The sequence below is a fragment of the Bufo gargarizans genome, chromosome 1 (assembly GCF_014858855.1).
Source record: "Bufo gargarizans isolate SCDJY-AF-19 chromosome 1, ASM1485885v1, whole genome shotgun sequence".
NCBI classification, from domain to species: Eukaryota; Metazoa; Chordata; class Amphibia; order Anura; family Bufonidae; genus Bufo; species Bufo gargarizans.
The window spans coordinates 671,958,821-672,030,909 of NC_058080.1; the positions used below are offsets into that span (position 1 = coordinate 671,958,821).

General features: G+C 44.7%; 1 protein-coding gene across 3 annotated transcripts; it reads right to left on the reverse strand.

The window, feature by feature from the left end:
- Nucleotides 1–10,269: 10,269 nt before the first annotated feature.
- On the reverse strand, nucleotides 10,270–56,360 carry MTX3 (metaxin 3). 3 transcript variants are annotated; one of them, XM_044292146.1, is made up of 9 exons: nucleotides 55,934–56,360; nucleotides 44,839–44,908; nucleotides 39,981–40,057; nucleotides 31,746–31,838; nucleotides 29,788–29,970; nucleotides 23,538–23,614; nucleotides 19,153–19,310; nucleotides 16,300–16,388; nucleotides 10,270–12,160 (listed from the first exon to the last, which is right to left on the reverse strand). In XM_044292146.1, the coding sequence occupies exons 1-9, from the start codon at nucleotides 56,126–56,128 to the stop codon at nucleotides 12,050–12,052; spliced, it is 1,053 nt and encodes a 350-aa protein (XP_044148081.1). In that variant the 5' UTR covers nucleotides 56,129–56,360; the 3' UTR covers nucleotides 10,270–12,049. The 3 variants fall into 3 exon arrangements, with proteins under 3 accessions (XP_044148081.1, XP_044148088.1, XP_044148097.1); XM_044292153.1 differs by having other exon boundaries at nucleotides 55,876–56,360; XM_044292162.1 differs by lacking the exon at nucleotides 16,300–16,388.
- Nucleotides 56,361–72,089: the final 15,729 nt, after the last annotated feature.

Sequence of the window (72,089 nt, forward strand, 5' to 3'; positions counted from 1 at the left end):
GGGGGTGATCAATGACAGGCAGGTGATCACCCATATACACTCCCTGATCACCCCCTGTCATTGATCACCGCCCTGTCACTGATCACCCCCCCTGTAAGGCTCCGTTCAGACGTCCGTATGATTTTTACGGATCCACGGATACATGGATCGGATCCGCAAAAAGCATACGGACGTCTGAATGGAGCCTTACAGGGGGGTGATCAATGACAGGCGGGTGATCACCCATATACACTCCCTGATCACCCCCCTGTCTTTGATAACCCTCCTGTAAGGCTCCATTCAGACGTCCGCATGTGTTTTGTGGATCCGATCCATGTATCCATGGATCCGTAAAAATCATGCGGACGTCCGAATGGAGCCTTACAGGGGGTGATCAATGACAGGCGGGTGATCACCCATATACACTCCCTGATCACCCCCCTGTCATTGATCACCCCCCTGTCATTGATCACCCCCCTGTAAGGCTCCATTCAGACGTCCGCATGTGTTTTGTGGATCCGATCCATGTATCCATGGATCCGTAAAAAATCATGCGGATGTCTGAATGGAGCCTTACAGGGGGGGTGATCAGTGACAGGGGGGTGATCACCCTGATCACCCCCTGTCATTGATAACCCCCCTGTAAGGCTCCATTCAGACGTCCGCATGTGTTTTGTGGATCCGATCCATGTATCCATGGATCCGTAAAAAAATTAATGCGGATGTCTGAATGGAGCCTTACAGGGGGGTGATCATTGACAGGGGGGTGATCACCCTGATCACCCCCTGTCATTGATAACCCCCCTGTAAGGCTCCATTCAGACGTCCGCATGTGTTTTGTGGATCCGATCCATGTATCCATGGATCCGTAAAAAATCATGCGGATGTCTGAAAGGAACCTTACAGGGGGGGTGATCATTGACAGGGGGGTGATCACCCTGATCACCGTGATCACCCCCTGTCATTGATAACCCCCCTGTAAGGCTCCATTCAGACATCCGCATGTGTTTTGCGGATCCGATCCATGGATCCGTAAAAATTATACGGACGTCTGAATGGAGCCGTACAGGGGGGTGATCAATGACAGGGGGGTGATCAGGGAGTCTATATGGGTGATCACCCCCCTGTCATTGATCACCCCCCCTGGTAAGGCTCCATTCAGACATTTTTTTGGGCACAAGTTAGCGGAAATTTTTTGTTTGTTTTTGTTTTTTCTTACAAAGTCTCATATTATACTAACTTGTGTCAAAAAATTAATTCTCACATGGACGCACCATACCCCTCACGGAATCCAAATGCGTAAACATTTTTAGACATTTATATTCCAGACTTCTTCTCACGCTTTAGGGCCCCTAAAAAGCCAGGGCAGTATAAATACCCCACATGTGACCCCATTTCGGAAAGAAGACATTTCGGATTTCGCAGGCCATTTTTTACACATTTTGATTGCAAGGTACTTCTTACACATTTGGGCCCCTAAATTGCCAGGGCAGTATAACTACGCCACAAGTGACCCCATTTTGGAAAGAAGACACCCCAAGGTATTCCGTGAGGGGCACGGCGAGTTCCTAGAATTTTTTATTTTTTGTCACAAGTTAGCGGAAAATGATGATTTTTCATTTTTTTTCTTTTTTCCTTACAAAGTCTCATATTCCACTAACTTGCGACAAAAAATAAAAAATTCTAGGAACTCGCCATGCCCCTCACGGAATACCTTGGGGTGTCTTCTTTCCAAAATGGGGTCACTTGTGGCGTAGTTATACTGCCCTGGCAATTTAGGGGCCCAAATGTGTGAGAAGTACCTTGCAATCAAAATGTGTAAAAAATGGCCTGCAAAATCTGAAAGGTGCACTTTGGAATATGTGCCCCTTTGCCCACCTTGGCAGCAAAAAAGTGTGACACATCTGGTATCGCCGTACTCAGGAGAAGTTGGGGAATGTGTTTTGGGGTGTCATTTTACATATACCCATGCTGGATGAGAGAAATATCTTGGCAAAAGACAACTTTTCCCATTTTTTTATACAAAGTTGGCATTTGACCAAGATATTTTTCGTACCCAGCATGGGTATATGTAAAATGACACCCCAAAACACATTCCCCAACTTCTCCTGAGTACGGCGATACCACATGTGTGACACTTTTTTGATGCCAAGGTGGGCAAAGGGGCGCATATTCCAAAGTGCACCTTTCGTATTTCGCAGGCCATTTTTTACACATTTTGATTGCAAAGTTCTTCTCACACATTTGGGCCCCTAAATTGCCAGGGCAGTATAACTACGCCACAAGTGACCCCATTTTGGAAAGAAGACACCCTAAGGTATTCTGTGAGGGGCATGGTGAGTTCCTAGAATTTTTTATTTTTTGTCGCAAGTTAGTGGAATATGAGACTTTGTAAGAAAAAATAAAAAAAATCATCATCATTTTCCGCTAACTTGTGACAAAAAATAAAAAGTTCTATGAACTCACTATGCCCATCAGCGAATACCTTAGGGTGTCTACTTTCCGAAATGGGGTCATTTGTGGGGGTTTTCTACTGTTTGGGCATTGTAGAACCTCAGGAATCATGACAGGTGCTCAGAAAGTCAGAGCTGTTTCAAAAAGCGGAAATTCACATTTTTGTACCATAGTTTGTAAATGCTATAACTTTTACCCAAACCATTTTTTTTTTGCCCAAACATTTTTTTTTTATCAAAGACATGTAGAACAATAAATTTGGCGAAAAATTTATATATGGATGTCGTTTTTTTTGCTAAATTTTACAGCTGAAAGTGAAAAATGTCATTTTTTTGCAAAAAAATCGTTACATTTTGATTAATAACAAAAAAAGTAAAAATGCCAGCAGCAATGAAATACCACCAAATGAAAGCTCTATTAGTGAGAAGAAAAGGAGGTAAAATTCATTTGTATGGTAAGTTGCATGACCGAGCGATAAACGGTGAAAGGAGTGTAGTGCCGAAGTGTAAAAAGTGCTCTGGTCATGAAGGGGGTTTCACCTAGCGGGGCTGAAGTGGTTAATGTACAACAGAAAAGTAAGAACAGAAACTGTCATGATAAGTATGACCCTGGAAAAACTGTGATTATTAACTGTTTATACGGCTATTCATACAGAGAGCTCGTTTGTTAAGGGCGTTGCGAGTAGCAGCTACGGTACATTTCAATAACTTGGACTGTCTGTTTGACTGGGAAGCATACATTTTTTTCTAGCTCAAAGTGTAGTTGAACCATAGAGATTAGTTCCTTGATGGTCAACGGGGAGCTGGATTTCCAGGATTTGGCAATCATCGCCCTGGCTGCTAAAATGATCTGACCACAAACTATCCTAATCTGTGAGGAAAGGTCTATGAGGCCCACAAAGCAAAGGGCTAGAAATGGCGACTTGGGGATTTGCAATCCTACCACTTTCTGTAGGAGAAGGAACACTGCATCCCAGAACTTAGATATCAGTGGGCAGTCCCACCATACATGTTTGTATGTGCCTATGAGGCTGCAATTTCTCCAACAATAAGGCGAGTATGTGTGATTAAGCTTGTGAATAGGAGGTGTTTGATACCAACAGAGAAGTATTTTAAATGCAGTCTCCCAATGTGTAGCCCCTGAAGATATCGGTTTCACTATAGTAAAGGCTAGACACCAATCCTCCATCAGATGTTCCACCCCTAATTCCTTTTCCAATTTAAGGACAAAGGGAGGTTTCACAGTTGTATTTGGAGATATCAAAATGTTGTAAAAGAAAGAGATGCCCCTAATAGAGCCACTGGCGGATGAGAGAAAGGTTAGGATTGTAATAGGAAAATTCAGAGAGGGGATATTGCGACTAGATAAAGCATGCCTTAGGCTACATGCACACGAACGTTGTTTGTTTCCGTGTCTGTTCCGTTTTTTTTCCAATTCATTTTAATGGGTCTGCAAAAAATGCGGACAGCACACTGTGTGCGAGCTGCATCAGTATGTATTTTTCGTATCCCCGGCATTGTTACAATGGATCTGCAAAAAAAATATAAAAAATATGATGGCATACGGATGTCATCCGTTTTTTTTTTTCGGATCCGCAATTTGAGGACCGCAAAACACATATGGTCGTGTGCATGAAGCCTTATCCTCAGGTATTTATAGAAATCTCTCTGTGGAAAATTTGCGGGTTAGACTTTCTAAACAGTTCAGCGTTGTCCCCTCGAACAGATGGGCAATTTTTGTTATCCCTGTCACCAACTAATTCTCTAAATGCAGATCTGGAATCCAGACATTCAAGTATAATAAGGGTAAGTTCTGAATAGTAGTTTTAGGTAGAGTAGCTAAATATGGGAGGAGGTTTTTCCATACTGTAGTTGAAGCCTTTATAGAAGCCAGAGAGGCAGGAGATCCCGGAGTTTTTTGGTGATGCAAATTAAACTGTGCAATAAGGGGGGTGGGGGAAATCACCTTTTCCAAGGTCACCCATCTCCTGTCGCTGGCGTGTTCCTTCATTTGCGTAAGGACACATGCCCAGTAATATTCCCTTATATCCGGGATACTCATACCCCCCTAGCCCATGATCTGGTCATTGTAGAGAACCGAATTCTGTGTTTTCTACCAGCCCAGACAAAGTCAGCGAACAATTTTTGCAAAGACTGAAAAAAAGTGGCAGCTACCGGTATCACGACAGTGCGAAAGGTGTATCAAATAATTGGGAGCAGCATCATTTTAATAACAGCCACTCTGCAGGCCCATGATAATAAGGAATGAGAATATTTCCGAATCATATCAGCAGTTTTTTTTTTTTAATAAGGGTTGATAATTCGTTGAATAGAGATCTTTGACAGGTTTAGAGTGATACCCAAGTAAGCGAAGACCTTCTCCTGCCAACTAAAGGGATATTTAGAAACCAAGTTCGCTCTCGTGGTGGTGTCTACCCCCACAGTAAATGCCTGGGTTTTTCATAGATTCAGTTTATAGTAGGATACGTCTTGGAACTTATTTATAACATCCTGTACCCCCAGGAGGGATATCTCCGGACGTGTTAGTGACAGTATGACGTCGTCATCATAGAGACCTAGTTTGTGAGGCTCACCCTCTACTGAGACTCCTGAAATGATGGGGGATTTTCTGACTTTTTCTGCAAAAGGCTCCATGTCTAAGGCAAACACAATGGGGGATAATGGGCAGCCTTGTCTGGTGCCGTTGGTTATAATGAAATGATTTGATAAAAAAATAGACGCAAACACTCGAGCCGAAGGTGTGGAGTATAAAGCCAATATAGCGGATATGATGATGCCTTGAAATCCAAACTTATCTAAAGTGGACGATAAATAGCCCCAGTACACACAATCTAACGCCTTCTCTGCGTCCAGAGTAAGAAACAGAGAAGGCGCTCGAGTGCTTTCAGCCAATTGAACCAGGTCTATGAATCTTCAAGTGCCATCTGGTGCTTGTCTCCCTGCCACAAATCCAACTTGGTCTGGATGAATATAATTCACCAATCTTGTTGTTATTATCTTTGCGTAAACTTTCACGTCCGAGTTCAAGAGAGAGATAGGACAGAAGTTTGCTGGCGTTGTTGGGCCTTTGCCCGGTTTAGGGAGAGTTATAACATGAGCCATGAGCATCTCCTTAGGGGAAGCTGCCCTCCGCTATGGCCTTGTTAAATACCTTCTCTAACTGGGGCACTAATGTTGCGGCATAGTGTTTATAGTAAGCATTAGAAAAAACATCTGGGCCTGGGGCTGTAAGTAATGGTAGTGACTTGATCGCTTGCGTGATCTCCTCTGTAGTGAATGGAGTGGATAATGCCCGAACCTGATCTAGTGATAACTTGAGCAGATGGATGGCTTCAAGAAAGGAGTTCATTGCCTCCTCAGTAGGGCATAATGTTTGGACATTATCTTTCAGGTTGTACAGGGACTCATAAAACAGTTTGAACTGGTTTGCTATGAGTCGGGGGTCAATGATCTTGTTACCATGTTTATCATATAAAAACCCTATCCGGGGGGAGTTGCGGATTGTTTAAGTCTTTTGGCTAGAAACACACCTGCCCTATTATTATGTACATAACATTGCATCTGGAACCTTTTAAGTAAAAAGGCATGTTTGGATGACCATATTGCCTGAAGGCGCAGTCTTAGATCACGAAGAGTTGCGGAATGAATGGCAGAAACCGAGGCTTTGTTTAATGTCTCTAAGCGTTTAATGGAAGTGAGTAATTCCATAATTGCCTTATTCCGCGCCTTCTTCAAATGTGCGCAGCATTGAATAAGGTTGCCTCTCATAACTGCCTTACGTGCACTCTCTAAGGTTTGGGGATCCATGTCGGGTGTGGAATTGAATTCAAAATATGATGAGAGGGCCTCTTGTAACCTATCTTTGTAATCCAGATGATTTAGGATAGAATCATTCAGGCGCCATTGGGATGGGAGTGGAGTCGAGAACTGTTCCGCTAAAGTGAGTGTAATTGGGGCGTGTTTAGACTAGGTGATAGTTTTAATGCTAGAGGAAACTGTTTGGAGTAATGAGGTTTTGTTGACTAGAAAAAAATCGATACGGGAATATGATTGTCGGGGTGATGAGAACAGGGTATAGTCCCTCTCATCTCCATGCTGACAAGGCCACACGTCATAAAGACCTTCTAACAGTGATTTGGCAAGGTAGAGAAGGTGTCTCCCAGGGGTAGTGGTGTCCAATTGTGCACCCAAAATGGTGTTAAAGTCGCCTCCTATAACTAAGATCCCTTTGCTCGCCGACTCGATCCTGGGCTGAAGTGATGCCCAAAATCTAGACTGATGCCTGTTGGGAAAGTATACATTAAAGAGCGAATGTAACATTATTAATATCACAGATCACACCCAGATATCGACCCTGTGGGTCTACAATGGTATTGTGTAGTGAAAAAGCTACTGAATTCTTAATGGCTATAGCTACAACTTTGTTTGGACGCCATTCCACGGACACGTGCACTGCGAATCCTACAGGTAGTGCCGCCCTGTCTTCTACTAGAACCTGTATTTGATGTCATCGTCCCTCAGTACTTTGGTAATTGAGGAAAAGTCTCTGCAAGTACTTTGCGATATATCACACTGTGGCAAAACTGAGTTAGCTGTTTCAGTGCAATCCTGGGTGTAACATTTTTTCTGGGCTGGGCCTTTACTATTGGGGGAAGCTGAAGGCGATGTTACTGACCTTCTCTTCCCTATTTCTTCCGTGTCCTTTAGCAGTGCCAGGGTTGCCTCAGGGCCGTGCAGGGTACGATCCCTCCCTTCTAAGATGCTGGACTCAGGGGATGTGGCGAGTCAGGAGCTGAGTCAGTCTGTGCAGATATGGCGGTATCTGTCGCCCCAAAAAAGTCAGTCAACTTCTTGGGTGCGGAGGGCTCTGCGTTTGGTCATTGTACTGAAGCGGTGTCGTAAAATTGCCGTCTTGGCAGTGGAAAGTTGGGCAGGCAGCCAGGTATTATGAGGGGAAGGCTCCCCAGACATGAGAGGCCAGGGGCCCGTAATGGCGCAGCTGAAATGTGCGCAGCCAATATGGCCGCTGTGCGCGGGAGTCAGGCAGTGAATGTACCTCCTTTCCATGCTGATTACGTGCTGCCGGAGTGTTACTCGGTGCTGGGGATCAGAGGCGGTATGCAGGAGGTATGACTTCGAGAGGACGGCGCCTTGGAAATACTGCAGTTCCTGTGTCCGCCAACCTTCAGTGATGCAGCTGAAGGTTGGCGGAGGGTTGATGGCGTCGGTGACACTGTGTAGATGGCTAACTGCCGGTCTGGTAGTTACCAGCCCGTGTAAGAGGTTGCTGTGTTGCCTTTTGCAGGTGCTGAGGCAGGTCAGGTGCTGTGAGCCGCAGTTTAAGCATCAGTATGTAGGAGAGCTTGGAATCAGGAGGCCATCTTCCACAGCGGCCAAGCTCGCCTCCGCCTCCCGGAATTGCCTTTTTTATTACTATTTGTATATACTGTATGTAGTAGGTCACAAATAACCGCACACTGAGCTTATAAATAAAATCTTTCATCTAAAAGCAGAGAGGCACAAAGGTTGGGTATGGAACTATAACAGGCTGCAAGTACTGCATTACAGATCTGTACCACCAGGTTCAGTTCACATCTCGTTTTGTCACATATATCTGATGTGCATGCTAAAAAAAAAGAAAAAAGTGGGGGGGGGGGGTACATTTATCAAGACTGGCTTTTTTATTGCCAGTCTTGATTCCCCCTGTGTGGCCGGAATATGTGCCAAATTTATGCAGAGGCGCAAGCCTGTCTTAATTCACACCATAAAACTGGTGTGAATGCAGATAAATGTGCTGGTCACTTCCAAAAAGTGTTGAGAAGAGGGAAAGTTTTCATATTTTGCTGTAAAAATAGCATGCGCCAAACTTTTCAACTTTTTTATGCCGCAGATGTGAATAAGCCCTTAAAGAATTTCGATGACAACATTCTAAAAATTAAGTTAGACTATGAGTTTATCAATTTCCCTAATAATATGTAGATCCAAAAGAAACATAACTTACAGGTACACATCACAATGCACACATATTCTACTGTACATACAATCATGTACTATGACATCGGAAAGGCTCCTTTTTAGGAAAACCTATATAGAAATAAATACCAATACACTGCAAAATATAATATAAATTACCCCCGCTCAATCATTATCTAGAATATGCAATATTAAAATATATATATATAGTATCAATAGCTGCTGTATATATATATATATATATATATATATATATATATATTAGCAAAATACAAGACTCATGCATAAAATTCTTTCACTATAAGAATAAAATACGTCCGAGATAAAACCTAGACCAGGGATCAGCAAGCTTTGGCACTCCAGCTACTGTGAAACTACAACTCCCAACTTGCACACTTACTCAACTGTTTTTGTAAATCCCATAGCAGTGAAAGGAGGACGCTGGGAGTTGTAGTTTCAGAACAGCTAGAGACCGGGAGGTTGCTGATCCCTGACTAGACTTACAGGGAATGTGACATCAGAAAATGACCTATTGTTTAAATCAAGTTTTCATGTTAAAAGGGTTTTCCAAGATTTTATAACTGATGGCCTATCCTCTGGACAGGTCATCAGTATCTGACACCTGGGACCCCCGCCGATTAGCTGTTTGAGAAGGCACCTGTGCTCCTGTGAGTGCTGCGGCCTTCTCCCTGCTCACCAAGCACAGCGCCGTACATTGTATAGCAGCTGTGCTTGATATCGTGCTCAGCCCTATTCACTTCAATGGGGCTGAGCTGCACCTAGGTCACGTGACCGATGAACATGTCGTCACTGGCCTAGGAAAAGATGAGAGAAGGCTGGGGTGCTACTGCCTTCTCAAACAGCTGGTCGGTGGGGGTCCCGGGTGTCAGACCTCCACCAATCAGATACTGATGGCCTATCCTGAGCATTGGTCATCAGTTCTAAAGTTATGGAAAACCCCTTTAAACATTTTTTTTTTAGAGTTTTTTTTAATTTTATTTTCCATGTCCCTAGCTATATTTGAAAAAAAATAAAAAAATAAAAATTCTGCAGTCTTCACACTGGTCACTAGGCCAAAAATATGTCAAGACTTCCTGTTCTTTGAGAGCAGCCACATGGGGCACAGACACAATGGACATGACTCAACCTCATTGACTTCTATGAGAGAGTGTTCCAGACATGCTCTGTGTGCAGAGGTCAGGGGGGAGAAGATAAGCTGGGATATCACCGATTGTAAATGGTGGATCCTGTGCTATCTATACAAGGGTGATATGTGTCATTGCAATCCTGCCTCTTCTGATAATGCGATGGCTACAGAAAAGTCACCTGTACAGAATAGAAAGTCTTGACATATTTTTAGGCATAGTGGCCAGTGCAAAAACAATATAATTTTTATTTATTTATTTTTTAAATATAGATAGTGACATGTTAAATTAAAACAAAAATCACCAAAAAGATAAAATAGAAAAAGTTCAACATAAAAACAGAATGTAATCGATATGTCATTTTCTGATGACACATCCCCTTTAATACCATAAGGAATAAGGCTACTTTCACATTAGCTTCCGTTACAATAATACAACCACATGCATCCGTCATGAACAGATCCGGTTGCATTATGTCTTCTATAGCCATGACGGATCCGTCTTGAACACCATTGAAAGTCAATGGAGGATGGATCCGTTTTCTACTGTGCCAGATTGCGTCAGAGAAAACAGATCCATCCATCCCCATTGACTTACATTGTGTGCCAATTTGACTCCGCTTCGTCAAGCGGACAGTAAAAAGCTGCAGGCAGGTGTCCGCCTCCAGAGCGGATTGGAGACTGAACTGATGCAAACTGAGCGGATCCTTTTCCATTCAGAATGCATTAGGGCAAAACTGATCCGTTTTGGACCAATTGTGAGAGCCCTGAACAGATCTCACAAACGGAAAGCCAAAACGCCAGTGTGAAAGTAGAACTAAGACATTCTGATATATCATATAGTTATATAAGAAAGGCTTACTAAACTGTACAATACAAAATACTCTTGTAGTTTCACAGGAAATGTCATAGAAAATCCAATAAGTCATAATAGTGCCACAGAGTCCGTAGACTGCTAGACACACAATTTAGGTTTTTAATCAAGTTGTAACTCACCCCCTCACAGATGGGTACAGGGGCAGCACTAGTGTCAGGATGCCAGCACATACATCTCCCCAAGAGCCATAAATTGGGCATTAGATAAATGCCAGCCGAACCCGCCGACCGAACGTTTAAAGTATGGCGGTGTCGTGACTCTCCCTTAATGGCTGATGCTGAGGGAAAAAGGACTGGGTAGTTGGATTTCAACATGCCTTTTGATCTCAAGGCAGAGAAGTCACCTGAGCTATCTGGCAGCAGCTTATTCTCCCGCACACTCAGCTGAACCCAGCATGCATGTGAAAGAGGGGAATCTGGAGGAATAACTGTCAAACAAATATTTAGCCGACAACAATCTGATGTGTAAGACCAGCTGTAGGAAATTTAGGAAAATTGAGCTCAAATTCTTGCTGCATCAACAATATTTACTCACCCTAGAGACAATGGGACTGTGGCTCAAGCTGATGTCGGGGGGCATGGAAGGACAAATGGATGTGGGAATGTCACTCTTACACGTTGCCCACGTGGTTTGGGAAATTACCAACACAAGAACATAACAGCAAGCACTGAACGGCTTATCTCATGACAGCAATTCTGGAATTTCACTAGGCATTGCCATCAATGTCTCCTTGGGTCGGCTTTGAATGCTGTGACCTCCAATGACCATTAGAATGAAGGTTCAGCAGTGCTAGGAAGGCAATGTGCCACTTTGTCTCCTGTCGTTCCGCTTGGCTTTACCTCGGAGGCACTTTGGCTACTCATTGACTATGATGGCCCAACCGAGAATGCAGCTCTGGAGAAAGTCGCTAGTAGACCAAGATAACCATTGCCATTTTGGTATAGCAATCTGTCAGGGTCAGAATAGTTGGACTTTGCCAATCGTACATTGATGGCGTTGATATTCCAGTGATTAGTCATCAATGTCTGTCCTGAAACAACCTGTTTAAACTAAAAGCTATAAAAACAAATACGACAAAAAGTATAAGTTTGTTATATCAAAGGGGATATACGGGATTAGAAAACATGACTACTTTTGTCCAATAACAGTGTCACATCTGTCCACAGGTTGTGTGAAGCTCAGCTCTATTGAAGCGAATGAGGCTGAGCTGCAATAACATACACAACCTGTGGATCGTGGTAGTGCTGTTTTTGAAAGATAGCAGGGAATTTGTTATAATTATGGACAACCCCTCTAAGGGAAATACACGCTTGTGTGTTCCTGTCGAGAAAAGATCTCCTGGAACACCACAGTTGACTACTTATGGATTCCCAGTCATAGGGAAATGACACTGTGCTAGTGTGTCTCTGGCATAAAATACGTCATAATGGTACAAACAGCGTCCGTGATCGGTTTATTGCATTTTTAATATGCTCCCATATGAATATTTGGAGAAGCATCATCTTTAAAAAGAGTCAGCACTAACGCCACAAGCAGCCGCAAGGAAGAAGAGGCAGAACACAGAATTCCTGGACGTAACTGGTGCGAGATTCAAGCCACCGTTCATGGAGTGAGGAGAAGGCTGGAATGTCGGGGTTCAGCGGATGCTGAGGGTTGTAGTGTCGTCATGGTCTTGGGACGGTTCTGAGGGCTTCGCCGGAGGTTGTCATCCATCTGTAACAAACACAGTTGGAACTTAAGTTTTCGATTCATGCTAATCAAATAAATAAAACCCAATTATATACATATCAGATCTGTATACATTTTATGTGGGAGCAACACAAGTGAGTAACCAACAAATATCACCCAAAAAGTGTGCTTTCCATCACTTGGGGCAGATAATTTACATAGGGCTGCCACTACAATTCCTCCTACACTACAAAACCTGACAATACAAGTGTGACTGCAGTTATCCCCATTATCCTACTCCTTCCCTTCACAGAGATCCAGCTGATATTTCGTGGGCCGTTTGCGGTCTGAGAAATAGGTATAAAACGTATTACCTATTATTTCCCCTGACAAATAAAATAGTGGCCCGGCAAACTACACAACAGTATGAACTCTTTAACCCCTTCATGACCTGGGGATTTTTCATTTTTGACTCCCAGCCTTCCTAAAGCTATAACTTTTTTATTTTTCCATTCACATTCAGTAGGACCGAGCCTGCCACACTCGCCATCCTGTTCCCCTGATCCTCGATGGGGAGGGGGGTTGGGAGGCGGCTCGATGCATGGCTGGGAGCGGACATTTTCGTTTTTTTACCTCCCAGATGCTGTGGTCACATTTGACCACAGCATCTGAGAAGTTAAATGTGTGCGATCAAGCAGGCGCCATCTTTAAATAGCCGACTGAAGACATATATATTTGTTAGGTGGTCAAGAACAGGTTAAAGGAAATCTGTCACCAGTGACCTCCATATCCAAAAGAAAAATAGCATTTTAATCAGGTGAACCACAGCTATGTGCCTATGCAGACAGCTTGAGAGGGAGGTCGCTTAATTTTACAGCATAACTATTTTGGCAGAGAAGGAAACCACCAGTAACCAGGCCGGCACAGAGTCCTTCATTGCCAAAGTCACACAAACAGCACAACAGATCTCATTACTGGACCTTGTAATAGGACATGGGGGGTTATGGGACCCCTAAACACTTCAGCCCACAAAAAACCCTTACCTTTTGAAAGACCCTCTGTTCCATGGCTGAGGCTCCCATTAACCAGGCAGACTGGAAATGGCAATGTCCAATCTGTGGTCATTCTGACCGCTGCAGCCATTCACAGGCCTCAGTGGTGAGGTGTGCCCTATCCTCAGGTTAGGTCATTACTATCTATTTGATCAGCAAAGGTCAGACACCCCACACCCCTGCCGATCAGCTGTTCTGCAGTAGCTCCGGCGCAGGTACTGCTGTGTAGGGATCGACCGATATAGATTTTTTAGAACTGATACCGATAATCGGTAAACTTTCAGGCCGATAGCCGATAATTTATATATTATAATATATATTATGTTAGTTGGTAGTCACTAAGGTGGTGGAAATTTGCATTTGGCACTAGTATATTATAAATGTACGGTAAATTATAAATGAATAAAGCCCTTAGTTGGTAGTCAATTTATAATTTACATTTATAATATACTAGTGCCAAATGCCAATTTCCACACCATCCCCCCCTTCTCACTGACTTTAATTAACCCCCATCAAACCTCAGATCGGACTTTAACCCCTATCAGAACTCAGATCAGACTTTAACCCCTATCAGACCTCAGATGAATAAAATAAAACTCCTCACCTCTCCCGCGGCGAGGCTCCTCTTCATCTCCGAGTCCGGTGTCACGCTCCCCTGTGTTCTCCGGCCCGCGCTGCACTGTCACGTGCAGTGTCAGGTCATAGTGCGCGCACTACGTCCTGGCGCTGTATGGGGTCAGGACAGTGCAGCGCGGGCCCCATCAAAGAAGACCAGGGAGGGTAAGTATCGGAAGCGCTTGCTGCGCTTCTTCCCTGCTCCTGGCACCCTATGCATACTAGTGCTCACTTCCATAAGCGCTCACTAGTATTCGCTTTATACGCATTATCGGCAAGGTTAGATGCAGATACGGATCATGTGCAAAATCTTTAATATCGGCCGATAATATCGGTACCTCCAATAATTGGTGGATCCCTACTGATGTGTATTGGATGGCGCTGGTTACTGTAGCACTGCACCCACAGGAACCAGGTCCACCCGCTACCACACTGGACAGAGCTTTGTAGTTTCCTGCGCCTTCTGGCGCTCCTGCAAATCAGATTGCAAAGGCCTATACTGAGGATAGACCGCCACAAGAGACAACCCCTTTAAATACATCCAGGTCTTTCAGTCCAGAAAATAAGTTTTGTAGACACACGGTTTATGGATACTTTCCTGGCAATGACATCAGCTTAGTCCCATGTAAAGGATACAGAGGTTTATTTCTTTCTTTTCTAGCCACCGAAGTCAGGATAATTGAGAAAATAAGGTCTTGTTTTTCTATCATTGGAAACTATGACTTGTCCCAAGACGGAATATAATCGAGCAGGAATGCTACAGCGGTAGAAAGCAAGCTTTGTTTGTAGAGTTCAAGGGTGAATCAATCATATCACCAACCGTATACAAGGACAAATGATTTGCTTTCCTGGATCCTTTGTTGCAGAATTTCTTGAGAGTGATGGCGAGTATGAGTTGTGCTATGCCGGAGGATTGTCGTGCCCTTTAAACACCTACATTCTTCCCAGAAATATAAAGCTATTTTCCAGATGACCACCAAGGGGGAATTGTGACTTTAGTACGATAGCATTCACAGATGTGTACTATTCAGTCCTCCTGAAACATAATCCTTGAAGGTTCATCTTACCGCACCTTGTTTTCTCAAGATAGGCTTCACTAGGGGTCAAGATTCCTAGCACTTAAGGTTAAGAGACATTTACCCCTTAAAATCACCAGTAAAGTTTCTGGGATGTCACCTTCTGTCAAGTAGTTAAACGTTCTGTACAGCTATTACTTAGCTATACCTGGTCTTTTCTTACATCTGCCATAGTATATCATATAGTGGTCGCTTTGGCCAAAATGTACTCCAATGCTTCATTCAACATCCAGCATAGAGGCAGGGCAGAGTGCTGGTTGCAGAGTGCTATTGCATTTGTGGTTTTACGTTTATATCATATAGTGGTTGTCACTGGGATGTCTTTAGCCCAAATGGAAAGCATTATGTAGCAATAAAGAAGCACATGATCCATCATTAGGCCAGGGAAATTTCCCAGGGGGCCACCAGAGCCCTCCTCACAGCCACTGGCCAGGTACAAAATGATCTGATGCTCTCAGCATTAATTCACGTAGGAGCATCAGGTACTTATGCACCTGGTCGGCGGCCGCAGTTGCCCCCTGAATTCAACTGTATCACCGTCCTCAGGGAGGTAATGTGCTTGAATACTGTGGGAAGGGCGGAAGTATTTTATGCTACAGTGTGGCATTTGGTTCTGCTGGGGCCGTATTTTGTGCAGCACTACAGTATTGCTGGCCCCACAGTTTGTCATCTCATTTTAGACATATTTATGGAGCAAGTAAACAAAAAAGAATAATCTAATGCACTTGACCCGCCAAGAGGTGTGGTTTAACGGGAAAGGGGCAAGGCTTAAGAGGCAACATTTTGGCACGGAAATTCTGTTGTAATGTAAGTCAACCAATAGGCGGTATAAAATTAAGCAAAACTGTCCAGCCGTGTGCAAAATGAATCATCCTACCTAATCCACTGTGATAAATCTGGTGGATCTTTGGACTACCTGGCTAGGTTTACCCTGTCCACATTTTAGTAAATCTGCCCCATTGTTACAAACAGACTTGTCCTGTAAAATGATGTGGTGGTTGGAGGAAAAATGGGAGGAAATTCTTACTGATTTGCCAACGTTGTCACTGAATTTCATATAGAATTTCACAGTTGTATCTTTTACACAGGGTTTACAGCACGCCTGCATTGTTATTTAAAATAGGGTATAGGAGTGATGATATGTGCCCACGTTGTAATCTCATGCGAGCAAACTTGATCCACCTTATGTGGAACTGTCCGCGTTTGAGGAGGTATTGGGTGCGTGTAGTGGGCAAGTACATTGTTGATGTACTTGTACTGGAAAATTTTTGAAAATTTTAATAAAAAATAATATGATTTAAAAAAAATGATGTGGTGGTGGCTAGTTAACATTGATGATACAATACAAAGTTGACTAAAAAACATATTTTTACAGGTAATAAAGTTTGCGGTCGGAATATGTGTTAGAAGACGTTAAGGAAAGAAGAAAGCAAGTAACGACCTTTTCTATTAGGTTGGACTCCTTATTTACAAGCTGTGTGAGTTTCTGCAAGTTTGCATCTATTGCTTCCTGGCCAGCAGGAGAGGTTCCTACACAGAGCAAGGAGAGACAGAGGTGAAAACATGATAGACAGGATTAGTACGGAGAAGAAAAATGTCAAACGTTCGGTAGAAGTCACATTAAAGCGAAAGTAAAGAATTAAATGAATGCAGGAAAAAGTACAGGGAACATTAACAAGAACTACACAAATGTGATGTTTCCACCTCATTCTTTGAAACCACTTAATGTTTATGATCAAGTAACCAAAACTTTGCCTCAAGAACCAGTGTGTATCATCTGTGGTCTGGAGTTTCAAGAGTTAATTTCATACTTAAAGGGCTTCCGTCTCTCCACTAAACTCATTATTTTTTTGTCTCCTTAAAATCCTTATGCTGCGATTTCTCAATATATATGGCTATTACTCCGTTTGGTTCAGTAGTTATATAAAAAAACGGACTTTTATAATATGCAAATTACCTCTCTAGCAGCAGGTAGGGTGGCTACTTGCTGCTAGCAGCCGCATCCTCCATTCATAATGACGCCCCCTCCTCATGTTGATTGACAGGGCCAGCGGACGCGCTCGTTCTCTGACTGACCCTGTCTGCGTTTTAAATCTCACGCCGGTCTTCAGTTGGTGCAGGCGCACTCGGTGGAGGACGCTCGCTCGGCCGCTCCATGCTCAGTGTGCCTGCGCCGATGACGTCACATGTACACCCGGCGCAGGCGCACTGAGGATGGAGCGAGCGTCCTCCACTGACTGCGCCAACTGAAGACCGGCGCGAGATTTAAACAGACAGGGCCAGTCAGAGAACGAGCGCGTCCGCTGGCCCTGTCAATCAACATGAGGAGGGGGCGTCATTATGAATGGAGGATGCGGCTTGCATATTATAAAAGTCAGTTTTTTTATATAACTACTGAACCAAACGGAGCAATAGCCCTATATATTAAGAAATCGCAGCATAAGGATTTTAAGGAGACAAAAAAAATTAGTTTAGTGGAGTGTCAGAAGCCCTTTAAGCTTCTGCCCACTGTTATGGGTCTTAATTAGAGATGATTGAATCAGAAATTTGGCCCACATTTTTTTTTAAATTTAAAATTCATTAGAATCAGAATTTTTGTGTGATTCAATTTGGATCGAGGAGAGAGAAGAAACGAAAGAGGACAGAAGAGGAAAAAAGAGGACGGAGAAGGAGAGAGAAGACAGGAGAGGACAGAAGGAGAGAGAAGACAGAGAAAGAGAAGAAAGGAGAGAGAGAAGGAGAAAGAAGACAGAGAGAAAGAACGGAGAGTGAAGAGTGGAGAGAAAAAAGAAAGAAGTGAGAAGAAAGGAGAGAGAAGATAGAGAGAGAAAGAATGGAGAGTAGAGTTGTGAGAGAGACTTTTCCAGACAATCACAGCACTATTTGGGTAGAACTTATTTGGACATGAATCGACAGATGATTCAGCCAAATCGGATCAGAATAGAATTTTAGGAAATTCTCTGATTTCTACTCTGGAAAGCCCATTAAAGAGAATTAATACTTTAGCACCATAAATATGAGCTTGATTTTTTCTTAACTTAAAGGATATAGACACCTTTGTAGAAAAAAATATATATTTTTTTTTACACTAATACATTTATTTTGTGGAGAAAATAATTTCTCCAATTGGTTCTGTTTATTTTTATTTTTTGTTTGGGTCTTACAGCCTGCTGTGCTTCCTATGCACAGCAGGCTGTTCTCAGCGAGTTTACAGAGAATCAGTCATCTGATGGATTTTTTGTAACTCCTCCTGCCTCCATGGGAGCACGCACTGTCTCCCTCTCCCTGCTAATGTCAGCCCTAGCCTGCAATGTGTTTTTTTAGGTCCTAATACACATCCCAGGTGTCTGCACTTTCATCATCAGCCCTGCCATGTCTATTAGGGGCTGTAAAACACATTGCTAGCTGATGCCGTCATTAGCATCCACATTGTATGCTAATGACAGCGCTCTGGCCACTCATCTCACAACATATATAGTCCTGTCAAACTGCCGATTTTGCATCATCCTTTTGCCAACAGCTTTTTGTGGTAAGTTCCCGTCCCCCTGGCCCTTGGCAGCGCTCACCTTGATCTAGTAGCGGAGGATGGGATGTGTGCAATCAGAGATGTATGAGAGCAGCGGAGGAGGATGGAAGGCACGGGGGCTGCGATCAGAGATGAATGGGAATGGACAGTATGTAAGAGATGTATGAGAGCAGCGAGCGGAGGATGGAAGGCACGGGGGGCTGCGATCAGAGATTAATGGGAATGGACAGTATGTAAGAGATGTATGAGAGCAGCGAGCGGAGGATAGAAGGCACGGAGGCTGCGATCATAGATGAATGGGAATGGACAATACGTAAGAGATGTATGAGAGCAGCGAGCGGAGGATAGAAGACACGAGGGCGGGGGTGGGGCTGCAATCAGAGATTAATGGGAATGGACAATATGTAAGAGATGTATGAGGGGTGGGCTGTGTTATCTGATAGAAGGTAATGGCAGCAGAGCTGTGCACGTGCATGTGAAAGCAACAGGAACACCCACAGAGCTGAGAAGACATGACAAACAGTGAGCGACTCTCATATCAGAGCATTTCTGAGGGGGATGTGAAGCAAAGCTTATACCAGTAAACTAACAAGTGCAATTTTATCATCAGCTGCATTACAGTAAGATATGGGGTTATTGATTTTTATGGCACAAAGGTGTTCACAGCCTTTAAATATTAAAGACACAGGCTACATACGCAATCAGTCAGAGCCATAATGAATCTATGAATTCAACTTTGATATATTGATAGGTGAACTGTACTTATACCTTCAGCATGTTCCGTGAAATAGGCGCAGAGAATGTGGTCGCAGAAGTCACACAAGTTGGGAAGCTGCTTTAAGTGTTCTTGTAGCTGAACCTTGAGTAGACGAGCTTTATAGAGGGGGGCAAGGAATCCAAAAACAAAGGCATCTAGGGTTGTAGGCCTGCAATAGAATATACTGTGGTTACTTCGAGACTCTGAGAAGCAGAAACAAAACTGCTGCTTCTTATTGAGCGTGTGAGACAAAGAGACCAGACCCTATATTGTATCTGCCTATAAAGGCTGTGTACTAAAATACAAGGAACTGGAGAAAAAGAATGTTTTTGTTTCTTATTACTAGATTAAGGCTACTTTTACACTAGCATTAGGTTTGTCCGCCAGGGGAAGAGCCTGTCGGATCCGTACTAGCCCATGTGTGCTGCATTCACTATAATGGAGACGGGCGGGAGATGCGGCCGCAGCACAGCAAACATGCCGAGAGGCAGCGGGACAAATACTGCAGCTTTCAACCTTTCCATGGGAGATTGCTCTTTGCATATAACCTTTGCAATGAGGAAGACTCACTAAAAACTTGGCAGATGCCTCTGCAAAAATCAAACCATTTGTGCATTTTTTGCAGAGGTGGTCTTTATCCCGAATTTTTGCACAAAATCAACAGCGGACTCGCCATGTGTGAACCCACACCTAAGGCTTCATGAACACGACTATTTTTTGGTTCCGCATTTTTTGTGTGTGCTGTCCACATCCGTACGTCCATAACATTGCCCCACAAAAAAGATAGAACATGTCCTATACTTTTCCGTTTTGTGGACAAGTATAGGACATTTCAACAGAAGGTAAAAAGCAAAATGGTGGCATGTACATGGCCGCAAAATACAAACGGTCGTGTGCATGAGGTCTAAGGAAATTGTTGGCCCTATACAGTATATACTGTAAATAACTAAAATCAGTTTCACTGTTCATGTGTACGTATTGCTATCTAGTGCAATAATCTGTTCTTATTTCCATGATATAAAGATTCTATTGCATAGGCTAAAATGCTGCAACTAAATATTCAAATAAACTCTAATCTATATGACTACAGCCGATCATTTCAGTGGCAAGTGAATGTCCACTGACAATGGCCAAGGGGCCAATCAACTTCAGCTTTCATTGTTCTCTGGGTTACATATTTTGATGACCTATTCTCAGGACAGCTCCTCAATATCAGATAAGTGGAAGTTCAAAACCTGGCACCCCCGCCAATACACTGTTTCAGGCAGCCGTGGCACCGGAAGCTATACAGCGTACAGAGCTGGAAGCAGACAGCTTGGTACACTGTGTAGTAGCCATGCCAGCGTACGGCAGATCAGCTCCCATTCAAACAAGGGGTTGGCCAGTTTCCTAACTCAATGTCCTATCCTCAGGACAGGTCCTCAATATCAGATTGGCGGGGATCTGACACCCGGCACCGCCACCAATCAGCTGTTTGAAGAGGAGGCGGTGCTCCATGCAAGTGCTGCTTCCTCTTCATTACGCTGCCCGTCGTCTTCTTGGAAGTGAGTGTAATTAAAAAGTACTCTCTCAGTTCACTTATATGGAGTACTTGTAATTACACTACGCAGCCGCAAGGAAGACCATATGTAGTGTAATGAAGAGGAAGTAGCGCTCACATGGAGCGCCGCCGCCTCCTCTTCAAACAGCTGATTGGCGGGGGTGCCGGGTGTCAGACCCCACTGATAAGACTCCTGGCACCACCACCAATTAGCTGTTTAAAAAGAAGGCAACACTTGTACACACGTTGACCTATCTTCACTGTTTACCAGCCTGCTGTTGATATCGCAGTGGCGGCGCAGTGTAATTACAGCTTCTCTATCCTAGTCAATCCATGTGCCTTCCCATTGAGGTGAATGGTATGGTGCAGTTGTAATTACACCTGTTCGCCAATACAATGTCAACGGTAAGCAAGAGCGAAGAGAATGCTGCACTCATACAGGCACTGCAATCTCTTCAACCAGAGGATAGGTCATCAATATGGTAAATTGGCCAACCCCGTTAATGGTAGCTAAGCTTAAGTATGTCAGCGCTAGAAACGACAAGGTCCTTCTGCTCTGTACACTGTATAGTAGGGATCGACCGATTATCGGATTTACCGATATTATCGGCCGATATTCAGGATTTTGAACGTTATCGGTATCTGCATTTATTTTGCCGATATTCCGATAACGTCCTGGGAACACAGATCGCGCTGCTGACAGCGCTCTCCGTGTTCCCTCAGCAGCAGCACAGGGGAGAAGGAGCAGTGTCTCCTCCCCCTGTGCTGCTGCTGCCGCTCCAGCCAATGGGAGGACAGGGGACAAGAGGAGGGGAGGAGCTATGGCCACTGCTCCACCAATGAAGCTTAATATCACATTAATTAATATACAGGAGGCGGGAGCTGCAGAATCACATAGCCGGCTCCCGGCCTCTATGAGCTGTAGCTGCGATCTGCGGTAGTTAACTCCTCAGGTGCCGCGGATCGCAGCTACAGCTCATAGAGGTCGGGAGCCGGCTATGTGATCCTGCAGCCAGCTCCCGCCTCCTGTATATGAATAAATTAGAGATTAAGCTTCATTGGTGGCGCAGTGCGCCCCCCCAAGCCCCCCAGTATCAGACATTGGTGGCGCAGTGCGCCCCCCTCCCCCCCAATATTAGGCATTGGTGGCGCAGTGCGCCTCCCCCCCCAAGCCCCCCCAGTATTAAGCATTGGTGGCGCAGTGCGCCCCCCCCCCCCAGTATTAAGCAGTGGTGCGCCCCCCCCCCCCCACCCCAGTCGCAGTGCGCCCCCCCACAGGATTCCCTCTCCCCTGCTCCTCCGATCGGAGCCCCAGCAGTGTAATGCTGGGGCTCCGATCGGTTACCATGGCAGCCAGGACGCTATTGAAGCCCTGGCTGTCATGGTAAGCTCCATGCTGCTGTGTGCACAAAGCACACAGCAGCAGGGACAGTGTGAGCTCCTATTCACCCTGATAGATCTCTATCAGGGTGAATAGGACAAGGGTTCTAGTCCCTAAGGGGGCTAAAAGTTAGTTTAATAAAAAATAAAAGTAATAAAAATAAAAACACCAAAATATTAAATATAAATGAAAAAGAAAGATTTACAATAAAAATAAACATTAATTTTCAGCTGATTTGTGGGAATTTTAATTTTTTTTTCAAAAATGAAAATTCCCAGAATATCGGTATAAATTATCGGCTATCGGCCTGAAAGTTCACAAATTATCGGTATCGGTATCGGCCCTAAAAAATCAATATCGGTCGATCCCTACTGTATAGTTTCTGGTACAGTGAGTGGCCGAAACAACTGATCGGTGATGGTACCAGGTGTCAGGCACCCACAGATCCTATTAATGACCTATCTTCACAAATGTCTGTAACCCTTTTAAAGTCATAAAGCATACATAGAATATCTCACGATAACCTGTCCACATACTGATTCTGACTGTGGCGAACTATCAAGATATATTATAATCATTAAATTATATACTAATAGGGGTTTTCATTTTTTTTTTAGATATAATAATAAAAGTTACATTTTAATAAGGCCTATTGCACACGACCGTATGGCTTTTTCAGTGTTTTGCGGTCCGTTTTTCATGGATCCGCTGTTCCCTTTTTTGTTTCCGTTGTGTTTCCGTTTCTGTTCCGTTTTTCCGTTCCGTTTTTCCGTGTGGCATATACAGTATACAGTAATTACATAGATAAAATTGGGTTGGCCATAACATTTTCAATAGATGGTTCAGGAAAAAACGGAACGGAAACGGAAGACATACGGATGCATTTCCGTATGTGTTCCGTTTTTTTTGCGGATCCATTGACTTGAATGGAGCCACGGACTGTGATTTGCGGGCAATAATAGGACATGTTCTATGTTAAAACGGAACGGAAAAACGGAAATACGGAAACGGAATGCATACGGAGTACATTCCGTTTTTTTTGCGGAACCATTGAAATGAATGGTTCCGTATACGGACCGTATACGGAACGCAAAAAACGGCCAGTAAACGGGAAAAAAAAACGGCCGTGTGCAATAGGCCTAAGGGAGGACATTTCTGGTTGGCCCCATTTTTTAAATGCTGCCGTGCACCTAAAATGAAAAATGAAGCAAATTTGAAAAGAGTCTTCATAAAAAAAAAATGTCCTACAAACTACAAGTACTACTAACTGATCAAATCTACTGTATGCGTATTAGAAGAAAGGGAGTATGACTGCAGCATCCAACTACTATGGTTGCAGAGGTGTACGCAGCCATTGACCTGTGCTAGTGAAACGTCAGCAGGAATGTGACGGATTTCTCTGGGTAACACGTCCATGGTCCTTTGCACTAGTTTCCACATACAGTATATATAGCCATTTCTTTTCTACAACTCACTTGTCTCCAAAAAAGAACTGCGACTTTCCGAGTCTGTTGGAGAGGAGATTCAGACATTCCTTGGCATCTTTATAGATCTGTAAAAACAAACAGAACCTGTCTGAATAGACCAAAACCCAGAGAAAAAGCCCTAAATATACAGACTCCTGAAAAATAATATAGTTCAGCTCTTGTGGTAATCAAAGGGACATAAACTGTTCTAATAAAATGGTAATACCTTCTAAAATGTTATATGGATTCATTAACTGCCCAGTACCTTCCCTACAGGACACTTTCAAAAATATTAATACTCTTTCGAAACTAATTTTGGAGAGGTGTTTTTATACTTGGAGACCCAGTATAGAAGGATTTGGGGTTGGCATGATTTCACATATTTAAAGATTTATTTTTCACATATTATAATTCTGGGTTGTTGTGCGGTGTTTTATATAGAGGTAACCAAATGTTACAATCTATTTGTAAAGCATGGACAAGTATAAAAAATACATTTGGAAAAGGGGCTGTGCAGGGATTTTAAACTCAGGACCTATCCTCAGGAGAGGTCATCAATATCAGATTGGCGGAGGTCCGACACCTGGGACCCTCATCTATCAGCTGTTTGAAGAGGAGGCGGCACACCATGCAAGTGCTGCTTCCTCTTCATTACACTGCCCCTCGTCTTGGAAGAGAGTGTAAATACAAGTACTCGGTCCATTCACTTGAATGAAGCAAGCACTTGTAATTACACTACACTGCCACAAGGGAGACGATACATAGTGTAGTGAAGAAGTAGTAGCGCTGGCATGGAGTGCTGGGGGTGGGGGAGTCCTGAGGATAAGTCATCAATATAAAAACCCTGCACAACCCCTCTAAGGCCTCCAGAGCCGACCACTAACTAAAGATGGAAAAGACTGGCTTGGGGATTTACCCTTTTGCTCTTTTGAGGATTTCGGATGTAAAGCCAAAAGATCTTTAAAATAAAGAAAAAAGTCCAGCTTCCAAAAAAGATGACGTTCTTTATTCCAATACACACGAGAACATGAAAAATCCAACATCGCAAACGGGTCTACGCATTTCGGATCCTCTAATACTGATCCTTGGTCATGAGTAAGGATCAGTATTAGAGGATCTCGTGTGCATTGGAATACAGGTCCTTCTCAAAAAATAAGCATATTGTGATAAAGTTCATTATTTTCTGTAATGTACTGATAAACATTAGACTTTCATATATTTTAGATTCATTACACACAACTGAAGTAGTTCAAGCCTTTTATTGTTTTAATATTGATGATTTTGGCATACAGCTCATGAAAACCCAAAATTCCTATTAAAAAAATTAGCATATCATGAAAAGGTTCTCTAAATGAGCTATTAACCTAATCATCTGAATCAACTAATTAACTCTAAACACCTGCAAAAGATTCCTGAGGCTTTTAAAAACTCCCAGCCTGGTTCATTACTCAAAACCGCAATCATGGGTAAGGCTGCCGACCTGACTGCCGTCCAGAAGGCCATCATTGACACTCTCAAGCAAGAGGGTAAGACACAGAAATACATTTATGAATGAATAGGCTGTTCCCAGAGCGCTGTATCAAGGCACCTGAGTGGGAAGTCTGTGGGAAGGAAAAAGTGTGGCAGAAAACGCTGCACAACGAGAAGAGGTGACCGGACCCTGAGGAAGATTGTGGAGAAGGACCGATTCCAGACCTTGGGGGACCTGCGGAAGCAGTGGACTGAGTTTGGAGTAGAAACATCCAGAGCCACCGTGTACAGGCGTGTGCAGGAAATGGGCTACAGGTGCCGCATTCCCCAGGTCAAGCCACTTTTGAACCAGAAACAGCGGCAGAAGCGCCTGACCTGGGCTACAGAGAAGCAGCACTGGACTGTTGCTCAGCGGTCCACTCCAAAGTACTTTTTTCGGATGAAAGCAAATTTTGCATGTCATTCGGAAATCAAGGTGCCAGAGTCTGGAGGAAGACTGGGCAGAGGGAAATGCCAAAATGCCTGAAGTCCAGTGTCAAGTACCCACAGTCAGTGATGGTCTGGGGTGCCATGTTAGCTGCTGGTGTTGGTCCACTGTGTTTTATCAAGGGCAGGGTCAATGCAGCTAGCTATCAGGAGATTTTGGAGCACTTCATGCTTCCATCTGCTGAAAAGCTTTATGGAGATGAAGATTTCATTTTTCAGCACGACCTGGCACCTGCTCACAGTGCCAAAACCACTGGTAAATGGTTTACTGACCATGGTATTACTGTGCTCAATTGGCCTGCCAACTCTCCTGACCTGAACCCCATAGAGAATCTGTGGGATATTGGGAAGAGAGAGACGCAAGACCCAACACTCTGGATGAGCTTAAGGCCGCTATCGAAGCATCCTGGGCCTCCATAACACCTCAGCAGTGCCACAGGCTGCTTGCCTCCATGCCACGCCACATTGAAGCCGTCATTTCTGCAAAAGGATTCCCGACCAAGTATTGAGTGCACAACTGAACATAATTATTTGAAGGTTGACTTTTTTTGTATTAAAAACACTTTTCTTTTATTGGTCAGATGAAATATGTAAATTTTTTTAGATAGGAATTTGGGGTTTTCATGAGCTGTATGCCAAAATCATCAATATTAAAACAATAAAAGGCTTGACCTACTTCAGTTGTGTGTAATGAATCTAAAATATATGAAAGTCTAATGTGTATCAGTACATTACAGAAAATAATGAACTTTATCACAACATGCTAATTTTTTGAGAAGGACCTGTAAAGAACGTCATCTTTTTTGGAAGCTGGACTTTTTTCTTCATTTTCAAGCTTCCTATATTACTACAAGTGATATCAGGTGAGCGCAGCCTTTTGTGCTGTGTTGTAAAGCCAAAAGATCGTACCGTCTTTATTTTTGGTTAGCCAATAAAGGTATCACTAATATAATACTTTTGTCTTTTTCAACACAAAAGTAGTTAACATCACACAAGGATTTCTCCAAAATTGTTTATTTAAAAAAATGTTGCAAACACAGAAAGCAACTACATGTATTCTATACTTTTACCATTCAGTTCTCGGTTGAGTGTTCTTTTAAAGGCTATGTCCACCTTTGCCAACATTTTTTCTATCATGCCAATGCACTTAAAGTAGAAACTGAATAGGACTGTTTATACAGCATCATGCAGACTATGCATCTCCATGGTACCAGACAGCAGACCCTGCATATTCTCATCCTGCAGTCACACTTCCTCCCATCAGCTCCATAAGTCTTAGTAACCTACTGAATGTTTGCTCGCAGAAACCTAGAAACAGAGGGGAGAAATTATGACTGCAAAATCAGATTATACGGGGTTTGTTTGCCGTTACCATGGAGAGGCATAGATCTGCAAAGAGCGGAAGGCCTAAAACTATAGGATAAGCCCTATTGTAATGGAGGGGTAACACAGAACAATTGTCAGGCTGATTATTGGGAACGAAAATTTGTACAAACGCTCATAATCGGCCCATGCAACGGTGCCGCAGGTCACTCGATGAACGAGCAAAACTGATATTCGTGGGATGAAAGGATCGTTCATGCGGACACCTAAATCATCCTTTATGGGCAGCAGATTGTCCTGTGTGAACAGCGATCTGCTGCCCAGAAACAATGAATCTGTATGGCAGTGTCCACTGCTCGCCCCCATACAGTACAGGAGACGCTGCATGTAAATGCAGCTCTTCACCTCCACTGACGAGCAGGCAACTATCGGGAAGGAATGGACCCATACTGATAATTACCTGCTCGGTTGGCACAGTGCAAAGGAGCCTTTACATTACTTCATTTTTAATTTTAGGTGTATTAGGAGAACAATTTTTTTTTTTTTTGTGAAGGCGAATAAAGCATTCATATTGCATAATCTGTATTAGGTGTTCTAAACAAAAAGGCGGTCTCATACGGCTCTTTAGCCAACCTTGGTCTAAAGGGCATCTGTCAGCAGATTGCTGAGAAAAATTGATGCAAATGACCTTCTAGGAGCAACGGGGGCATCGCTGTAACATCTAAAGGCTCCGCTCTCTGTGCAACTGCTGCGCCCTCTGCACTTTGATTGACAGGGCCAGGCAGTGTAAACATGATAACGCCAGTCCCTGTCAATTAAAATGAAGATGGGGTGCGGCATTTGCAAAGAGAACAGATCCTCTAGGTGTAACGGCAACGCCCCCGTTGCTCCTAGAGGCTCATTTGCATATATTAAAACATCATTTTTCTCAGCAATGCGGGCACATATGAACATGGATATATATCACAGATGCCTTCAGCTGCCAAGCGCACATGTAACAGGTTAGTTTCATAGGTACAAATCTGCTGACAGATGTCCTTTAAGATGGGTTTCTTCCATGTCATATAATTGCCTATGAAAGAATTGGACTCCCAAAGAGTGGAAAGAGGTAACGCCAGATAGATATTGTGTGTAGAAATAGTACGTTCCCAAACATTTCCCCTTTAACACCAGTTTCCCTATACATAGCAATATTTCATACAGTCAGATTAGTAGATTGTGTTCAATAACCTGGTGTAAAGATTATACAGCTATTGGAAGTGTATAACCACCCAGGAACACATGTACGGGTAAAGAGGAGTGGATCTTCCAGTAAAAGAGCCCTGCCAGTAAGCAAATACTTGTCCTGACCACTAAGAGTATTTCAGGATTCTCTGTGCTATTGTCTTTGGATCTAGAAGGTGGAAAACGTTGGAAGCGATTATATTTCTAGCAAACTAAGCCTGTAAAGGGCCACAGTAAAATCTCATATATACACCTTGTTATATCAGAAATAGATCATGACACGTTAGAAATGAAAGGGGTATTACCAACTTAAGTCAATTTTGTGTAACCTGACCATCCACCCACACATAAGCACATAAACCGCATATTCAATCACCTCCAATGTGCATGCCAAAATCTGCCCCCTTGCAGCTCCGCTAACACGTTCTTCATGCCAAGGGCTAATTGGCCGGGTCTGCTCTGCCTCCCACATGAACACCCACTCTGCTGACTCCTGTGCACTCTGCTGACTCCTGTGCACCCAGGGGGGGCATAGAGTATTTCCCAGTGATCATTAATAAACATAAGGGGAATTTATCAGATAATCCCTAAAAATGGATCTAACCATGTTGTCTGCAATGCTTCAAATCTTAAAATTTAGTCTACAGGAAAAAGAATGACTTGTGGTATCCGAGTCATCTTCATCCGACCCCAAACAGCAGAAGACCCCTTTTATTAAGCAAAGACCTGGGTGTCACCCTTACAACCTAAAAATACAAAGGAGCCAATAAGACTGTGACAGGTGTTTTAACAAAGTGACGTATATATCCTCGTAGTGTGCATCTGGATGCCATTAGGATAATCTAGCACAGGAAAACCAAAGCAAAAGAATTCCTTTATCCAGATACATGGTGTCCCCTCTGTAGCATCTAGCTTTTATACCAAATATTGCAACCTAGGTATAAATTCAAGATTTAATTATGTTTAATAAATCCTACTATATCAGGGTCTATGAATGCCTTCATTGTCAATTTTCTAATTACTGATTTTCACATATTACTTTTAATATGTCATAGTGACATATAAAAAGGTTTTGATGGGTATCTGAGTGCTGGGACCCCCACCAATCGCTAGGACGAGGACAGAGAAAAGCTCACATAGCACGCGCTCTCTCTCCTCGCCGCAGATGACGAGTTCAATAGAAAGTCTATGGGCCATCTGGACTCAGTCACCTCCAGTGAGGAGAAAGAGAATGCCATGCAATCGCTTCTCTCTCCTCCTTCCGACAATCGGTGAGGGTCTCAGCACTTTAGCACTCGGACCTCTACCGTTCAAAACCTTTCATGTGTCGCTATGACATATCAAAAGTTTTTTTAAAGTTCAGTGACACTTTTTGTTAAATATTTACACCATTTGGTTTCTGCTGCTTCTGCACAAATTCAAATCATAACGAAAATTTTGAAACCTTACATCTAATATAATGCACTAAGGCCACTTCCAGATGGGTGTAATACGGGGGCTATATTGCTCCTCTTTATGGACATACCACCTGAACCTCCTGCAGTCCATCAGAACTGGAGGTAGAGCGCCAGAACTCCTGGAAGTCTGGGTGTCGAGTTTACAATATGGGGACAAAAAAGTCCCCGTATTACACCCGTGTGAAACTAACGTTATCTTTTACAGGACCACTGTAAGGAAATATTGAAATGTCAGTGATTAGTGAGGGTCTTAAGGGATGAGGCACCAACTCATGACTAGTGCAAGAGCATTTTGTTACCTGAGCTTCCACTTCATTCATGCTGTACAGTGGTGGCTGTCCTTTGGTCACTAGAATTCTATTCAAAACTTCTCTAGACATCTTGCCAGGCAAGTAGAAACATAGAGGGAAAGGAATCCGTGAAGCATACCACGGCCGCGTCACCCCGGAATAATTGTCAGAATCGACCCAAAATGTGTGCAACTGGAACGACATTACAAACTGTAAGTACAAAGCAACCTACTTTCATGAGATTAGCCAAGCAATTTTCCACCCAGCCCATAGCACTCACTAAAAGTATAAAGCTTGAAAAATTATCTTAATCTGACCTTACACCTTCAGGCCTGATCACATCATCGTCTACATTCAGTGTGTAATGGGGAGGTTTCCCGATGCATGGATATGGTCAGTGGATTGGCTGCACTTTCCGGACCGATCACTGCTCATCTGACCTGAACTCCTAGCAATAGAATGATTTATGATGCTGCCTGACCACGGCACTAGTGTACTGTACCCACATGCATTAGTACAGTACGTTAGACCTGTGGTCAGGGAGTCTCAGCATCACAAGTCATTATGATGCTGTGAGTACAGGTCAGAGGAGCAGTGCTCGTTATGGGAATTCTTCAACCCAACACTCATGTGAAACTGGCCTAAATGTGTCCATAGCCTTTGACTGGAGGTCATAACAATGTCCTTTTAGCAATAGACAAAAACATATGGACTAGTATGGTAGACTGCTATTTCATCCCATAGAAAAATATACAGGTAAGGGGGTTTTCCAGGCTCCCGATATTGATGACTTATCCTCAGGATAGGTCATATATATCCGATCGGTGAGGGTTCGACTCCTGGCACCACCAATGATCAGATGTTTCCTGCAGCCTCTGGTGCCTGAACTTGAACGGTGAATGGGGCAGGAAGCACAACTCTCTTCCTCCATTACTGCATCTCAACTATCATTTAAGTGAATGGGAGCTGAGCTGCATTAACCTGGCACGGCCATCGCTGTCCTTCCTGCTCCATTCACAGTTCACGTTCAGGCACCAGGGAACAGCTGATCGGTGGTGGTGCTAGAAGTCGGACCCTCACCGAACAGATATTAATGACATATCCTGAGGATAGGTCATCTATATCCTTTAAACAAACTCTTTTTTTTTTTTAACATAGTATCTTATGGCCAACCATCTGAGACATATGTTATACATCTTGAGTAGAGATGAGCGAACCCGACGTTTTCAGGTTTGAGTTTGGCGTTCGGGCAGTGGAGGATAATGTAATTCTATGACGGAAGGCAAAACGGAACCCTTTAAGAGGCATTCCGACATAATAGAAGTCTATGGGCATCATAAAACGGATCCAGCTGGTTTCCGTTATGCAGGACGGAAAACCAAACCAGACGGATCCTTTATGTGGCCCATAGACTTCTATTATGACGGAATGCTTCTTAATGGCTTCCGTCATAGAATTCTGTTATATTCCGTACTAACGGAATTCCTCCAACGCCCGAAAGCCGAACCTGAAGATGTCGGGTTCACTTATCCCAAGTCATGAGCTTTTCAATACACTTTGATGACATACCCATTAGACAGATACCATTATGGCCTACAGGTGACTGCTTGCGTTAAATGGATGCCTAACAGTAGCAGCCATTACTCACAGGCTATAATACCATCTGTTTAATGGAAATATGGTGAAACGCTATTGAAAAGCTTATATCTGGTGAACAGATACCACTGTTGTGTGTATATCGGGGGCTTTTTCTGCCGTATACTCTAAATGAAGACAAAAAACATGACGAGAAGAGTCTGACAGGGCCAATAGCTATAATAATGGCACAGTCAGAATTAGGTGAGATAAGCCTGTCCGTTAGTCTGCCGCAGACGCCCTTGAAGTGAATTTGCGCCTGGTACAATGTGTTTCAGCATACAGTCTAACTCAAAGTCAATAATGAATTACGCCAATATCTCCATACGTACTATTGCAGGAAGCAGCTTCTCTTCAAGGAGGGCAATGTATGCCAGGGTGTCGGATCCCTCTCTGGCCGACAACACATAATCAGCATTATATTTCTGTAAGGAATACATAGAACATACATACAGTTATGCACATGGATGTAGCCAGGCAAAAGACATATCCCCTTGAAGGTAGATAAAACTGTGGTGGTGAGGACGTCTGCTCAGTCATTCATTTCACAGATGCCACCAAATCCAATCTCCTGGAGACATGGAGCTTTCCTGACGGACCTGCTTGTTGCAGGAAATACTGGTATTCCCATAGGTCTTCAACATTTACAACTCTGCATTGCACAGTTCCTCTGCTGTTCCTCTTGGAAATGTATGAAGAAACTAAACACTGGTTGTTACCATTTGCCCTGGAGTTCGGTTGACACATTTTCCGCCTTTTTCTTACAGTGGAAACTGCAAAAACTCTTGTTGTTGCCTTGATTCATTCTCGTCTTGACCACTGCAACTCATTACTAATCGGTCTCCCTCTCACTAAACTCTCCCCCCTTCAGTCTGTTCTAAATGCTGCAGCCAGGCTCATCTATCTGTCCACCCGCTATACTGATGCCTCCACCCTGTGCCAGTCACTTCACTGGTTGCCCATCCACCACAGAATACAGTTCAAACTTCTCACCCACAAAGTTCTCCACAATGCTCCATACATCTCCTCCCTCATTTCCACCTACCACCACCCGACCGGTCCTCTCCGCTCTGTTAGTGATCTAAGATTAAAATCCACCATAATTCGTACCTCTCACTCCCATCTTCAAGACTTTTCTAGAGCTGCCCCTAGTCTCTGGAGTGCTCTGCCCCGGAATATCAGGTCAATTCCCAACTTCCCTAACTTCTAAGTGCCTTAAAAACACATCTTTTCAGGCAAACTTCCTAAAATGACTGTTCCCCGAGTAAACCCCCTCCCCCTCAACTCTTCAGACCTGAACTCGATCCTGTAACAGTCCCAAACCAGAAGTAGATCGGCCTACACCACTGCTTTCAGTACAATAATGGCTTGACTACTACAGGGAGTGCAGAATTTTTACGCAAATGAGTATTTTGACCACATCATCCTCTTTATGCATGTTGTCTTACTCCAAGCTGTATAGGCTCGAAAGCCTACTGCCAATTAAGCATATTAGGTGATGTGCATCTCTGTAATGAGAAGGGGTGTGGTCTAATGACATCAACACCCTATATCAGGTGTGCATAATTATTAGGCAACTTCCTTTCCTTTGGCAAAATGGGTCAAAAGAAGGACTTGACAGGCTCAGAAAAGTCAAAAATAGTGAGATATCTTGCAGAGGGATGCAGCACTCTTAAAATTGCAAAGCTTCTGAAGCGTGATCATCGAACAATCAAGCGTTTCATTCAAAATAGTCAACAGGGTCGCAAGAAGCGTGTGGAAAAACCAAGGAGCAAAATAACTGCCCATGAACTGAGAAAAGTAAAGCGTGCAGCTGCCAAGATGCCACTTGCCACCAGTTTGGCCATATTTCAGAGCTGCAACATCACTGGAGTGCCCAAAAGCACAAGGTGTGCAATACTCAGAGACATGGCCAAGGTAAGAAAGGCTGAAAGACGACCACCACTGAACAAGACACACAAGCTGAAACGTCAAGACTGTGCCAAGAAATATCTCAAGACTGATTTTTCTAAGGTTTTATGGACTGATGAAATGAGAGAGAGTCTTGATGGGCCAGATGGATGGGCCCGTGGCTGGATTGGTAAAGGGCAGAGAGCTCCAGTCCGACTCAGACGCCAGCAAGGTGGAGGTGGAGTACTGGTTTGGGCTGGTATCATCAAAGATGAGCTTGTGGGGCCTTTTCGGGTTGAGGATGGAGTCAAGCTCAACTCCCAGTCCTACTGCCAGTTTCTGGAAGACACCTTCTTCAAGCAGTGGTACAGGAAGAAGTCTGCATCCTTCAAGAAAAACATGATTTTCATGCAGGACAATCACACGCGTCCAAGTACTCCACAGCGTGGCTGGCAAGAAAGGGTATAAAAGAAGAAAATCTAATGACATGGCCTCCTTGTTCACCTGATCTGAACCCCATTGAAAACCTGTGGTCCATCATCAAATGTGAGATTTACAAGGAGGGAAAACAGTACACCTCTCTGAACAGTGTCTGGGAGGCTGTGGTTGCTGCTGCACGCAATGTTGATGGCGAACAGATCAAAACACTGACAGAATCCATGGATGGCAGGCTTTTGAGTGTCCTTGCAAAGAAAGGTGGCTATATTGGTCACTGATTTGTTTTTGTTTTGTTTTTGAATGTCAGAAATTTATATTTGTGAATGTTGAGATGTTATATTGGTTTCACTGGTAAAAATAAATAATTGAAATGGGTATATATTTGTTTTTTGTTAAGTTGCCTAATAATTATGCACAGTAATAGTCACCTGCACACACAGATATCCCCCTAAAATAGGTAAAACTAAAAACAAACTAAAAACTACTTCCAAAAATATTCAGCTTTGATATTAATGAGTTTTTTGGGTTCATTGAGAACATGGTTGTTGTTCAATAATAAAATTAATCCTCAAAAATACAACTTGCCTAATAATTCTGCACTCCCTGTACATATCACAATCAACTACCTCATAGATTGTAAGCTGTAATATTTCAGTTGTATATTATGCAGTTATGTTGTGATGTCTTTTGTTTTGTACATGAACACTCTGAATTTGTAAAGCGCTGCGGAATATGGTGGCATTATATAAATATTATTATTTCCTAGAGAAAAAAACAGAGAAATGACACCATGCAGTGTTTTAAGAAGAGTTCTACAAGTATTAAAGAAGTTCTCCAACTTCAGGACCTTGATACCAGAAGATAGTATTCTGCTGCACTTGTTTAAAAAAATAAAATCATACTCACCTGCTCCCCAACTCTCCATTACAGCTCCCCGGTTCCCTTCCACGTTCTTCAGGTCCTGTAAGCTTGGATGGATAATGTCATGCGCGAGCTGCAGCTAATCACTGGCCTCAGTGGTCAAGTGTCCCTAAATGAGACATCACCGCTGGGTCATGTGTTGTTCGGGGACACGTTACTGCTGAGGCCAGTCATTGGCTGCAGCGGTGAGCGTGACCCCGTCCATCTGAAAGTTTACAGGACAGAAACTGGAAGACGACTGAAGGGAGTCGGGGAACAGGTATGAGTTTTTCAACAGGTACAACATGCTGCCAACAAAATTTAAAAAGGTCCCAAAGCTGGACAACCCCTTTTAACTAAAAGAGACCTGTCAGGAATAGTGACAGGTCCTCTATAAAGTAGTTTTCGGGTGGCTTTAAAGTAGTTTTCGGGTAATAAAGATTTTTTCTAGCAAGTGCCTGCAGCCTGCCCCCTGAAACAGAAGAGTCATATTAACCTGCTCCGGTCCTCCACTCTCTCCATCTTCCAGTCCCCGCACATGCACCGCTCCAGCCAATGACTGGCTTCAGTTGTGACGTGTTGCTTGTGGCCACATCACTGTTAAAGCCAGTCCCTGGCGGGAGCACTATAACAGTGTGGGGATCGGAATATTGAGCCAGCATGGAGGACCGGAGTGGTGTGGAGCGGATAAGTGTGAATCTTCTTTTTTGGGGGCAGGCTCCGGGCACTTTATAAAAAATCATTATTACTGGAAAACTCCTTTAAGGTCTGATTAAAAAGATGCCTTTTCTAAATTGAAACAAGCCAAACACACTCCACATTTCTGCTACTGCTTGAAGGACAGGAGGCTAATCGGTCATATGAGCACATTAACATTTATACCGGCGGCTGACAGTGCAGTGTTGGATGGTGGACCATACGAAGAACTGGCCTGCTATCCAGGGGAGAGTCACCATCGCATAATACAAAACTGACATTTCTCTTCAAGGAAATTGAAAACCCAGTAAAACTCTTTAAATTCAGAGGGATAAATGGACCACCGGAGGTGCGCTCTCCTATTCCAAAAACTTCGGCAGCCTGTGTTCTAGCTTAGGAATCCGATCAGTTTCCTCTTACTACTTATTAAATGTGCGCCAGTGCCCTGTAAAAAGATACAAGCATTCCAGACTAAGATCTGTGCACTCCACATACGGGATTCATAGAGTGTGCCGTATACTCAGGGGTCACTGGAGATGTGGGAATGGACTTCTACTGAATTATCCAAGTAGTAGTCTTGCATATGTCAAATGTATACCTAGACCATAAGGTTATGGCCGCCTTAAATTTTTTTAAACATTTTGCAAATATACCTAAGGCCCATTTCACACAAGCGAGTTCCATGCATTGGACTCGCAGCGTGCCAGCGAGAGCACCCGTCCTGACCTCCCAGCATTAATGGGGTAGCATAGCATTATATTTGTAGCGGATTGCGTTTTGCAACTATCCACCGTCCTTAATCTTGGCTGTCCATAACGTTTATTGTTGCAATATTATGTTCAATTCCCTATGGTTCGTTACTTGTAAGACAAAAAGTAATCAGTGACCTGCTGAGCATTCGTCTGGTTGTTCGGTAGAAACACAATGGCTCAACTGTTCTGTTGATTGGATTACTTCTCAGGCGGAGGGGAGGGGATGTGTGGGCTGTAACCAGTTTGTGATTGAAGAATGTATGATTTTCTGTGGGTGCCTCCCTTGCATGGGACAGTTGATAAAAGCAGGGTATGTGGCATTAAACAGGGTTCTGCTCCTGATACTGTGTGTCGTACAGTTATTGGGAAGAGTGATGGGATATTCGTGGATGGTCTTTATTTACTACTGATGCTGTTCTTCCTGTGCTAACTACTTGATCCCGAAGTAACCCCCTTTAATGACCCCTTTAAAACCATAATAATGAGTACAAGTTAACATTTTTTCAAGATTCAAATGGGGATATTAATACAAAGTAAATATATTGGAATTACCCATCACCAGCACATTTGGTGATTTTTTTTGTTTCTGCTGCAGCTTGGTTGCTTTCCATCCACAACACATTCACATTCCTTCTGCGCGAGTATTCATCAAACAGCGCAAGTGGAAATTCATGGGAACAAATGTCATTACTAAACATTTTATGGATTACTGAACTTTCCGCTGATGTCAGATGGCTGACTGGCATTGGTACGGAGGCTTCCTACAGTTCATGCCTGCGGCACACTCAGCTGCGGCCAGGAGACAGACTTCCAGCCCAGACTTAGCGTCCCTTCATGCTACACTTTCACAATATTCACTTATTCTAAAACTCCCTAAGAAACACGTCAGCTTATGACACGAGGCTGGAAACAAACGCTGGTAAATCTGCTCATACATTCGAGAACAGTTAAAGGGGTTGTCTAGCTTAGAAAACCCATTGTCATATATCTTTTAGGGAATTATGAGCTAATAGACGAGGGCCTCTATTCGGGATACTCAACTCTTGATCAAAGAACACCTCTCAACCCGAAGGACTGGTTCTGTCCTGCATAAGGGCCCGTTCACCCAGTGAATTTTGCCTTTGCAAAACCAGACTTGTATTCTGCGGCAGAAACCACTGTGGTTTCTGTCTGTTTTTCACTTTGAATGCCGTGGACAAGCACACTGAATGGCACTAAACGGCAAGTGGACATGTCCCGTCTCGGCACAGTCGCAGCTTTACCCCATCGAAGTCCATGGCAAAATTTCAGTGGCAAAATCTGCTATATGAACAAGCCCTTACACTGATAACTCCGATTTGAACAGGCATTGTGTAATGCCAACTTTCTCCTGTGGCGGAGCTGCAGGGAAACCGAACATCTACTGCCATGTTTTGCCACGCATGAAAGTTTATTACTGCCCGCTTAATGGGGAGACAACGAATCACCCATAGCAGACAACACCTTCAACCAGGAACGTAACGCTGTTTAAAGGGGTTGTTATAACTTAGAAACAGAATGTGTCGGCAGATAAGAACCATTTGGCCCATCTAGTCTGCCCAATAACGGGACAGGGAATAAATGTGTGATCGGCGGGGGTCTGACAGCTGAGGCCCCTGACAATCACAAAAAGTGAGGCCCATACTCCTCGTTTTAATGGAGTGGCAAGCAGGCTTGCATAGCCACCACTTCATTCAACTCTATAGGACCGCATGAGATAGCTGGGTATAAGCATTCAGCTATCTCCAGTAGCCGCATGGAACGGCATCACACGTACATGACCACCACTACATTCAAACTGGTGAACACGAACCCCTGCACTCCTGATCGGCAGGGGCCCCAGTGGTAGGATCCTGAAAGATCTGACTCCTATCCCGAATCCTGTGGATAGGGTAGAAGTTGTCTTAATGGGGCAAACGCTTTAATTTATCCTTTCTATACATCCCATTCATTGGTATTTAATTGACCGATCCAATAATTTTTATTTTATTTCAAAAGGCATCTGTCGGCAGATTTTCACCTATGAAACTTGCTGACCTGTTCGGTTACTTTCACACTAGCGTTTTTACTGGATCCGCCAGGGTCCAGCAAAAACGCTTCCGTTACTGATAATAAAGACAAAGGGGGTCAGTCAGCACATCCCAATGCGCAGGGGCACGTTGCTATGGCTGAGAACAACACTGTAGAACAAAACATGCAATGCAACAGCTCTCTGCAAACCAAATAAAGTACAAAAATGCATAATAATTGCTAGAGTTATACTTGGAGATGCTTGGCAAATCATTTTGTACAAAATTATCTGAGCCCGTCTGCCGCACGTCAAGGCGATCTCTCTGAGACAGGGTTCCTAACACTAAATTCTACCTGTTATGTGCCATGACGGCTACCATAAAATTCAGGGAGTGTAGGTTCCACATGGATGCTGGGCCTGCTTTAATTTCTGTCCTCTTTGGTGCCAAAATGGCCTCCATTATATCCAAGAAATGCACGTACCAACATGCATGCCGGGTCCACTCCACACCACCAAATGGCTTCCAGTGAATAAGGGAGACCAGCTCGCCTGCCCCATAGGCTGATTTTAATTAGTGTGAGTATATAGCTTAGCCTGCTCTCCCTCATTCACTGGAAGACATCTGGCACCAGGAGTGGTGTGGAGTGGGCCCGGCATGCATGTTGGTACCTGCATTCCTTGGATATAATGGAGGCCATTTTGGCACCAAAGATGACAGAAATTAAAGCAGGCCCAGCATGCATGTGGAACCTACACTCCCTGAATTGTATGGTAGCCGTCATGGCACATAACAGGTAGAATTTAGTTTTAGGTTCCTGTCTTACAGAGATCGCCTTGACGTGCGGCAGATGGGCTCAAATAATTTTGTACAAAATGATTTGCCAAGCATCTCTAATTTATAAGTATAGCTCTAGCAATTATTATGTATTTTTGTACTTTATTTGGTTTGCAGAGAGCTGTTGCATTGCATGTTCCGTTACTGATAATACAACCGCCTGCATCGGTTATGAACGGATCCGGTTGTATTATCTTTAACATAGCCAAGACAGATCCTTCATGAACTCCATTAAAGTCAATGGGGGACGGATCGGTTTTCTGGTTGACTTTCATAGGGGGTCATGACGGATCAGTCTTGTTCCACATCCCAGGACGGAAAGCAAACAACATGTTGCGGTTTGCTCTCCGGTATGGGAAAGCACCTAAACGGAACGGAATGAATTTTAGAGCATTCCGTTCTGTTCAGTTCAGTTTTGTCCCCATTGACAGTGAATGGGGACAAAACGGAAGTGTTTTTTTTTCCGGCATTGACCCCCTATGACGAATTTCAATACCGGAAAACTAAAACGCTAATGTGAAAGTAGCCTTACATGTGCACTTGGCAGCTGAAGGCATGTGTGTTCATATGTGCCCATATTACTGAGAACAATGATGTTTTAATATAAGAAAATGAGTCTCTAGGGCCAGGTGTGATGACATTTTCACTGCCTCGTCCTGTCAAAGTGCAGATGATGTGGCAGTTGCAGAGAACAAAGTCTCTAGGTGTAACGGCAACGCCCCCGTTGCTCCAAAAGACTTATTTGCAGATATTAAAACATCATTTTTCTCAGCAATGCGGGCACATATGAACATGGGACTAACACAGGTGCCTTCAGCTGCCAAGTGCACATGGAACAAGTCGGCCAGTCTCATAGGTACAAATCTGCGGACAGATGTAATCTGCTGGTATTAAAACCAGCACATTACGGAAGATGTGTGGTGTAAAGGCTTCAAAAGGGAATAGTCCTGTTCCACATTCAGTCATCTGTCTGTAAATGACTTCAGGATAACCCTGCAATGTATAAAACAACATAAGAGCAACTTACCTGTTTCCTAAGACAGTTTAAAATGTTGACAGGCTGCGTGACCTGGTCGTCCTGGTATGTTAACGTGGGCACTACATCTGCATGAAGAACACAGAAGACACTCATTTCTACAATACACACGATACCTGAACCAGTATAGTCCTGCAGTCGGATCGATCAATGCGCATGTGAAAACGATAAACCGCAAGTAAGGGTCAGTTCACACGTCCGTATGAACAGGTCCGCATCGGTTCCGCAATTTGAGGAATGGGTGCGGACCCATTTAGTTTAATGGGGCCGCAAAAGATATAGACAGCACACCATGTGCTGCCCGCATCCGTATGTCCGTTCCGCGGCCCCGCAAAAAAGATAAAGCATGTCCTATTCTTGTCCGCAGCCACGGACAAGAATAGGCATTTCTATCAAAGGGTAGACCATATGCGGTCCGCAAAATGCGGCCACTCCATGTTTTGCGGATCTGCAATTAGCGGACGTGTGAATGGACCCTAAATCTGACAACTCTGTGATTGCTGCACCGTTTTATGAGCTGTAATACAGTAAAACATGTGTCCCCTTGTGACTACATTCTTGTATGGGTGCACCTGATATAAACTCAGTGTGCCGAAACTTTATGTCCACCTTTACACAGAAACAGGACCAATGACCATCTGAACACTGTGGGTCTGGTTTCCCAGTCATATACCGCTGCACAGGAAGCATTACACCCCAGTAACGAATGACCATGGAATGTATGGATGAGGTGGATCTCGTTCTGGGATGCCCCCCTGTGCCCTAAGAGGGTACAGGAACAGGGTTTGTGGTCATGGAATAACTTCATTAAAAGGTTAAAGCTCCATTGGTCTCTGAAACGAGGGGCAGAAGAGCTTAGCGGGGGCACATGGGTGTATGAACTCATAGGACAAGTTCACACGACTGATTTTGAAATACAGCTCCATGTAAATCCACGTGTTTTTTTGGTGCGGTTTTTGACGTGTCTTATTTCAACCAACAGGTGTTCACTTCAAAGCTGCAGTTTCAGATTAAGGTTTTTGGCACAGATGTGCACCAAAAGACTGAGTGGAACGCACAAAAAAACGCATGGATTTACATAGAGCTGTTTTTTTTCCCCTACTTCCTATTTATTTCGAAGGGTGATTCAGCACTGATTCTGCCCCAAGATAGGGCCTGCTGCCCTACCTTCACTTCACACTACTAGTAATTCATTAATAACTTCCAGAAGGAGTAATAAAAGAATGGCACATCATAGTCATAAGAAGAGCAGGTCACCGCAGAAGCTTGTGATTGGCTGTAGCAGTCACATGTCCACCCTCCCCCCCCCCCCCCCCCCCCCCCCCCCCAATCGCCGGATGTTGATTTCAGGGCTGCAGGGAGAAGGAAGAGGCGGCCCGGGACCAGGTAAGTATGACAACAACCACAGGTTGGCCACTCCGGGAAGTCAGTCTTAGTCTTGGATAACCCCTCGGTATTCTCAAACCACACCAACATGCCGGTCTAATGTATGTGTGCAGTATAACGGTATCTTTATGCCTGAATACAACTGAGCAATGGCTCCTAGTCTGGAATAAGCACATCAACATGGCCAGGCAGGTTTAATCAGCATACATAGCACAGGCCCCAGATAATGCTCATGGCATCTGTTTCAAAAGGCAAAACTAGATGCTCTTACCAGACCCTTCAATTGTGAAAGAGGTTACACAACCCCGAAATCCCCTATCACCTAAAGAAAACGATTAGTAAGCGTTCCTTCCGCAGTAAGTAACATCTATGTGAGTGGGATAGCGGGATATCTCCGTATATACTGGTAATGCTATCCAGAACTGGAATATATATTAAACGGCCCATTCTTCACTATGCAATGACCCAGGAATCCCCCTTCCGTGTGTTCTTCATTAGTCTGTCTTCCATATTACCTCCGTGCAGAGTTACAGCAAGGATGAAAACTCACAGGCACATCATAGAAACGGCCCGGTGCCCAAACTGCGCCCTGTGATAAAGGTTTACTGCTTTTCTAAGGGGCACTGCCGGACCACTGCACAGAACAAGCACGTGTTACCTTCCGTGTCACCCCTATCTCCTCCCTGCACAATTGCCCAGGGCCCCCAACGTTTAAGGGCCCCCAGCTAACATCCGTGGAAGCCACGCTTTGAACGGCAGCGTCGCAGCCAGCTGATTAAACATGAGGGAGTCGGGACTCTGCAGTGTGCCCTCTAAGCTGCGCAGCTTCTACAGCGCCCCCCGCTCAGTACCTCTATGGGGCCGCTCACTGCAGCAAGCCCTGCCCCAGTCATTTGGTGTACTCTGGGGCCATGACGATGCAGATCTGTGTGTGGGGGCTTTATGGGGTGTAAATAGACAAGGGGGAGCTGATCAATTTTTGCACATGGCCATTGCAGCCTGACAAATTTAAAGGGGTATTCTAGTTGGGAAGTTATCCCCTATCCACAGGATAGAGGTTAACTGTTATCTCGGCCACTCCATTCATTTCTATGGCAATTCTGAAGATACCTGAATGCTGTACTCGGCTATCTCTGGCACTCCCCTAGAAATGAATGGAGTGGCCATGCAAATTCACAAACTTTGGATAGGGGATAACTTTAACCAACCAGAATAACCCTTTAATAATATAATTTACACCAGTAAACAGGCGTAATTAATAGATGAAAAGTAGACCAGCTCACAGTTGGTATAGATTTCAGATTTTGGCACACAGACTGCCCAGACGCTCCAAAATTGTTAAGAGGCCTGCACCACTTGAAGGGGATTTCTAGGATTACTATGGTTTTTAACTCGTATGTTCATGTAGTTGAAGGTACATCTTCCCCACGCTTATTTTTTTTACAGACTCTCCTGACCCTTTTTCACCATGTTAGGCTACTTTCACACTTGCGGCAGTGTGATCCAGCAGGCAGTTCTGTCGTCGGAACTGCCCGCCGGATCTGCCGATCTGCTGCTTACTGAACGCATTTGTGAGACGGATCCGGATCGTCTTACAAATGCATTGCAAGGACGGATCCGTCTCTCCGCTTGTCATGCGGACAGACGGATCCGTCTTGTATCTTTTTTCACATTTTTATCGGTCTGTGCATGCGCAGGCCGGAAGGACGGATCCTGATGCATCGTGAACGGATTACTCTCCATTCAGAATGCATGGGGATATGCCTGATCAGTTCTTTTCCGGTATAGAGCCCCTAGAACGGAACTCGGTGCCGGAAAAGAAAAACGGTAGTGTGAAAGTACCCTATGCTTCCATCCTGTATGTAGCACTTCCTGTTGCTGTATCCAACCAAACCCATGATGCACTTCTCCTTTCTCTGCCACAGCTCCAACCCCACCCATAACTCCCAGCTAGTTTATAGCTCCTCCCACCTAGCTAATTACATAGACACTCCCCTATCACTGCTCCACCCATGGACATGACATTACAGGAAATAAGATAGAGCTGCATGGACAGGGTCATGTGACCACAGCCCAGAATGGGAGATAGGAGCCATAAAGGTAAAAGAAATACATTACAAAATTACAGCAACCTTCATAAATGATTATTTTAAAGGCAGTTGATGGAAACGGGAAAACCCCTTTAAGAAATCTGTGCATTCTACTGCAGCTTTTGATTAAGACTGGCAAAGGAAATGCCAGTCTTAACAAATTTGCCCACACAGCATTTACCTAAATCCTCCAACTCTCCAGTGGTCTCTGACAGTGGCCCACCCTCAGGGGCAGACTGGCCATACACCCTACTGGGAAATATCCTGGTGGTCTAATGCCCAGGGGGCGACTGAAGGCCTCCGCGTGACCGTTAGCCAGATACATGAAGAGCTGATGCTTTCAGCTTTAAAGAGGACCTTTCACCGATCCTGACATTGTGAACTAAGAATACAGACATGGAGAGCGGCGCCCGGGGATCTCACTGCACTTACTATTATCTTCGGGCGCCGCTCCGATCTCCCGCTATGCCCTCCGGTATCTCCGGTCACAAAGTTATGGTAGGCGGAGTCTGCCCTTGTTCTTCTGTAGCGCTGGCCAATCGCATTGCAGAGCTCACAGCCTGGGAGAAAATAACCTCCCAGGCTGTGAGCTCTGCGCTGCAATTGGCCAGCGCTACAGCAGAACAAGAGCAGACTCCGCCTACTATAACTTAGTGACTGAAACCTCCGCCTACTATAACTTAGTGAGCGAAGATACAGGAGGGCATAGCAGGAGAACGGAGCGGCGCCTGGGGATAATAGTAAGTGCAGTGAGATCCCCGGGCGCCGCTCTCCATGTCTGTAGTCTTAGGTCAGAGAGTCATAATCAGTGAAAGGTCCTCTTTAATCAACGTAGGAGACAGTTACAGTATGTGCCTGGCTGGGGCTGCAGGCGCCCTCCTGAATTCAACTATATTGCCGTCATCAGGAGGAGGATATCCTTCATGCTGTGGTGTGGGCGGCAGTATTTTGTGCTGCGCTGTGGTATTTGTTTCCTGCCTACTTGTGTTGGCCCAACCTACCACATGGGGCCACTTTTAGTTTTTTTCCAGGGCCACTAAGTTCCCAGTCGGCCCCTGACCACCCTAGCAGTAGCACTGGGGCGGCAGGGATTACAGGAGTATTGTGGGGGTTTACTACATTTGCTGCTACTTTCATCCTGCCAACAACTGGTTATTGTGCTTGGCAGCACTTACAGACATCACGTGATGGGTGATAAGCGTTAGTTGGGAATGGCACTACCAGCCCTCGAGAACACCCAACGCTCACGTTTTCAGGTTTTCCTTAGTACTGAACTGGTAAGCACGACCTGCTCTCGCTCTGTTCCGTGCCTGCCGTATATTATAGCAGTCTGTAATACACCAAACTAAGTATGCTTAGAGATGCAGAAATACCTTGTGAATTTGCCCAGGTATTATCCACAGGATTCAGTACTAGGGGGGCTCCACCAAATTTTGCATAAGCCTAGAAGATAAAGAGAGGACAGTTAGGAACATGTAAATAGCATCAGTGTTCATAGTTACAATGCACATGTTGGTAGGTATGCCACAGTGGATGATGTCCCACAGCAGCTCTGGTGCCATAGGGGTTTTGGGGGCCAGTAATATTGCATCAACCTTTAGAGAGGTTGTCAAGGGAGAGGAAATTCGGGCTCAGAATAGGGTAAGGGATATTCATCACACCAATCCCATGCCGCTGCCGTACCAACGCTTACCCCATCCACACTGGACTCTGCTTCCTGGTCCTATCTCCACACATAGGAAATGCCTGGAGATACTCAGCAAGTCACTGGATTGTAGGCTTATATCTCACTATCGTGTTTGGCCCAGGAAACGCGCTGTGCGTGATGGCTTCATTTCCACGACCGAACACCTGAACTCACTGCATCCTAATGACTTATGGTGCTGAGAGCTCCTGCCTGACCATAGGTCTACCCAGAGGTCGCAATAACACCTGTACAAGTGCCTATGATGCTTATTCAGGCCATTTTACTCCCTGGAAAAAGTCTAAGGAATACCAATACGCCTTAGACTTTTCCCCCACATTCATCAGCGCAGTGAGCGCTGTGAACGGCAGAGGCAGCGCAGCGATGCTGCCTGTGCCTGAAATAACCAATAACAAAGATCCTTACAGAGCCAGAGCGATACAAGCCGGCGGGAGCTGGAAGGAGGAGGGGACGACTCCCAGGGGTGGCTGTAGTAAGGAGAGCGAGGCACGCTGCCCAAGGACTCCGGGAAACATGATAGGGCCGCTGAAGAGCTAAGGATCTGCGGACTCATAAAACTGGTCCACGGTCTGAGAGAAGAGCGGGCTGGGGGGTGGCACAGTTGTGGACGTGAAAAGCTCAGTCTGTCAGTCTTCAAGTGAGTAATTCCCCCCCCTCACCAATCATGGTTCCGTCCAGTCTCCCAGTTCTCTGCTCCCCCCCTCCTCCTGTCACCCCACTAGTGACCCTGCTCCCCCCTCCTCCCGTCACCCCACTAGTGACCCTGCTCCCCCCTCCTCCTGTCACCCCATTAGTGACCCTGCTCCCCCCTCCTACTGTCACCACACTAGTGACCCTGCTCCCCCCTCCTACTGTCACCACACTAGTGACCCTGCTCCCCCCTCCTCCTGTCACCACACTAGTGACCCTGCTCCCCCCTCCTCCTGTCACCCCACTAGTGACCCTGCTCCCCCCTCCTACTGTCACCCCACTAGTGACCCTGCTGCCCCCTCCTACTGTCACCCCACTAGTGACCCTGCTGCCCCCTCCTCCTGTCACCCCACTAGTGACCCTGATCCCCCCCTCCTCCTGTCACCCCACTAGTGACCCTGCTCCCCCCTCCTCCTGTCACCCCACTAGTGACCCTGCTCCCCCCTCCTCCTGTCACCCCACTAGTGACCCTGCTTCCCCCTCCTCCTGTCACCCCACTAGTGACCCTGCTCCCCCCTCCTCCTGTCACCCCACTAGTGACCCTGCTCCCCCCTCCTCCTGTCACCCCACTAGTGACCCTGCTCCCCCCTCCTCCTGTCACCCCACTAGTGACCCTGCTCCCCCCTCTTCCTGTCACCCCACTAGTGACCCTGCTCCCCCCTCCTCCTGTCACCCACTAGTGACCCTGCTTCCCCCTCCTCCTGTCACCCCTAGTGACCCTGCTTCCCCCTCCTCCTGTCACCCTAGTGACCCTGCTCCCCCCTCCTACTGTCACCCCACTAGTGACCCTGCTTCCCCCTCCTCCTGTCACCCCACTAGTGACCCTGCTCCCCCTCCTACTGTCACCCCACTAGTGACCCTGCTCCCCCTCCTCCTGTCACCCCACTAGTGACCCTGCTCCCCCCTCCTCCTGTCACACCACTAGTGACCCTGCTCCCCCTCCTCCTGTCACCCCACTAGTGACCCTGCTCCCCCTCCTCCTGTCACCCCACTAGTGACCCTGCTCCCCCCTCCTCCTGTCACCCCACTAGTGACCCTGCTCCCCCTCCTCCTGTCACCCCACTAGTGACCCTGCTCCCCCTCCTCCTGTCACCCCACTAGTGACCCTGCTCCCCCTCCTCCTGTCACCCCACTAGTGACCCTGCTTCCCCCTCCTCCTGTCACCCCACTAGTGACCCTGCTCCCCCCTCCTCCTGTCACCCCACTAGTGACCCTGCTCCCCCCTCCTACTGTCACCCCACTAGTGACCCTGCTCCCCCTCCTCCTGTCACCCCACTAGTGACCCTGCTCCCCCCTCCTCCTGTCACCCCACTAGTGACCCTGCTCCCCCCTCCTCCTGTCACCCCACTAGTACCCTGCTCCCCCCTCCTCCTGTCACCCCACTAGTGACCCTGCTCCCCCCTCCTCCTGTCACCCCACTAGTGACCCTGCTCCCCCCTCCTCCTGTCACCCCACTAGTGACCCTGCTCCCCCCTCCTCCTGTCACCCCACTAGTGACCCTGCTCCCCCCTCCTCCTGTCACCCCCACTAGTGACCCTGCTCCCCCCTCCTCCTGTCACCCCACTAGTGACCCTGCTCCCCCCTCCTCCTGTCACCCCACTAGTGACCCTGCTCCCCCCTCCTCCTGTCACCCCACTAGTGACCCTGCTCCCCCCTCCTCCTGTCACCCCACTAGTGACCCTGCTCCCCCCTCCTCCTGTCACCCCACTAGTGAGCATATACAAGCATGTTTTTCAAGCTCACCATATCTTTTCCCATGCACGGAACAGACCGGACCAGTTCTCACTTGAAGTTCCAGCATTCAGGATAAAACCTAGATGTTTTCTTTATCCATAATGGTCCCAATTCACATACATGGACAGCTTCTCCCTCCACCGCTAGGTTGACGTGTTTCTGACTTGTTAGTCAGAAACATGTCAGAGGAGTATTTTTACTCTTCTGGAAAAAACGTAGTGCGACCTCTGGGTCTACCGTACTGTAGTCATATGATACCATGAATACAGTAGATGGTCAGGCATCATAAGATCCGAAGTCGCTTCACTCAAAGCTTCAGTTTCTACATACAGCATTAAAACGTACGACCTCCGACGAGGCGAAGTCACTTATTCCCATAGTCTCTGTATTTGATTTTTAAACTGAAAAAAACATTTTAAAACTTGGATCCGAACTGGGCTTCAGTTCCGAGGTACCAATCGACTTTGCCTCTGCGGCGGCCGTACATTTTAATGCTATATGGAGACTGATCTCCGTACAGCATTAAACCGAAGTTTTGGGTGAAGCGACTTCGGATCTAGGATCTAAAACTCGTATCATAAGTCATGATGATGCTACGAGTTCGGGTTAGACGAGCAGTGTTCAGTCCAGTAAATGCGGCCGTCACATGGAGCCTGTTTCCCAAAGCTGAACACCCTGATGTGACTTATTTTTTTTGTGCATATTGAGCCCTCTTCCAAGACCTGCATTTATCTCCCGAGCAGAACAAGAGCACGCCGAGTATGCGCGGATTTCCTCGATTCATTTGTAGGGGAGTCCTGAAAACAGCCGAGTGCTGGATCGGTTATTTCCATTACTTCCATAGAAGTGAATGTAGCAGTGGTCACGCTAGCACGTTGTGCTCTCCCTTCATTTCTATGGGACTTCCGAGCGCTCCCATAGAAATGAATGGAGGACGGCTGCGCCCTCAAACTTTGGGAGCTCCATTCTAGAGATAGGAGCAGGTCCCAGAGGTGGGCTCAATATGCCTAAAAAAATAGGTCTAATTTCACATCAGGGAGTTCGGCCTGGGAAACAGGCTCCATGTGACGGCCGCATTTCCTGGACTGAACACTGCTCGTCTAATCCAACCTGACAATGGTGGCATACCCTAGCGTTCACGGTGAGACAACCCTTTAATGAATTCCCCCCCCCCCCCCCCCCCCCCCATCTTAAGGAGAGTTGATCTAAATGTACAGTCGTGGCCAAAAGTTTTGAGAATGACACAAATATTAGTTTTCACAAAGTTTGCTGCTAAACTGCTTTTAGATCTTTGTTTCAGTTGTTTCTGTGATGTAGTGAAATATAATTACAAGCACTTCATACGTTTCAAAGGCTTTTATCGACAATTGCATGACATTTATGCAAAGAGTCAGTATTTGCAGTGTTGGCCCTTCTTTTTCAGGACCTCTGCAATTCGACTGGGCATGCTCTCAACCAACTTCTGGGCCAATTCCTGACTGATAGCAACCCATTCTTTCATAATCACTTCTTGGAGTTTGTCAGAATTAGTGGGTTTTTGTTTGTCCACCCGCCTCTTGAGGATTGGCCACAAGTTCTCAATGGGATTAAGATCTGGGGAGTTTCCAGGCCATGGACCCAAAATGTCAATGTTTTGGTCCCCGAGCCACTTAGTTATCACTTTTGCCTTATGGCACGGTGCTCTATCGTGCTGGAAAATGCATTGTTCTTCACCAAACTGTTGTTGGATTGTTGGAAGAAGTTGCTGTTGGAGGGTATTTTGGTACCATTCTTTATTAAAGGCTGTGTTTTTGGGCAAAATTGTGAGTGAGCCCACTCCCTTGGATGAGAAGCAACCCCACACATGAATGGTCTCAGGATGCTTTACTGTTGGCATGACACAGGACTGATGGTAGCGCTCACCTTTTCTTCTCCGGACAAGCCTTTTTCCTGATGCCCCAAACAATCGGAAAGAGGCTTCATCGGAGAATATGACTTTGCCCCAGTCCTCAGCAGTCCAGTCACCATATTTTCTAAAGATCAATCTGTCCCTGATGTTTTTTTGGGAGAGAAGTGGCTTCTTTGCTGCCCTTCTTGACACCAGGCCATCTTCCAAAAGTCTTCGCCTCACTGTGCGTGCAGATGCGCTCACACCTGCCTGCTGCCATTCCTGAGCAAGCTCTGCCCTGGTGGCACTCAGATCCCGCAGCTGAATCCTCTTTAGGAGACGATCCTGGCGCTTCCTGGACTTTCTTGGACGCCCTGAAGCCTTCTTAACAAGAATTGAACCTCTTTCCTTGAAGTTCTTGATGATCCTATAAATTGTTGATTGAGGTGCAATCTTAGTAGCCACAATATCCTTGCCTGTGAAGCCATTTTTATGCAACGCAATGATGGCTGCATGCGTTTCTTTGCAGGTCACCATGGTTAACAATAGAAGAACAATGATTTCAAGCATCACCCTCCTTTTAACAGGTCAAGTCTGCCATTTTAACCCAATCAGGAGACGACGGCCCGGGAGGGCAGGGGGGAAAAGACGACGGCCCGGGAGGGCAGGGGGGAAAGACGACGGCCCGGGAGGGCAGGGGGGAAAGACGACGGCCCGGGAGGGCAGGGGGGAAAAGACGACGGCCCGGGAGGGCAGGGGGGAAAAGACGACGGCCCGGGAGGGCAGGGGGGGAAAGACGACGGCCCGGGAGGGCAGGGGGGAAAGACGACGGCCCGGGAGGGCAGGGGGGAAAGACGACCGCCCGGGAGGGCAGGGGGGAAAGACGACCGCCCGGGAGGGCAGGGGGGAAAGACGACCGCCCGGGAGGGCAGGGGGGAAAGACGACGGCCCGGGAGGGCAGGGGGGAAAGACGACGGCCCGGGAGGGCAGGGGGGGAAGACGACCGCCCGGGAGGGCAGGGGGGGAAGACGACCGCCCGGGAGGGCAGGGGGGGAAGACGACCGCCCGGGAGGGCAGGGGGGAAAGACGACCGCCCGGGAGGGCAGGGGGGAAAGACGACCGCCCGGGAGAGCAGGGGGGAAGACGACGGCCCGGGAGAGCAGGGGGGGGAAGACGACGGCCTGGGTGCGGGGAGAAGAGAAGAAAACGAGAGCTCAGGAACAGGGGGAAAACACAAGAGCCCAGGTGCTGGGAGAAGAACCTGACTGACAAGCCCCTCCTGTTAGTGTATAGGGGGCGCTCTATTACTAAAGACAAGCAGGGTGAAGAGAAGCCACACAGCGGACTCTTCTCCCTGTTTTTGAAGCGTTTTTATTTAAGGGCTCTTTCACACCTGCGTTATTGTCTTCCGTCGTCGGGGCTCTATGCCGGAAGAATCCTAATCAGGATTATCCTAATGCATTCTGAATGGAGTGAAATCCGTTGAGGATGCATCAGGATGTCTTCAGTTCCGGAACGGAACGTTTTTTGGCCGGAGAAAATACCGCAGCATGCTGCGCTTTTTGCTCCGGCCAAAAAAACTGAAGACTTGCCGCAAGGCCGGATCCGGAATGAATGCCCATTGAAAGGCATTGATCCGGATCCGGCCTTAAGCTAAACGTCGTTTCGGCGCATTGCCGGATTCGACGTTTAGCTTTTTCTCAATGGTTACCATGGCTGCCGGGACGCTAAAGTCCTGGCAGCCATGGTAAAGTGTAGTGGGGAGCGGGGGAGCAGCATACTTACCGTCCGTGCGGCTCCCGGGGCGCTCCAGAGTGACGTCAGGGCGCCCCAGGCGCATAGATGACGTGATCACATGGCACGTCATCCATGCGCCTGGGGCGCTCTGACGTCACTCTGGAGCGCCCCGGGAGCCGCACGGATGGTAAGTATACTGCTCCCCACTACTACTATGGCAACCAGGACTTTAACCCCTTAAGGACACATGACGTATCGGTACGGCATGTTTCCCGAGTCCTTAAGGACACATGACGTACCGGTACGTCATGTGTTGTTCCGATCACTGCCGTACGGCCGGCTGTGATCGGAACAAGGTGCCTGCTCAAATCATTGAGCAGGCACCTCGGCTAAATGCGCGGGGGGGTCCCGTGACCCCCCCCATGTCCGCGATCGCAACAAACCGCAGGTCAATTCAGACCTGCGGTTTGTTGCGCTTTCTGCAGTTTCTGATCGCTGCGGTCCCTGACCGCGGCGATCAGAAACTTTAGTGTGGCGAAAATATATATTTATCACCCCCCCCTGCACCTCTGAATGATTTTAGCCCGGTGGGAGGTGCAGGGGGGGTGTTGCGGGCGGTGGGGGCGGTGCGGGAGGCGGGCGGTGCGGCAGGCGGGATCGCGATCCCCCGCCCGCCTCCTATTGCGTAATCGTTGGTGTACAGTGGGTATACCAGGGTGCCAGCACATTGCTGGCACCCTGGTATAAACGGCTGACATCGGTGATGCGATGTCAGCCGTTTAACCCTTTCCATACAGCGGTCCGTACGGACAGCTGTATGGAAAAAGTTAACAGTAAGAGGGAGCTCCCTCCCTCTCCGATCGGGGGGCTGCAGTGCCTTTGCAGCCCCCCGATGGAGAGGGAGAGAGCCCCCAGAGCCCCGTCCTTACCCTTCCCCGTCTGCGCAGTTCTGACCATAACTGAGCAGACGGGGAAGGTTCCCATGGCAACAGGACGCCTGCTCAGGCGTCCTGCTGTCCATGGTGCTGAACAGATCTGTGCTGAAAGCATAGATCTGTTCAGTGTAAGTAAAATACAGTACAGAGCCCTATATAGAGTACAGTACTGTATTATACAGACATCAGACCCACTGGATCTTCAAGAACCAAGTGGGTCTGGGTCAAAAAAAAAGTGAAAAAAAGGTAAAAATCACATTTATCACTGATTAAAAATTAAAAAAATAAAATTCCCTACACATGTTTGGTATCGCCGCGTCCGTAATGACCTGATCTATAAAACGGTCATGTTACTTTACCCGAACGGTGAACGCCATAAAAATAAAAAAAATAAAAAAAACTATGATGAAATTGAAATTTTGTCCACCTTACTTCCCAAAAAAAGGTAATAAAAGTGATCAAAAAAGTCGCATGTACGCCAAAATTGTAACAATCAAACCGTCATCTCATCCCGCAAAAAATGAGACCCTACTTAAGATAATCGCCCAAAAACTGAAAAAACTATGGCTCTTAGACTATGGAAACACTAAAACATCATTTTTTTTGTTTCAAAAATGAAATCATTGTGTAAAACTTACATAAATAAAAAAAAAGTATACATATTAGGTATCGCCGCGTCCGTATCGACCGGCTCTATAAAAATATCACATGACCTAACCCCTCAGGTGACCACCGTAAAAAAATAAAAATAAAAACGGTGTAAAAAAAGCCATTTTTTGTCATCTTACGTCACAAAAAGTGTAATAGCAAGCGATCAAAAAGTCATATGCACCCCAAAATAGTGCCAATCAAACCGTCATCTCATCCCGCAAAAAATGAGACCCTACTTAAGATAATCACCCAAAAACTGAAAAAACAATGGCTCTTAGATTATGGAGACACTAAAACATTTTTTTTGTTTTAAAAATGAAATCATTGTGTAAAACGTACATAAATAAAAAAAATTGTATACATATTAGGTATCGCCGCGTCCGTGACAACCTGCTCTATAAAATTACCACATGATCTAACCTGTCAGATGAATGTTGTAAATAAAAATAAAAAAAACGCTGCCAAAAAAGCTATTTCTTGTTACCTTGCCGCACAAAAAGTGTAATATAGAGCAACCAAAAATCATATGTACCCTAAACTAGTACCAACAAAACTGCCACCCTATCCCGTAGTTTCTAAAATGGGGTCACTTTTTTGGAGTTTCTACTCTAGGGGTGCATCAGGGGGGCTTCAAATGGGACATGGTGTAAAAAAAAACAGTCCAGCAAAACCTGCCTTCCAAAAACCGTATGGCATTCCTTTCCTTCTGCGCCCTGCCGTGTGCCCGTACAGCGGTTTACGACCACATATGGGGTGTTTCTGTAAACTACAGAATCAGGGCCATAAATAATGAGTTTTGTTTGGCTGTTAACCCTTGCTTTGTAACTGGAAAAAAAAAATTAAAATGGAAAATCTGCCAAAAAAGTGAAATTTTGAAATTGTATCTCTATTTTCCATTAAATCTTGTGCAACACCTAAAGGGTTAACAAAGTTTGTAAAATCCGTTTTGAATACCTTGAGGGGTGTAGTTTCTTAGATGGGGTCACTTTTATGGAGTTTATAATCTGGGGGTGCATCAGGGGGGCTTCAAATGGGACTTTGTGTCAAAAAACCGGTCCATAAAAATCAGCCCTCCAAAAAACAAACGGCGCACCTTTCCCTCTACGCCCCGCTGTGTGGCCGTACAGTAGTTTACGGCCACATATGGGGTGTTTCTGTAAACAGCAGAGTCAGGGCAATAAAGATACAGTCTTGTTTGGCTGTTAACCCTTGCTTTGTTAGTGGAAAAAATGGGTTAAAATGGAAAATTTGGCAAAAAAATTAAATTCTCTAATTTCATCGCCATTTGCCAATAACTCTTGTGCAACACCTAAAGGGTTAACGACGTATGTAAAATCAGTTTTGAATACCTTGAGGGGTGTAGTTTCTTAGATGGGGTCACTTTTATGGAGTTTCTACTCCAGGGGTGCATCAGGGGGCTTCAAATGGGACATGGTGTAAATAAACCAGTCCATAAAAATCAGCCTTCCAAAAACCAAACGGCGCACCTTTCACTCTACGCCCCGCTGTGTGGCCGTACAGTAGTTTACGGCCACATATTGGGTGTTTCTGTAAACGGCAGAGTCAGGGCAATAAAGATACCGTCTTGTTTGGCTGTTAACCCTTGCTTTGTTAGTGGAAAAAATGGGTTAAAATGAAAAATTAGACAAAAAAATAAAATTCTCAAATTTCCTCCCCATTTGCCAATAACTCTTGTGCAACACCTAAAGGGTTAACAACGTATTCAAAATCAGTTTTGAATACCTTGAGGGGTGTAGTTTCTTAGATGGGGTCATTTTTGGGTGGTTTCTATTATGTAAGCCTCGCAAAGTGACTTGAGACCTGAACTGGTCCCTAAAAATTGAGTTTTTGTAAATTTCTGAAAAATTTCAAGATTTGCTTCTAAACTTCTAAGCCTTATAACATCCCCAAAAAATAAAATATCATTCCCAAAATAATTCAAACATGAAGTAGACATATGGGGAATGTAAAGTCATCCAAATTTTTGGGGGTATTACTATGTATTACAGAAGTAGAGAAACTGGAACTTTGAAATTTGCAAATTTTTCCAAATTTTTGTTAAATTTGGTATTTTTTGGTGCAAAAAAAATAATTTTTTTTACTTCATTTTACCAGTGTCATGAAGTACAATATGTGACGAAAAAAAAATCTCAGAATGGCCTGGATAAGTCAAAGCGTTTTAAAGTTATCAGCACTTAAAGTGACTCTGGTCAGATTTGCAAAAAATGGCCTGGTCCTTAAGGTGAAATAGGGCTGTGTCCTTAAGGGGTTAATAGCGTCCTGGGTGCCATAGTAACACTGAAAGCATTTTGAAGACGGATCCGTCTTCAAATGCTTTCAGTACACTTGCGTTTTTCCGGATCCGTCGTGTAATTCCGGCAAGTGGAGTACACGCCGGATCCGGACAACGCAAGTGTGAAAGAGGCCTAAGAGCTGCAGTATTTCAGAGTAAAGCATGGCTCACGGTCATGGCGACCTTGTCAGGATCCCGCTGATCTCTATCAGGTTAGGAGCTCATGGGTAAATGTGGAAGAGTTACGCATTCACAACCATGTCGCCAGGGATGATGGGTGACCTCACAGGTGACCATCCAGGCCAAGCCTCAAAACGCAACCTGCACAAACATCATATAACGTCATCACACCGATTACACAATAAGAGACTGGGGAGAACAGTTACTGGGGGAGAATGATCAAAACTGGTGTAAAGTAGAACTGGCTTAGTTGCCCATAGCAACCAATCAGATTCCACCTTTCATTTTCCAAAGGAGCTGTCAAAAATGAAAGGTGGAATCTGATTGGTTGCTATGGGCAACTAAGCCAGTTCTACTTTACACCAGTTTTATACATCTCTGACCTTGTGTTGGCAGCTAACCACCAGTATGGAGGAGGATGGGAGAATGTAACGTTTATTATTGTATGCCTCCCCACACAGCGACCTTCGGAGAGATAACGCTCCATGTGTATGGCTGACTACAGCTGTACATAGGGCTGCAGGGCCCGCACCAGGATGATGGGAGCACCTGTCCTCTGCTGTCACACTGACCGCCCAGCAGCCACTGCGACATCTCAAGGGGTCCCGGCGCTCTTACCAGCACAACTAGGCATTCGGGGTGCACGGAGGGGAGCCCCCAGTCACCACCCCAATACCTCAGCTCCATCACGGGGAGTCCCCGGGGCAAACCGGCCACAACAACGGAGCGTCGGTCCGGAATTTCCTGCCGTAGACTGAACCTCACAAAGCGTCCATCCCCCGGAGGGGCGGAGCCACGCCATTACATACATCGCAAAGGAGCCCTGCTGAGCCCCGCCCACTACGGGAAAGCAGCAGAGGTAAACATTCATAGACCACGCCCACTCCGTACATTGTTTTACCCGCCCACTACCAGGAAGGCTTCCTGCCCGGCTGCCCGCATCGATGACGTCATTCAGAAGCTTCTTCCTGACACTAGGATTCAGAATGATGACGACATTCTCCAGAGTTTCAGGCTATGGACAAATGACTGTATTCATGTATTGGGTTCTCCCAATCAGTTTTGCTTCTTATTTTTCGTAATGGCTGGAGCCCTCTCTATCAAATCCTTTTATACAACGTTTTGTGCTTTGTTGGCGTTATTGTAAAATGTGCAATAATAAGGCAAGAATTAGTGTGACTTTTTACTATTATTAATAATCATAATAAATTGTATGACTAATAACAATAATAATAAAAAGTATTAATAATCATATATAATAAATAGTACTACCACTATTAATAATAATAATAGCATCATTTTGAATATTACTTTATTATTTTTTATAATTATAATATTACCAATAGCAATAATGAATAGTACTAATAATAATACATACAGTAGTGCTATTTTTTATTATTATTATTTATTAGTAGTGGTAGTGCTAAGTACTAATAATAATGAATTGTAATAGTAATAAATAGTAATAATACTAATAAAAATAATAAAGCAAGAATAATTAGAAAGCAATACAAGTTTATATTTATGTAATACTGTATTATGGCATGTTTTGCACGGAGCCCTCTTTGGTACCTCTGTACCCAGGGGTGTAGCTATAAGGGGAAGCGACTGCTATGGAGCCTGAATTCAGAAGGGGCTCACCCAGGAGGAGGACTAAAAACTTTTAGGCCTCTTGCACACGAACGATACGGATTAGGTCCGGGCAGGGCCGTCTTTAATATTGATTGGACCCTGGGCAAAAATTTACTTGGGCCCCCTGGATCCCGCCTTCCCACACCTTAGCATGCAATCACACCCTCCACCACAACACACACACAAAAAATCCACACATCTGGTAGAGTACAGTGAATGACTGTAAATACTTTCAGTTCTGAAGACTCCAGCGGCTCAGGATCAGTGCTCTGGGCAGCTGGGCTCAGGCTGGAAGTGGGCACCGCTCTGCAGAAAGGAGACAGGGGCTCGGCTCACCCTAGTGTTATAGTGCTCCCTTGCACCCCACAGTATGCAGTATAGCACCCTATAGTATATAGCACCACACAGTATGCAGTTTAGCACCCCACACTATACAGTACCCCACAGTATATAGTAGAGCAGTATAGCAGCCCACAGTATACAGCACCTCACGGTATACAACACCTCACTGTATACAGCACCCCAAACTATACACGATACAGCCCCCCACACTATACAGTACAGCAGTATAGCACTCCACACTATACCGCACCCACAGTATACAGCCCCCCACACTATACAGTACAGCAGTATAGCACTCCCCCACACTATACAGGCCCCCCCACACTATACAGGCCCCCCACAGTATACAGGCCACCACACAGTATACAGCCCATTACACAATATATAGCCCACCACACAGTATACAGCCCACCACGCAGTATACAGCACCCCACTATACAGTAGTTTACAGTATATTAACATAACAGCCCCTGTCACCTTTTTCTGATGTAATCTTTACACAAAAAAGCTCCACAGTTAACTTCTGCAACACTCAGTAGGACCTGTGATGACCTCACAGCCATGTGACCAGTAATTGCTAGGTTACTGGTCACATGGTAATGATGTCATTAAGGTCCTAGAGCAAAACTCATTAAGGTCCTAGAATTAAGATCATTAACACAGTACGATCATGATGCCTGTGTAGCCGACAGCCTGACACCCAGGGCAGTAGCTAGCAGGGCTCAAGAGGCAGCTGCCTTGGGCCCCCCAGGAGCAACTGGGCCCAGGGCAGCTGCCCCTTTTGCCCCTTGGTAAAGACGGCCCTGGGTCCGGGTGCGTTCAGTGAAACTCGCACCATTTCGCAAGCAAGTTCAGTCAGTTTTGTCTACGATCACGTTCAGTTCAGTTTTTTTCGCGTGGGTGCAATGCGCATTGATGCGTTTTATGTGATGGTGATGGATCATGTGATGAACGCAGTGACGTCATCAAAGGTCCTATTCCTCACAGATGAAGACAGAAGAGATGCCGACTGCGCAAACAAGTGGATTAAGGTGAATTAAATTATTATTTTAATTTTTTTTAACCCCTCCAGCCCTATTATACTATGCATTCTGTATTAAGAATGCTATTATTTTCCCTTATAACCATGTTATAAGAGAAAATAATACAATCTACACAACCTTGAACCCAAACCTGAACTTCAATGAAGAAGTTCAGGTCTGGGTGCCACATCCAGTTTTTTATCACGCGCGTGCAAAACACATTGCACCCGCACGATAAAAACTGAACAACGGAACGCAATCGCAGTCAAAACTGACTGCAATTGGGTACCTACTCGCGCGGGTTTGCTGCATGAGTGCAAAACATTCTAATGCGTTTTGCACTCGCGTGAGAAAAATTGCGCGTGTTTGGTACCCAAACCCGAACTTCTTCACAGAAGTTCGGGTTTGGGATCGGTGTTCTGTAGATTGTATTATTTTCCCTTATAACATGGTTATAAGGGAAAATAATAGCATTCTGAATACAGAATGCATAGTACAATAGTGCTGGAGGGGTTAAAAATAAATAAAAAATAATTTAACGCACCTTAGTCCACTTGCTCGCGTAGCTGTCATCTCCTTCTGTCTTCATCTTAGCTTTGTGTAGCAACAGGACATGTGGTGACGTCACTCCGGTCATCACATGATCCATCACCATGGTAAAAGATCTTGTGATGACTGTGACGTCACCAACGGTCCTTGTTGCTACACAGAGCTAAGATCAAGACAGAAGGAGATGACAGCTACGCGAGCAAGTAGATTAAGGTGAGTTAAATTATTTTAAAAAAAAATTCAGAATGCTATTATTTTCCCTTATAACCATGTTATAAGGGAAAATAATAATGATAGGGTCTCCATCCCGGCCGTCTCCTAGCAACCGTGAGTGAAAATCGCACCGCATCCGCACTTGCTTGCGGATGCTTGTGATTTTCACGCAACCCCGTTCACTTTTATGGGGCCTGCGTTGCGTGAAAAATGCACAAAGAGGAGCATTCTGCGATTTTTCACGCAGCGCACAAGTGATGTGTGAAAATCACCGCTCATGTGCACAGCCCCATAGAAATGAATGGGTCAGGATTCAGTGCGGGTGCAATGCGTTCACTTCACGCCCCAAAATAATAGCATTCTGAATACAGAATGCTTAGTAGGTGATCAATTGAGGGTTAAAAAAAATAACTCACCTTCTCTTCTTGATCGCATAGTTCCCGGTCTCTTCTTTACTTCTTTAATGATGAACTACCGGCTAAAGGACCTGTGGTGACGTCAAATCACATGCTCCAAACACATGGTCCATCACCGGGAACTACACGATCAAGAGGAGAAGGTGAGTTAATTTTTTCATTTTTTTTAACCCTCAATTGATCACCTACTAAGCATTTTGTATTCAGAATGCTATTATTTTCCCTTATAACCATGTTATAAGGGAAAATAATACAGTGAATAGACTGTCACCTAGCAACTATGCGTGAAAATCGCACCGCATCCGCACTTGCTTGCGATTTTCACTCAGCCCCATTCACTTCTATGGGGCCTGCGTTATGTGATAAACGCACAATATAGAGCATGCTGCGATTTTCACGCAACGCATAAGTGTTGCGTGAAAATCACAGCTCATGTGCACAGCCCCATAGAAATGAATGGGTCCAGATTGAGTGCGGGTGCAATGCATTCACCTCCCGCATTGCACCCGCGCGGAAGTCTCGCCCGTGTGAACTCGGCCTTAGAGTTTACATGAGGAAAAACTAAGCTGAAGAATCAGTGACACAGAAGGGAACTCTGCCTCCTCTCTAAGGGGTACGCCCTGCTATCTGGAGATTTTTCACCCTTTCCCATTGACTTCAATGGGAAATGCGACTAAAATATGCTTTTAAGGCCTCATATATATTTCCATTTTTCACAGATATGTGATATCCGCATTTTCCACAGACAGCACACATACCCATTGATTTTAATGTGTTTATCCGCTCATCAGTATTTTTTTACTGACTGTGGGTGGTTGTAATACACTACTTTGGACTGTGATGCAGGCCAAACATGACCATTGAAGTCTATGGGTCCATAAAAAGCCAGTTACACAACACGGATAGCATCAGCGTTTAGTCCTGACCACTGGTGGGAGATGCTGTGGAATTAATCTTCAGCCTAGCAGTGTTTTTTCTATGCGCCCATGGGCACTAGGACATGTACAGTACATCCCATTGAAATAAATGGGAAGCTGATCATAGCAATTTGAAAGCATATTACAATGTGTAAAATAGACGGTTAACTCAACAGAATACGCTACATTTTTCCGCTGTGTGAACACAGCTTTGTACCCCTTGCCCTGTCATATAGGCTTTCTGCACAGACTTCTGCCACCCTAAGGCCCAACAGGTAGCGGTCAGTATACAATCATAAATAAGTTATATTTTTGGTTGGTTTAAGCCAGACGCCGGCAACCTTTGGCACTCCAACTGTTGTGAAACTACAATTCCCAGCATGCTCCATTCATTTCTGTGAAAGTTCTTAGAAGAGCAGAGCAAGTATGCATGCTGGGAGTTGTAGTTTCACAACAGCTGGAGTGCGGGAGGTTGCCTACCCCTGGTTTAAGCTGTTGAAACATCTGTGGGCTATGGTGCACCTTGGTCTACTAATTTTGGGAAATATATGAATTGGAAGTTGTTGGGATTGCCAAAAATAGTGTGTTGGAGCCCATAAACATTAGAGGGGGCTCCCTCAACCTTCTTATCGAGACCCTTCGGCGAAGTTGCAGGGCTCTGATTGGTTGCTGTGGAAGCCAGAGACCTTATGAAAGCTCCCAGTGCAGTCATAGCGAGCTGCCTAGGAAACCAAGCCTGAGACACGGCCTGACAGGCAGCCTGTGAAAACCTCATAGACTGCAAAATTACTTTATTACAGTGTATGGGACAAGCGATCAGAAGATGCCCAAAGGTGACTAAAAATTACAATAAAAAAAAAGCCTTTTACAAAAAATAAATATAAAATCACAAACTTTGTAAAAATTCAAATCACCGCCTTTCCCAATTTTACATATAGAAGTAAATAAACTATAAAGGTATGGCCACATCCCAAAATGTCCAACTATTAAAATATGACAATAATGAGCACGTGCAGTGAATGCCACAATAGAAAAAAGAAAAATGGCTGATTTGCTGTTTTTTGGTCATGTCGCCACCCACCACAAAAAATTTAATAAAAAATTATCAAAAAGTAGTATGTACCTCAAAATGGTAACGATAAAAACTATACTTTGCCCCACATAAATGATCCCCACACAGCATTGGCGACCAAAAAAATAAACGTTATTGCTATCAGAATAGGGCAATGCAAAGAAAAGGTTTAAAGGTTTAGAAACCATAATCATCCCAACACGCAGAAAATAAAGTTGTCATGTCATTTTTAGCGCACTGTGAACACTGTAATACAATACTCAATAATCAATGGCAGAATTGTGTTTTTTTTGTGTGTTTTTTTTGCAATTTCATGCCACAAAGAATTAGCTTTTCTCATTTTCCAGTACAACTATGGTAACTTAAATGGTGTCATTAAAATACAACCCTCATATGCTATGTGAATGCAGCAACCTGCAGGGGGCAAGCTGTGAAGAGGAGGATGAGAGCGGTAGTTGTGGCGCAGATAAGAACAGTACTGGCTCACGGTGGTTATCCTCACTTTGGCGACGCCTGGGTGATACAGCAGTGAACGGGGGGGGGGGGGGGGCACACCCTTGACCTTCATGGAGGGCTCCTGTCTGGGGGTAGTTGGGGGTGCCTTTGATGTTAGGTATATGGCAGGGTCCGAGGCAGGAGGTTAGGAGCAGGGTCGGATGATGGCAGCAGTGCAGCGATGGTGCAAGGCAGCCATCAGTCCAGTGTAAGGGTAAATCCAGTTTTCTTTACTGAAGTAGTTGACGTGGTTCATAAAGTCACTTGTAGCATTCAGTTCAGATTCTCCAGAGTACATACACAATACCTCCAGTGCTGATCATAAGATGGCTGAATCCGAGTCTCTCTCTCAGACCCAAACTACTTTCCAAGTTGACCAACGGGGTGCACCATACCTTTCTATGTCCTACAATTCCGACAGCGGGGTTTAGATCCCCCAACAGGTCGCTAATCCATGGTAAAAATGTGGTGAGCGCCTGAGGCGATATACCCTATCCACTAGCAGTAAAGCCTGGGGCTGTATAAAAGTGATTGCACTTACTGTCTGACTTTTGCACCAGTCCATTAAATTGTCCCTCAACAGTCTGTATATTCTGTAGTGTTTTTCTCTCTCAGAGCATAGTGGTAGCTGTTGGGATGCAAGGATGAGGGTTCGTTATAGCAGGTCTCATAGAGGTCTTATAGAGGCTTCCTCTCTCTCAGACAACTACTGTCCCAGAGGAGAAGGACTCACCTCATCCCACTGAGCATGGCAACATAACTAAATGGTGTTCCCATTTCAGCTCTTGGATTACAAACATCAGACAGGAAAAAGTGCACTAAGGGTACTTTCACACTTGCGTTTTTCTTTTCCGGCATAGAGTTCCGTACGAGGGGCTCTATACCGGAAAATAACTGATCAGTTTTATCCGCATGCATTCTGAATGGAGAATCAGGGTGATTTCATTCCTTCAGTGAACCATCACTTCACTACCGGTAGCAGCCATCTTTAGTGTATATGCAATCACTCATAGTTCTGCATTTCCTTTTTACGTCTGCTTCCTTAAATCTGCAAGTATTTAAAATAATGTTGTTTAATTTGACTTCAGAGTTTTTTTACTGTCTAAGTCATTATTGTCTGGAAAAATCATCCATTTTCATAATTACGCGCTTCCTGCTTTCCATAATTTCATCTCATCCTCGGTGGCTTTAGAGATATATTCTGCTGCATTGTAACCTTCCAGCATGACATTCTGAAAGGTAAGTGACACATCACCTTTGGACCCAAAAAATGTACGGTATGTATGGACTAAGGCAGCAACAAATGTCATTTTGTCTCGCAGCAGGTCCAGATTGTTGCTGAATAATCAGTCTAAAGCGGAGACCTTGGAGGCAAAAATGGTTATGCATTGTAAGGCCATGTATTCCAGCAGAAGAGGTATGGTTGGCAGGAACATTGCTAACCACCATGTTCTTCTCCACTTGGTAGGAGAACCTGTCCTACTTCCCGCCAGGAGGGGGTGTTCAAGTCCAGAAACCAAGGAGATAGGAAGGAGATGTCAGAGCTCCCACCCGATGGGACTGTATTCAGTTCTCCTGTCAGACACTTACTCCAGATGATTGCCAGAATCGAGAACTCTGCTTCCAAGAAGCTTTAGAAGTCAAGACAGCAGTTGTGAAATCATAGCTTTACAGACCCTGCTGCCAGTAAGGGGAAACAGGTCAGACACCCATCACCTGGAATCTCAAGTGCTGTTTAATTGCCACACAACCAGCCACCATACCTCCTCAACTGGTGCCAGGAACTGCACTTTGTATTTTATTTTTCTGGATGTTCCACGAGTTACACTAAGTAAAGAGAGACTTTTATACTTTTACTTCTGGCCTGATTCTTCAAAGCACCTTTCCACTGCATCGATTCCCAGGGAGCAATGGCCTGATGGAATACACAGTGACACAACATCTCATCATCACTACCACTCCCATCCTCTGCACCGGCTCCTCAGACACTCGCTGCAAGTATGCATACAAGATGTATATGTACATTGATAGTCTGCCAACAAAGTGCACATTATGGCAATATGGACTTTATTAGTCGCTGCAATGCACAAATTAGTGCATCACATAGCATTAGCCAAACATGACAGTTGTCAGCTATATGCAATTCTAGGTAGATAGTTGGTGGAGTACAGTGAAAGTCCTCACCAGTTTCCACCCGCTTACAAGCTGTTTTGTACAAGAAGCCATCCTTGTATTATAAGGACAGTCACTGATCTGAATGGCCACCACGTAAGACTGTATATCTCCTACAGGTGGGGCTCATAATGGGTCACACGAACACCACGGGTTCCGGGCACTGACTGAAGCCATGCTCCTGCTCAGGGGCGTAGCTAAAGGCTCATGGGCCCCGTTGCAAGAGTTCAGCTTGGGCCCCCCTTCCCTCAGTGCTTTGTGGCCAGGGGCAGGGAAGCACATAGCCTTCATGCTGCCTGAGGCAAAAATTGAAACGGCACCTCCCTCCCCACCATTCCAATTTCCTGACCTAACCACTTCCCTCCAGCCGGCAACTTGACCAGTATGCATTTGCTATACTGCACAAGAGTCTTTGGGCCCCCTCAGGCTCCTGGGCCCAGTAGCGACTGCTACCTCTGCACCCCCTATAGCTACGCCCCTGACTGCACCTCATGTATAGTCCTGTATATTACACTGCACCCCATGTATAGTCCTGTATATTACAGTACACCCCATGTATAATCCTGTATATTATACTGCACCCCATGTATAGTCCTGTATATTATACTGCACCCCATGTATAATCCTGTATATTACACTGCACCTCATGTATAGTCCTATATAATACACTGCACCCCATGTATAGTCCTGTATATTATACTGCACCCCATGTATAATCCTGTATATTACACTGCACCCCATGTATAGTCCAGTATATTACACTGCACCCCATGTATAGTCCAGTATATTACACTGCACCCCATGTATAGTCCTGTATATTACACTGCACCCCATGTATAGTCCAGTATATTACACCGCACCCCATGTATAGTCCTGTATATTACAGTACACCCCATATATAATCCTGTATATTACACTGCACCCCATGTATAGTCCTATATATTACACTACACCCCATGTATAGTCCTGTATATTACACTGCACCCCATGTATAGTCCTGTATATTACAGTACACCCCATATATAATCCTGTATATTACACTGCACCCCATGTATAGTCCTATATATTACACTACACCCCATGTATAGTCCAGTATATTACACCGCACCCCATGTATAGTCCTGTATATTACAGTACACCCCATATATAATCCTGTATATTACACTGCACCCCATGTATAGTCTGTATATTACACTACACCCCATGTATAGTCCTGTATATTACACTGCACCCCATGTATAGTCCTGTATATTACACTGCACCCCATGTATAGTCCTGTATATTACACCGCACCCCATGTATAGTCCTGTATATTACAGTACACCCCATATATAATCCTGTATATTACACTGCACCCCATGTATAGTCCTATATATTACACTACACCCCATGTATAGTCCTGTATATTACACTGCACCTCATGTATACTCCTGTATATTACACTGCACCTCATGTATAGTCCTGCATATTACACTGCACCCCATGTATAGTCCTGTATATTACACTGCACCCCATGTATAGTCCTGTATATTACATTGCACCCCATGTATAGTCCTGTATATTACACTGCACCTCATGTATACTCCTGTATATTACACTGCACCTCATGTATAGTCCTGAATATTACACTACACCCCATGTATAGTCTGTATATTACACTGCACCTCATGTATAGTCCTGTATATTACACTGCACCCCATGTATAGTCTGTATATTATACTGCACCCCATGTATAATTCTGTATATTACACTGCACCCCATGTATAATCCTGTATATTACACTGCACCCCATGTATAGTCCTGTATATTACAGTACACCCCATGTATAATCCTGTATATTACACTGCACCCCATGTATAGTCCTGTATATTACACTGCACCCCATGTATAATCCTGTATATTACACTGTACCCCATGTATAGTCCTATATATTACACTACACCCCATGTATAGTCCTGTATATTACACTGCACCCCATGTATAGTCCTGTATATTACACTGCACCCCATGTATAGTCCTACAGGGAGTGCAGAATTATTAGGCAAATGAGTATTTTGACCACATCATCCTCTTTATGCATGTTGTCTTACTCCAAGCTGTATAGGCTCGAAAGCCTACTACCAATTAAGCATATTAGGTGATGTGCATCTCTGTAATGAGAAGGGGTGTGGTCTAATGACATCAACACCCTATATCAGGTGTGCATAATTATTAGGCAACTTCCTTTCCTTTGGCAAAATGGGTCAAAAGAAGGACTTGACAGGCTCAGAAAAGTAAAACATAGTGAGATATCTTGCAGAGGGATGCAGCACTCTTAAAATTGCAAAGCTTCTGAAGCGTGATCATCGAACAATCAAGCGTTTCATTCAAAATAGTCAACAGGGTCGCAAGAAGCGTGTTAAAAACCAAGGCGCAAAATAACTGCCCATGAACTGAGAAAAGTCAAGCGTGCAGCTGCCAAGATGCCACTTGCCACCAGTTTGGCCATATTTCAGAGCTGCAACATCACTGGAGTGCCCAAAAGCACAAGGTGTGCAATACTCAGAGACATGGCCAAGGTAAGAAAGGCTGAAAGACGACCACCACTGAACAAGACACACAAGCTGAAACGTCAAGACTGGGCCAAGAAATATCTCAAGACTGATTTTTCTAAGGTTTTATGGACTGATGAAATGAGAGTGAGTCTTGATGGGCCAGATGGATGGGCCCGTGGCTGGATTGGTAAAGGGCAGAGAGCTCCAGTCCGACTCAGACGCCAGCAAGGTGGAGGTGGAGTACTGGTTTGGGCTGGTATCATCAAAGATGAGCTTGTGGGGCCTTTTCGGGTTGAGGATGGAGCCAAGCTCAACTCCCAGTCCTACTGCCAGTTTCTGGAAGACACCTTCTTCAAGCAGTGGTACAGGAAGAAGTCTGCATCCTTCAAGAAAAACATGATTTTCATGCAGGACAATGCTCCATAACACGCGTCCAAGTACTCCACAGCGTGGCTGGCAAGAAAGGGTATAAAAGAAGAAAATCTAATGACATGGCCTCCTTGTTTACCTGATCTGAACCCCATTGAGAACCTGTGGTCCATCATCAAATGTGAGATTTACAAGGAGGGAAAACAGTACACCTCTCTGAACAGTGTCTGGGAGGCTGTGGTTGCTGCTGCACGCAATGTTGATGGTGAACAGATCAAAACACTGACAGAATCCATGGATGGCAGGCTTTTGAGTGTCCTTGCAAAGAAAGGTGGCTATATTGGTCACTGATTTGTTTTTGTTTTGTTTTTGAATGTCAGAAATGTATATTTGTGAATGTTGAGATGTTATAATGGTTTCACTGGTAAAAATAAATAATTGAAATGGGTATATATTTGTTTTTTGTTAAGTTGCCTAATAATTATGCACAGTAATAGTCACCTGCACACACAGATATCCCCCTAAAATAGCTAAAACTAAAAACAAACTAAAAACTACTTCCAAAAATATTCAGCTTTGATATTAATGAGTTTTTTGGGTTCATTGAGAACATGGTTGTTTTTCAATAATAAAATTAATCCTCAAAAATACAACTTGCCTAATAATTCTGCACTCCCTGTATATATTACACTACACCCCATGTATAGTCCTGTATATTACACTGCACCCCATGTATAGTCCTGTATATTACACTGCACCCCATGTATAGTTCTGTATATTACACTGCACCCCATGTATAGTCCTGTATATTATACTGCACCCCATGTATAATCCTATATATTACACTGCACCCCATGTATAATCCTATATATTACACTGCACCTCATGTATAGTCCTGTATAATACACTGATCCCCATGTATAGTCCTATATATTACACTACACCCCATGTATAGTCCTGTATATTACACTGTACCCCATGTATAGTCCTGTATATTACACTGCACCCCATGTATAATCCTGTATATTACACTGCACCCCATGTATAGTTCTGTATATTACACTACACCCCATGTATAGTCCTGTATATTACACTGCACCCCATGTATAGTCCTGTATATTACACTGCACCCCATGTATAGTTCTGTATATTACACTGCACCCCATGTATAGTCCTGTATATTACACTGCACCCCATGTATAGTCCTGTATATTACACTGCACCCCATGTATAGTTCTGTATATTACACTGCACCCCATGTATAGTCCTGTATATTACACTGCAACCCATGTATAATCCTATATATTACACTACACCCCATGTATAATCCTGTATATTACACTGCACCCCATGTATAGTCCTGTATATTACACTGCACCCCATGTATAGTCCTGTATATTACACTACACCCCATGTATAGTCCTGTATATTACACTACACCCCATGTATAGTCCTGTATATTACACTACACCCCATGTATAGTCCTGTATATTACACTGCACCCCATGTATAGTCCTGTATATTACACTACACCCCATGTATAGTCCTGTATATTACACTGCACCCCATGTATAGTCCTGTATATTACACTACACCCCATGTATAGTCCTGTATATTACACTACACCCCATGTATAATCCTGTATATTACACTACACCCCATGTATAGTCCTGTATATTACACTGCACCCCATGTATAGTCCTGTATATTACACTACACCCCATGTATAGTTCTGTATATTACTCTGCACCCCATGTATAGTCCTGTATATTACACTGCACCCCATGTATAGTCCTGTATATTACACTGCACCTCATGTATAGTCCTGTATATTACACTGCACCCCATGTATAGTCCTGTATATTACTCTGCACCCCATGTATAGTCCTGTATATTACACTGCACCCCATGTATAGTCCTGTATATTACACTGCACCTCATGTATAGTCCTGTATATTATACTGCACCCCATGTATAGTCCTATATATTACACTACACCCCATGTATAGTCCTGTATATTACACTGTACCCCATGTATAGTCCTGTATATTACACTGCACCCCATGTATAATCCTGTATATTACACTGCACCCCATGTATAGTCCTGTATATTACACTGCACCCCATGTATAGTCCTGTATAATACACTGCACCTCATGTATAGTCCTGTATAATACACTGATCCTCATGTATAGTCCTGTATATTACACTGCACCCCATGTATAGTCCTGTATATTACACTGCACCCCATGTATAGTTCTGTATATTACACTACACCCCATGTATAGTCCTGTATATTACACTGCACCCCATGTATAGTCCTGTATATTACACTGCACCCCATGTATAGTTCTGTATATTACACTGCACCCCATGTATAGTCCTGTATATTACACTGCACCCCATGTATAATCCTATATATTATACTACACCCCATGTATAATCCTGTATATTACACTGCACCCCATGTATAGTCCTGTATATTACACTGCACCCCATGTATAGTCCTGTATATTACACTGCACCCCATGTATAGTCCTGTATATTACACTGCACCCCATGTATAGTCCCTGTATATTACACTACACCCCATGTATAGTCCTGTATATTACACTACACCCCATGTATAGTCCTGTATATTACACTACAACCCCATGTATAGTCCCTGTATATTACACTGCACCCATGTATAGTCCTGTATATTACACTGCACCCCATGTATAGTCCTGTATATTACACTACACCCCATGTATAGTCCTGTATATTACACTGCACCCCATGTATAGTCCTGTATATTACACTACACCCCATGTATAGTCCTGTATTTACACTGCACCCCATGTAATCTGTAATTACACTACACCCCATGTATAGTCCTGTATATTACACTGCACCCCATGTATAGTCCTGTATATTACACTACACCCCATGTATAGTTCTGTATATTACTCTGCACCCCATGTATAGTCCTGTATATTACACTGCACCCCATGTATAGTCCTGTATATTACACTGCACCTCATGTATAGTCCTGTATATTACACTGCACCCCATGTATAGTCCTGTATATTACTCTGCACCCCATGTATAGTCCTGTATATTACACTGCACCCCATGTATAGTCCTGTATATTACACTGCACCTCATGTATAGTCCTGTATAATACAAACCGGATTCCCAAAAAGTTGGGACACTAGACAAATCGTGAATAAAAACTGAATGCAATGATGTGGAGGTGCCAACTTCTAATATTTTATTCAGAATAGAACATAAATCACGGAACAAAAGTTTAAACTGAGAAAATTTACCATTTTAAGGGAAAAATATGTTAAATCAGAATTTCATGGTGTCAACAAATCCCCAAAAAGTTGGGACAAGGCCATTTTCACCACTGTGTGGCATCTCCCCTTCTTCTTACAACACTCAACAGACGTCTGGGGACCGAGGAGACCAGTTTCTCAAGTTTAGAAATAGGAATGCTCTCCCATTCTTGTCTAATACAGGCCTCTAACTGTTCAATCGTCTTGGGCCTTCTTTGTTGCACCTTCCTCTTTATGATGCGCCAAATGTTCTCTATAGGTGAAAGATCTGGACTGCAGACTGGCCATTTCAGTACCCGGATCCTTCTCCTACGCAGCCATGATGTTGTGATTGATGCAGAATGTGGTCTGGCATTATCTTGTTGAAAAATGCAGGGTCTTCCCTGAAAGAGATGACGTCTGGATGGGAGCATATGTTGTTCTAGAACCTGAATATATTTTTCTGCATTGATGGTGCCTTTCCAGACATGCAAGCTGCCCATGCCACACGCACTCATGCAACCCCATACCATCAGAGATGCAGGCTTCTGAACTGAGCGTTGATAACAACTTGGGTTGTCCTTGTCCTCTTGGTCCGGATGACATGGCGTCCCAGATTTCCAAAAAGAACTTCGAATCGTGACTCGTCTGACCACAGAACAGTCTTCCATTTTGCCACACTCCATTTTAAATGATCCCTGGCCCAGTGAAAACGCCTGAGCTTGTGGATCTTGCTTAGAAATGGCTTCTTCTTTGCACTGTAGAGTTTCAGCTGGCAACGGCGGATGGCACGGTGGATTGTGTTCACTGACAATGGTTTCTGGAAGTATTCCTGAGCCCATTCTGTGATTTCCTTTACAGTAGCATTCCTGTTTGTGGTGCAGTGTCGTTTAAGGGCCCGGAGATCACGGGCATCCAGTATGGTTTTACGGCCTTGACCCTTACGCACAGAGATTGTTCCAGATTCTCTGAATCTTCGGATGATGTTATGCACAGTTGATGATGATAGATGCAAAGTCTTTGCAATTTTTCGCTGGGTAACACCTTTCTGATATTGCTCCACTATCTTTCTGCGCAACATTGTGGGAATTGGTGATCCTCTACCCATCTTGGCTTCTGAGAGACACTGCCACTCTGAGAAGCTCTTTTTATACCCAATCATGTTGCCAATTGACCTAATTAGTGTTAATTGGTCTTCCAGCTCTTCGTTATGCTCAAATTTACTTTTTCCAGCCTCTTATTGCTACTTGTCCCAACTTTTTGGGATTTGTTGACACCGTGAAAATTTTAATCAACGTATTTTTCCTTTAAAATGATACATTTACTCGGATTAAACGTTTGATCTGTCATCTACGTTCTATTACAAATAAAATATTGACATTTGCCATCTCCACATCATTGCATTCAGTTTTTATTCACAATTTGTTTAGTGTCCCAACTTTTTTGGAATCCGGTTTGTACACTGCACCCCATGTATACTCCTGTATATTACACTGCACCCCATGTATAGTCCTGTATATTACACTGCACCCCATGTATAGTCCTGTATATTACACTACACCACATGTATAGTCCTGTATATTATACTGCACCCCATGTATAGTCTGTATATTACACTGCACCCCATGTATAGTCCTGTATATTACACTACACCCCATGTATAGTCCTGTATATTACACTACACCCCATGTATAGTCCTGTATATTACACTACACCCCATGTATAATCCTGTATATTACACTACACCCCATGTATAGTCCTGTATATTACACTGCACCCCATGTATAGTCCTGTATATTA

Bases quoted from the DNA above. Each gene is read 5' to 3' on its own strand.
- MTX3 (XM_044292146.1), bottom strand. From the start codon at position 56,128: ATGAATGTTTACCTCTGCTGCTTTCCCGTAGTGGGCGGGGCTCAGCAG. The intron at 44,909-55,933 runs GTATTGGGGTGG...TTTATCTTCTAG, and splicing joins CTCCCCGTGATGGAGCTGAG to GCTTATGCAAAATTTGGTGG. The intron at 16,389-19,152 runs GTATAAGTACAG...TGCTCTGTGTAG, and splicing joins TTTCACGGAACATGCTGAAG to GAACCTCTCCTGCTGGCCAG.